A 72,089-nucleotide genomic window follows, 5' to 3' on the forward strand; every position below is an offset into this window, starting at 1 on the left:
AAAGTTCAAGGAGCTCCCCCACTTCAACAATGCTTGTCTCTCTCACTTTCACTTTCCTTTTTGAAAATTTTTGGGTTCCCCTCTTTATTTTTTGTTTTTAAACTTTATAAAAGCACACAACAGAAATAAATGACTCTCTAAAACTTCTGGGTTGTCTCCCTGGTAGCGCTTTCTTTAAAGCCATTAAGCTAGGCATAAAGTGCTCAAGTAATGGATCCACCCGGATCCCAAGGTATATGAAAGCCAATTTTAATTAGCAATGATTTTTGATTTAGTAGTGAGCAAAAAGTAACATATATATATATATATATATCTTGCAACAATGAAGTCTAACTCTCTTCCTATGCATCGACATGTCATACAAGAACAATTCATGCACATCAAGTAAATGACAATACGTAGCATAAGCAGTTTCTTGCAATTCTATCGTGTTAGAAACATAAAGAGGCGAAGATGTAGTTCCTCTCTCATAATAATTGCAATTAGGAGCAGAAAGAATATGCATATTATAGTCATCGAAATTATCATGTGCAACGGTAAAAGGCAACCCATCAATATAATCCTTAATAAGTGCAAACTTCTCCGATATAGTGTAGTCGAGAGAATTTAAAAAGATAATAGGACTATCATGCGTGGGTGCAGTAGCAACAATTTCATGTTTAACATAAGGAACTATAGCAAGTTCATCTTCATAAGCATAATTCATATTGACATCTTGGCCACAAGCATAACAAGCATCATCAAAAAAGGATATTTCAAAAGAATCAACGGGATCATACCAATCATCATAGCAATCATCCTTCGGTAAGCACGAAGGGAAATTAAACAATGTATGAGTTGAAGAGTTACTCTCATTAGAAGGTGGGCACGGGTAGCTAATCCTCTCTTCCTCCTTTTGTTCTTCGCTCTCCTCATCATATTTTTCATCCAGTGAGCTCGCAGTTTCATCAATTTCTTCTTCCATAGACTCCTGCAAAATATTAGTCTCTTCTTGGACGACGGAGACTTTCTCAATAAATTCATCAATATCAGAATTGAATTCGTAATTTTCATAGCAATATTTAAGTATAGCAAAAATTTCAGGCCTGTAAACAGCATTATCAAGATTTTCACACTCTTTAAACAAAGATTCAATTTCATAAGCACCCATAAAAGCAACGAATTCTTCTATTCGTTCCAAATCATAGTAATCATATATACCATTAGCATATGAAGCTAAGGTTTCATTATCATTAAATTCGCATGAAAAGGGAAGGTGTGAAGCCTTCATCCTAGAGCAACAAGTATAATCATATCTCAAGCATAGTTGCCGAGCATACCAATGCAACGTATAAATTTGATCCCATAAAAGTTTTCCTTTTTGAGTCAAGTGATAATCCCTAAAGTGTTCGCGTTGATCCAACGTGTCTCCCATAACATAATTGAATGGGGTTTTCTCAGGATTATCAAAGTAGTACATAATATCTTTCACATAATGAGCATCGAGGGTTTTAGGAGGTTCCCCATCTCCATGAGTAGCAAGTAAACCTATTTTTTTGGTATTTCGTGTTCCATATCCATAACTAAATATAGAGAACAACTTAGAACAGCAAATAAAAATTACTTAGTGATAAAGCAAACAAGCACACACGAGAATATTCACCCCACGCTATTACTCCCCGGCAACGGCGCCAGAAAAAGGTCTTGATAACCCACAAGTATGGGGGATCAATTGTAGCCTCTTTCGATAAGTAAGAGTGTCGACCCCACCGAGGAGCTAAAGGTAGAACAAATATTCCCTCAAGTTCTATCGACCACTGATACAACTCTACCCATGCTTAACGTTCGCTTTACCTAGAACAAGTATGAAACTAGAAGTACTTTGTAGGTGTTGTTAGATAGGTTTGCAAGATAATAAAGAGCGAGTAAATAAAAAGTAGGGGCTATTTAGATGAAGACATAGCTAAGTTAGTTTTAGTAGAGAGCTTGTTGTCACACAAGAAAGTTATTTGTCCCTAGGCAATCGATAACTAGACCGGTAATCATTATTGCAATTTTATTTGAGGGAGAGGCGTAAGCTAACATACTTTCTCTTCTTGGATTATATGCACTTATGATTGGAACTCTAGCAAGCATCCGCAACTACTAAAGATCATTAAGGTAAAACCCAACCATATCATTATAAGGCATCAAGTCCTCTTACTCCCATACACAAACAACCTACTTACTCGGGTCTGTGTTTCTATCACTCACGCCACCCACCATAAGCAAATCATGAACATATTGCAAACCCTACAGCCGGGATCCCTCACGCTTGCGCGACACGGAGAGCACCATAGGATAGTACCAATAATAAAACATGCAACTCAAACCAATCACGATCATCACTTAACCCATAGGGCAAAACGGATCTACTCAAACATCATAGGATAGCCATACATCATTGGGAAATAATATATAGCGTTAAGCACCATGTTTAAGTAGAGATTTGATAATCCCCAAGTGCAAGGAATCATCATAGAAATTTCCAAAGGTGGAAGTGATAAGTATGGAGTGTCGAACACACAAGGAACTAAAGGTAAGATTAATATTCTCTCAAGCCCTATCTGCCACTGATACGACTCTACGTACACCGAACGTTTGCTTCCAACTAGAAACGAGAAATAAAACTATGTTGTGGGTATGAAGAGGATAACTTTGTATGATATTGGAGAGATAAAATATAAAAGTAGGTGTTGTTATCATAAAGTTAGAATATATTACTAAATATTATAAATAGCGAGTGTGGAATAATGGTGGATCGGTGTGCGAAATTGTCCTAGGCAATCGTTAACAAGACCGATAATCACTATTGCAGTTTCATATGAGGGAGATGCATAAGCTAACATACTTTCTCTACTTGGATCATATGCACTTATGATTAGAACTCTAGCAAGCATCCGCAACTACTAAAGATTATTAAGGTAAAACCCAACCATAGCATTAAAGCATCAAGTCCTCTTTATCCCATACGCAACACCCCCCTTACTCGGGTTTGTGTTTCAGTCACTCACGCAACCCACTATAAGCGAATCATAAACGTATTGCAACACCCTACAGCGAGAATCCCTCATGCTTGCACGACACGGAGGGCACCATAGGACAACACCAAAGTAAAACATCTATTCCCTAATAATAAAGGGGCTATTGCTTCTTACCCCTAACTTTTCTTCCGTACCTGGATAATTTTCGTATGTCGTCGTTCGATCTAACCAGCCAAAAATCCGTCAGCTGTTATACCCGATATATGCCACAACCAGCTAGCATGGGCCTCGGCCCATCAAACAAATCTACCAAGCGAAGTCTAGATGGGCCTCCTAGAAGAGAATCAACCAGCCAGCAAAAAAGAGAGACTGCCAATAAAAGGTCTCGGGGACATGCACAGCTCTCTATGGGAGCTGGTGGCTGGGACGTGATTGTAGGCTTTGCATGGCTCTGACTGACTAATTAAATTGCTTCCAGGATATGCTGCTAAGTAAATAGCTCGTGGGATGTGCTGCCCTGGACCGGCTGCCTGTGAGGAGGAAAAAATCAATAAGCAAAGAGCCATATACATATAAGAGAAAAAAAATCCGCTGCACAGACACAAGAGCTCATATATACGCACATATACTCACCCTTATGAACGCATACATGCACACCCTATCCCTATGAGCACCTCCAAAAGACTGAGCTAACATATCATCTTAAGATTTATGAAGTCACTGTAGGCGCCTCATCGTCGATGGGAACGTCTCCTCCCACTGAATGCGCATCGCCGGAAATTTTGAAATAAATCCAGAAATAAATGCGAGCACCAGAATTTGAACCCTGGTGGGCTGGAGATACCATGGTCCCTATAGCCATCCAACCACAGGTTGGTTCGCTTCATTATGCTACTAAGTAAATACTCATCAGTTGATTATATTCCGTGTAATCCCTTCATTATGCAGTGTGCTTCCATAAGTGAATCATATTATGCATTTTTTAATTTCTTCATTAATTCTGTAATGTATCTCTCCATACAAAAACAAAAAAAATACCTTCTCAAAAGTTTAAATTAAGTACAAAAGTATTGAAAAATCTCACGCGCATCTTGCACAAGGAGAGTAAATGGTCGAGTATGCAATATCAAATGAAAGGTATAAAGGAACAAAATAATTTGGTTGAGTCACCAGCTTGAACAATGAGTACTTATTTCATAAAACAAAAAACAAGAGAACCACCTCACCCCCACCATCCCCTCAAAGAAAGAGACGTGGATCGATTGTGCCCTTTAATCATGGTTATTACTGTGTTGGGAACATGTGGTATTTTTTTTCTCCCATTGCAACGCACGGGCTCTTTTGCTAGTACAACTCATACCAATTTAGATCATCAATCAACCCAAAGACAGAGGATATCTACTCAAAACATCATAGGATGGCAACACATCATTGGATCATAATATGCTGCATAAAGCACCATGTTCAAGTAGGGATTATAGTGGGGTGCGGGAGAGTGGACCGCGTAAAAGAGATGAGGATGGTGATGATGATGGTGATGTTGATGAAGAGGATCACCGCGACGATGATTCCCCTCTCGGTGGCACTCCGGTGCCACCAAGAGAGAGGAGAGGTTCTCCCCCTTGTGCTTCCTCCTCCATGGCCTCCCCCCTCTGGTCCTTGGCCTTCATGGTGATGATGGCCCCTCCGGGATCCTCCTCCATGCCCTCCAGTGATGATGGCCCCCTCCGGCAGGGTGCCGGAGAGGGCCTAGATTGGTTTTCGGTGGCTACAGAGGCTTTTGGTGGCGGAACTCCCGATCTAGGTTAATTTTCCGAGGTTTCTGTATTTATAGGAATTTTTGGCGTCGGTCTCACGTCAAGGAGTGCCCGAGGCGTCCATGAGGCAGGCCCACGCGCCCGGGGCGTGGACGCGCCCCCACCCTCGTGGACGCCCCGGGACTCTCCTGGCCCAACTCTTTTACTCCGGGGTCTTCTTTTGGTCCACAAAAAATCGTCAAAAATTGGCACGTCAATTGGACTCCGTTTGATATTCCTTTTATGTAAAACTCAAAAACAAGGAAAAACAGAAACTGGCACTGGGCACTAGGTTAATAGGTTAGTCCCAAAAATCATATGAAATAGCATATAAATGTATATAAAACATCCAAGGTTGGTAATATAATAGCATGAATACTTCATAAATTATAGATACGTTGGAGACGTATCAGCATCCCCAAGCTTAATTTCTGCTCGTCCTCGAGTAGGTAAATGATAAAAGTAATAATTTATGAACTGTGAATGCTAGCAAGTGCATAAGTTTCATCAATGATAGTTTCAATCACTTTTTATAGCATCATTATATATCATAGCAGTAGATCATCTTCATAAAACTTTTCATGATCAAGTAACAAGCTATTCACATGCTAATGTATAGATCATAAACTTTCTTGAAACTAACAAACTATATTCTCAGTCATCAAACAATTGCAATTCATCTTATTTTCAGGAAGTATCTATGTCAGAGCTTTGATTTAGCAAACTCCACATACTCAACTATCATTTAGTCTTTCACAATTGCTAACACTCACGTGATATTTATGGGTTCAAAGTTTTAATCGAACACAGAGAAAGATAGGGGCTTATAGATTCGCCTCCCAACCTTTTACCTCAAGGGTAATGTCAACAATAATAGTTCATGAAACTTACATCCAATTGGATATATATATATCAGGATCTTTCCAACACAATGTGCTTGCCAAAGGATAAAATGTAAAAAGGAAAGGCATGACTCTTGCATAAGGGTAGAAGATAAAAGTAAAAGATAGGCCCTTCGCATAGGGAAGCAGAGGTTGTCATGCGCTTTTATGGTTGGATGAAAAAAAATCTTAATGTCACTTTATATTGCCACTTGTGATATGGACCCTTATTATGCAGTCTGTTGCTTTTATTTCTTCCACATCACAAGATCGTATAAAGCTTATTTTCTCCACATTAATATATCATACATATTTAGAGGGCAATTTTTTTATTGCATGCACCGATGACAACTTACTTGAAGGATCTTACTCAATCCATAGGTAGGTATGGTGGACTCTCATGGCAAAACTGGTTTAAGGAATGTTTGGAAGCACAAGTAGTATCTCTACTTGGTGCAAAGAATTTGGCTAGCATGAGGGGGAAAAGCAATCTCAACATGTTGGATGATCCAAGACAATATACTTTATTTCGGATATAAGAAAACATAACCCATTATGTTGTCTTCCTTGTCCGACATCAACCTTTTAGCATGTCATATTTTAATGAGTGCTCACAATTACAAAAGATATCCAAGATAGTATATTTATATGTGAAATCTCTCTTTCTTCAATATTCTTTCATGAATGGTTCAAGTGACCAATTCTACGTTTGCTAACTTTCAATAAGTTTACTACCTATACTTATTCTATGTGAAGTCATTACTCCCCATGGTATAAGCATATGAAACATATGTAAATTCAGATTTATGATATTCAATTATTCAACCATTTACTCATAGGATATACGTGAAGCACGTGAGTAAATGACAAACTACTCCAAAAGATAATAGTGAAGGACACTGAGTAGTCAAATAATTAACTAGCCATGGGAGGATTCCTTTTAATTTAATATTTCAGATCCAATGATTTTATTCAAACAGCAAGTAAAATTGAAAATACGCTCCAAGCAAAACACATATCATGTGACAAATAAAAATATAGCTTCGAGTAAGGTATACCGATAGTTTTGAAGACGAAAGAGAGGATGCCTTCCGGGGCATCCCCAAGCTTAGGCGCTTGAGTCTTCCTTGAATATTACCTTGGGGTGCCTTGGGTATCCCCAATCTTAGGGTCTTTCCACTCCTTATTCTCCTCATAACGATATCTCACCCAAAGCTTGAAAACTTCAATCACACAAAACTTAACGAAACTTCGTCAGATAGGTTAGTATGATAAAGAGTAAACCATTCACCTTGGTACTGTCAAAGACAAAGATCATAATTGTTCTCACACAATGCCTATTGTACCATATCATTTCTACAATTTATATTGACGAATATAAGTCATAGAAACTAGAAAACAAGCAAACTATGCAATGAAAACAGAATCTGTCACAAACAGAATAGTCTGTAATGATCTGAACACTAACCATACTTATGCTACTCAAAAAATTATGAAATAAATTGGTGGACGTGAGGAATTTGTCTATTAATCTTCTGCAAAAAGAATCAGAACCAAAGCACTCTTCTGTAAAAAAAATGGCAGCTAATCTCGTGAGCGCAAAGTTTCTGTTTTTTACAGCAAGATCACGTTAACTTTCACCCAAGTCTTCCCAAAGGTCTTACTTGGCACTTTATTGAAAAAAAAATCTATAAAACATGATTACTATAGTAGCTTAATCATGTAAACACACAAAAACAATAAGGGTAAATATTGGGTTGTCTCCCAACAAGCGCTTTTCTTTAATGCCTTTTAGCTAGGCATGATGATTTCAATGATGCTCATAAAAAAGATAAGAATTGAAACATAAAGAGAGCATCATGAAGAATATGACTAGCACATTTAAACCTATCCCACTTCCTATGACTAGGGATTTTGTGAGCACACAATTTATGGGAACAAGAATCAACTAGCATAGGAAGGCAAAACAACTATAACTTCAAAACTTTAAGCACATAGAGAGGAAAGCTTGATATTATTGCACTCCTACAAGCATGTATTCCTCCCTCATAATAATTTTCAGTAGCATCATGAATGATTTCAACAATATTACCATCACATAAAGCATTCTTTTCATGATCTACGAGCATAGAAATTTTACTACTCTCCACATAAGCAAAATTCTCCTCATTCGGAATGGCGGGATCACTAGTTCCTAAAGTTGACACTCTTCCAAACCCGCTTTAGATGATAGTATTATTCATACTCCAAAATATATAAGTGAAGTTCATGGAGCATTCTACAATTAATATAAACTAACCAATGTCCAAGCTCAAAATGTATGAGTGAAGCACACGAAGCATTCTATAAAACCATACTCAAAAGATTTAAGTGAAGCACAAAGAGCAATTCTATAAGATCATACTTAAAAGATATAAGTGAAGCACATTAAGAATTCTATAAATCATTGAAGGGATATATCATACTATCATGGTTCATAAAGGAAGAACAAAAAACACAAAGGACACAAATCATGTGAACGAAACAAAAACTGAGGTATACCGATAATTGTTGAAGAAGAAAGATGGGAAGCCAACCGGGGCATCCCCAAGCTTAAATGCTTGAGTATCCTTAGAATATTTACTTGGGGTGCCTTGGGCATCCCCAAGCTTGATCTCTTGCCTCTCTTTATTCTTCTCACATCGGTAACTCCTCGTTCTTCGAACACTTCATCCACAAAAAACTTTAACAAAAACTTTGTGAGATCCGTTAGTATAATAAAGCAAATCACTACCTTTATGTACTGTTGCAAACTCATTCCAATTTCATATTAGAACTATATCTACTGTATTCCAACTTCACCATGGTTTATACCCCCCGATACTACCCATAGATTCATCAAAATAAGCAAACAACACACGAAAAACAGAATCTGTCTAAAACAGGACAGTCTGTAGAAATCTGAAGGTTTAGTAAACTTATGTAACTCCAAAAATTATGAAATAAATTTGAAAATTTGAAAAAATTATACAGAAGTAATTTTCAAACAGTTTCAGACCCATTTGACTTTCCAGTAAAAAATGTAAAATCACACGCTACAGCCAAAGTTTCTGTTTTTGTTCTGCACATAGTAAACAAGCAATCTAATCATCCTAAAACCAAAGCTTGGCACATTATTTTTATAATACAATGGATATATATATAAGGGTATAATTATTTACAGAGAAACTTCCATGAAAAAATCTACATTGTTTCCGTGAGCATGAACACAAGTGCTCAAGGTCGACCCTCACTTCTTCAGTGCATAACTTTCCAATCACTTCTCTTTTTGAAAAACTTTTTAGGCATGAGAGGCAAGTAATTTTTTATGTATTTTAATTCTTTTGAATTTTTTGGTATGTTTCACCAAAACTAAACAGAAACAAAAAGGAAAAACAAAATCTACTTAGTGAAGAAAGCAAACAATCACACACGAGAATATCAACCCCACGCTATTGCTCCCCGGCAACGGCGCCAGAAAAGAGCTTGATAATCCCCAAGTGCAAGGAATCATCGTAGCAATTTCCAAAGGTGGAAGTGATAAGTATGGAGTGTCGAACCCACAAGGAGCTAAAGGTAAGATCAATATTATCTCAAGCCCTATCTGCCACTGATACGACTCTACGTACACCGAACGTTTGCTTCCAACTAGAAACGAGAAATAAAACTATGTTGTGGGTATGAAGAGAATAACTTTGTATGATATCGGAGAGATAAAATATAAAAGTAGGTGTTGTTATCATAAAGTTAGAATATATTACTAAATATTATAAATAGCGAGTGTGGAATAATGGTGGATCGGTGTGCGGAATTGTCCTAGGCAATCGTTAACAAGACCGGTAATCACTATTGCAGTTTCATATGAGGGAGAGGCATAAGCTAACATACTTTCTCTACTTGGATCATATGCACTTATGATTGGAACTCTAGCAAGCATCCGCAACTACTAAAGATCATTAAGGTAAAACCCAACCATAGCATTAAAGCATCAAGTCCTCTTTATCCCATACGCAACACCCCCCTTACTCGGGTTTGTGTTTCAGTCACTCACGCAACCCACTATAAGCGAATCATAAACGTATTGCAACACCTTACAGAGGGAATCCCTCACGCTTGCGCGACAAGGAGGGCACCATAGTACAGTACCAAAGTAAAACATACAACACATACCAATCTAGATCATCAATCAACCCAAAGACAAAGGATATCTACTCAAAACATCATAGGATGTTAACACATCATTGGATCATAATATGCGGCATAAAGCACCATGTTCAAGTAGGGATTACAGCGGAGTGCAAGAGAGTGGACCACGTAAAATAGATGATGATGGTGATGTTGATGAAGACGATCACCGCGGCAATGATTCCCCTCTCGATGGCACTCCGATACCACCAAGAGAGAGGAGCAGAGGTTCTCCCCCTTGTGCTTCCTCCTCCATGGCCTCCCCCCTCTAGTCCTTGGCCTTCATGGTGATGATGGCCCCTCCGGGATCCTCCTCCATGCCCTCTGGTGACGATGGCCCCCTCCGGCAGGGTGCCGGAGAGGGCCTAGATTGGTTTTTGGTGGCTACGGAGGCTTCTGGCGGCGGAACTCTCGATCTAGGTTAATTTTCCGAGGTTTCTGTATTTATAGGAATTTTTGGCGTCGGTCTCACGTCAAGGAGGTGCCCGAGGCGTTCACAAGGCAGGCCCACGTGCCTGGGGGCGGGGGTGGGCGCGCCCCCCACCCTCGTGGACGCCCCGGGACTCTCCTGGCCCAACTCTTTTACTCCGGGGTCTTCTTTTGGTCCACATAAAATCGTCAAAAATTGGCACGTCAATTGGACTCCGTTTTATATTCCTTTTCTGTAAAACTCAAAAATAAGGAAAAAACATAAAGTGGCACTGGGCACTAGGTTAATAGGTTAGTCCCAAAAATCATATGAAATAGCACATAAATGCATATAAAACATCCAAGGTTGATAATATAATAGCATGAATACTTCATAAATTATAGATACGTTGGAGACGTATCAAGATTACAGCGGGTAAAAGAGGGGTTACACCGCTACATAGAGGGGGGAAGATTTGGTGATGACGCTGGTGAAGTTGTTGGTGTAGATTGCGGTGATGATGATGGCCCTGGTGGCGTTCCGCCGCCACCGGGAGAGAGGGGGAGAGAGGCCCCCTTCTTCTTCTTCTTCCTTGACCTTCTCCCTAGATGGGAGAAGGGTGTCCCCTCTGGTCCATGGCCTCCATGGCATGGGAGGGACGAGAGCCCCTTCGAGATTGGATCTGTCTCTCTGTCTCCTTCTGTTCACGCGTTCCCTGATTCTGCCCTTTCACCGTTTCTTAAATTCCCGGAGATCCGTAACTCCGATTGGGCTGAATTTTGGACACGATCTCTATCCGGATATTAGCTTTCTTGCGGCGAAAGAAGGGCACCCACCGCCTTACGGGGTGGCCACGAGGGCCCAGGGCGCGACTGACCCCCTGGGGCGTGCCCCCTGCCTCGTGGCCCCCTTGGGCATCGTCTCGCGTAGATTCTTCTTCCCAAAAATCACATATATTCAAAAAAAATCTCTGTCAGTTTTTATCCTGTTTGGACTCCGTTTGATATGGATTTTCTGCGTAACAAAAAACATGCAACAAACAGGAACTGGCACTGGGCACTGGATCAATATGTTAGTCCCAAAAATAGTATAAAAAGTTGCCAAAAGTATATGAAAGTTGTATAATATTGGAATGGAACAATCAAAAATTATAGATACGACGGAGATGTATCAATACGTCATTTTGACCTAGAAAAAAATAAGGAGAGGACTTTCGGGAGGAGCGCCATCGCCTCGAGGCAGAACTTGGGCAGGAGCACTTTTGCCCTCCAGTGGAGCAATTCTGCCGGGGGAACTTCCCTCTCGGAAGGGGAAATCATCGTCATCATCATCATCACCAACAACTCTCCCATCTTGGGGAGGGCAATCTCCATCAACATCTTCAACAGCACCATCTCCTCTCAAACCCTAGTTCATCTCTTGTGTTCAATCTTGTTACCGGAACTATAGATTGGTGCTTGTGGGTGACTAGTATTGTTGATTACTATATGGTTTATTTGGTGGAAGATTATATGTTTAGATCCAATATGCTATTTAATACCCCTCTGATCATGAGCATGTTTATCATTTGTGAGTAGTTACTTTTGTTCTTGAGGTCACGGGAGAAATCATGTTGCAAGTAATCATGTGAACTTGATATGTGTTCCATATTTTGGTAGTGTGTATGGTGTGATTCCCTTAGTGGTGTCATGTGAACGTCAACTACATGACACTTCACCATATTTTGGCCTAAGGAAATGCATTGTGGAGTAGCAATTAGATGATGGGTTGTGAGGGTGACAGAAGCTTAAACCCCAGTTTATGCGCTATTCTGTAAAGGGCCAATTGGATCCAAAAGTTTAATGCTATGGTTAGAATTTATTCTTAATACCTTTTCTCGTAGTTGTAGATGCTTGCGGGAGGGTTAATCATAAGTAGGAGGTTTGTTCAAGTAAGAACAACACCTAAGCACCGGTCCACACACATATCAAATTATCAAAGTACCGAACATGAATTAAGCCAACATGATGAAAGTGACTAGATGAAATTCCCGTGTACCCTCAAGAACGCTTTGCTTACTATAAGAGACCGTTTTGGCATGTCCTTTGCCTCAAAAGGATTGGGCTACCTTGCTGCACTTTTGCTACTATTATCGTTACTTGCTCGTTATAAATTACCTTGCTATCAAACTACTCTGCTACTTACAATTTCAGCACTTGCAGACATTACCTTGCTAGAAACCACTTGTCATTTCCTTCTGCTCCTCGTTGGGTTCGACACTCTCACTTATCGAAAAGAGCTACAATTGATCCCCTATACTTGTGGGTCATCAATGAAACACAAGTCTGAAACATTTGAAAAGTTCAAAGAATTTCAGAGTGAAGTGGAAAATCATCGTAACAAGAAAATAAAGTTTCTACGATCTGATCGCGGAGGGGAATATTTGAGTTACAAGTTTGGCCTTCATTTAAAACAATGTGGGATAGTTTCAAAACTCACGCCACCTGGAACACTACAGCGTAATGGTGTCTCCGAATGTCGTAATTGTACTTTATTAGATATGGTGCGATCTATGATGTCTCTTACCGATTTACCACTATCGTTTTGGGGATATGCATTAGAGACAGCTGCATTCACGTTAAATAGGGCACCATCTAAATCTGTTGAGACGACATCGTATGAACTGTGGTTTGGCAAGAAACCTAAGCTGTCGTTTCTTAAAGTTTGGGGTTGCGATGCTTATGTGAAAAAGCTTCAGCCTGATAAGCTCAAACCCAAATCGGAGAAGTGTGTCTTCATAGGATACCCAAAAGAAACTATTGGGTGCACCTTCTATCACAGATCCGAAGGCAAGATCTTTGTTGCTAAGAATGGATCCTTCCTAGAGAAGGAGTTTCTCTCGAAAGAAGTGAGTGGGAGGAAAGTAGAACTTTATGAGGTAATTGTACCTTCTCCCGAATTGGAAAGTTGCTCATCACAGAAAACCATTCCCGTCATGCCTACACCAACTAGTGAGGAAGTTAATGATGATGATCATGAAACTTCAGATCAAGTTACTACCGAACCTCGTAGGTCAACAAGAGTACGTACTGCACCAGAGTGGTACGGTAATCCTGTTCTGAAAGTCATGTTACTAGACCATGACGAACCTACGAACTATGAGGAAGCGACGATGAGCCCAGATTCCGTGAAATGTCTTGAGGCCATGAAATCTAAGATGGGATCCATGTATGAGAACAAAGTGTGGACTTTGGTTGACTTGCCTGATGATCGGCAAGTCATAGAGAATAAATAGATCTTCAAGAAGAAGACTGATGTTGATGGTAATGTTACTGTCTACAAAGCTCGACTTGTTGCGAAAGGTTTTTGACAAGTTCAAGGAGTTGACTATGATGAGACCTTCTCACCCGTAGCGATGCTTAAGTCTGTCCGAATCATGTTAGCAATTGCCGCATTTTATGATTATGAAATCTAGCAAATGGACGTCAAAACTGCATTCCTTAATGGATTTCTCAAAGAAGAGTTGTATATGATGCAACCAGAAGGTTTTGTCGATCCTAAAGTTGCTAACAAAGTGTGCAAGCTCCAGCGATCCATTTATGGACTAGTGCACACACCTCAGAGTTGGAATATACGCTTTGACAGTGTGATCAAAGCATATGGTTTTATACAGACTTTTGGAGAAGCCTATTTTTACAAGAAAGTGAGTGGGAGCTCTGTAGCATTTCTAATATTATTTGTGGATGACATATTGTTGATTGGAAATGATATAGAATTTCTGGATAACATAAAAGGATACTTGAATAAGAGTTTTTCAATGAAAGACCTCGGTGAAGCTGCTTATATATTAGGCATCAAGATCTATAGAGATATATCAAGACGCTTAATTGGACTTTCACAAAGCACATACCTTGATAAAGTTTTGATGAAGTTCAAAATGGACCAGTCAAAGAAAGGGTTCTTGCCTGTGTTACAAGGTGTGAAGTTGAGTCAGACTCAATGCCCAACTACTACAGACGATAGAGAAAAATGAAAGTCATTCCCTATGCCTCAGCTATTGGTTCTATCATGTATGCAATGTTGTGTACCAGACCTGATGTGTGCCTTGCTATAAGTCTAGCAGGGAGGTACCAAAGTAATCTAGGAGTGGATCACTGGACAGCGGTCAAGAACATCCTGAAATACCTGAAAAGGACTAAGGATATGTTTCTCGTTTATGGAGGTGACAAAGAGCTCGTCGTAAATGGTTACGTCGATGCTAGCTTTGACACTGATCCGGATGACTCTAAGTCACAAACTGGATACATATTTATATTGAATGGTGGAGCTGTCAGTTGGTGCAGTTCCAAGCAAAGCGTCATGGCGGGATCTACGTGTGAAGCGGAGTACATAGCTACTTCGGAAGCAGCGAATGAATGAGTCTAGATGAAGGAGTTCGTATCCGATCTAGGTGTCATACCTAGTGCATCGGGTCCAATGAAAATCTTTTGTGACAATACTGGAGCAATTGCCTTAGCGAAGGAATCCAGATTTCACAAGAGAACCAAACACATCAAGAGACAATTCAACTACATCCATGATCAAGTCAAGGAGAGAGACATAGAGATTTGCAAAATACATATGGATTTAAATGTGGCGGACCCGTTGACTAAGCCTCTTCCACGAGCAAAACATGATCAACATCAAGACTCCATGGGTGTTAGAATCATTACAATGTAATCTAGATTATTGACTCTAGTTCAAGTGGGAGACTGAAGGAAATATGCCCTAGAGGCATTAATAAAGTTGTTATTTATATTTCCTAATATCATGATAAATGTTTATTGTTCATGATAGAATTGTATTAATCAGAAACTTGATACATGTGTGAATACATAGACAAAACACAGTGTCCCTAGTATGCCTCTACTAGACTAGCTCGTTAATCAAAGATGGTTAAGTTTCCTAACCATAGACATGTGTTGTCATTTGATGAACGGGATCACATCATTAGGAGAATGATGTGATGGACAAGACCCATCTGTTAGCTTAGCATAATGATTGTTAAGTTTTATTGCTATTGCTTTCTTCATGACTTATACATATTCCTTTGACTATGAGATTATGCAACTCCTGGATACCGGAGGAATACCTTGTGTGCTATCAAACGTCACAACGTAACTGGGTGATTATAAAGATGCTCTACAGGTATCTCGGAAGGTGTCTGTTGGGTTGGCATAGATCAAGATTAGGATTTGTCACTCCGAGTATCGGAGAGGTACCTCTGGGCCTCTCGGTAATGCACATCATGATAAGCCTTGCAAGCAATGTGAATAATGAGTTAGTTTCGGGATGATACATTACAGAACGAGTAAAGAGACTTGCCGGTAACGAGATTGAACTAGGTATGAAGATACCGACGATCGAATCTCGGGCAAGTAACATACCGATGACAAAGGGAATGATGTATGTTGTCATTACAGTTTGACCGATAAAGATCTTCGTAGAATATGTAGGAACCAATATGAGCATCCAGGTTCCGCTGTTGGTTATTGACCAGAGATGTGTCTCGGTCATGTCTACATAGTTCTCGAACCCATAGGGTCCGCACGCTTAATGTTTGATGACGATTTGTATTATGAGTTATGTGATTTGGTGACCGAATGTTGTTCGGAGTCCCGGATGAGATCACCGACATAACGAGGAGTCTCGAAATGGTCGAGAGATAAATATTGATATATTGGACGATACTATTCGGACACTAGAAGTGTTTCGGAATGTATCGGGTACGTATCGGAGTACCGGGAACCCCCCAGGGGAAGATATGGGCCATATGGGCCATAGGAGGGAGGCAGGCCAGCCCACAAGGGGTGCCCCCCCCCCAAGGGAGGAGTCTGAATTGGAGTAGGGGAGGGGCGGCGACCCCCTTTCCTTCTCCTTCTCCCTCTCCTTCCCCCTTTCCCCTTCCGGTAAAAGGAAAGGGGGGCGAATTGGACTAGGAGCCCAAGGGGGACTCCTCCCACTTGGGGCGCCCTAGGGCCGGCCTCCTCCCCTCTCCCTCCTTTATATATGGGGGCGGGGGGCGCCTCTAATACACATCAATTGTTCCAAGCCGTGTGCGGCACCCCCCTCCCCCGTAGTGCTTAGGCAAAGCCCTGCACGGATCACTTCACCATCACCGTCACCATGCCGTCGTGCCGACGAAACTCTCCCTTGACACTTTGTTGGATCAAGAGTTCAAGGGACGCCATCAAGATGAACATGCGCAAAACTCGGAGGTGTCTATGTTCAGTACTTGATCGGTTGAATCGAGAAGACGTTCGACTACATCAACCGCGTTAAGCTAACGCTTCTGCTTTCGGTCTACGAGGGTATGTGGACACACTCTCCCCCTCTCGTTGCTATGCATCTCGTAGATAGATCTTGCGTGATCGTAGGAATTTTTTTTGAAATTACATGCTACGTTCCCCAACAGAGGCTACTACTGCGAGTTGCTACCTCTTAAGCTTGTGTTGGTTTTCCCTTGAAGAGGAAAGGGTGATGCAGCAAAGTAGCGTAGGTATTTCCCTCAGTTTTGAGAACCAAGGTATCAATCCAGTAGGAGACAACGCGACAAGCCACTGAATACATGCACAAACAAACACCAACTTGCAATCAACGCGACAAAGGGGTTGTCAATCTCTTCACGGTTATTCGCAAAAGTGAGATCTGATAGAGATGGATAAACGGTAAAGTAATATTTTTGGTTTATGGAACGGAAAGTAAAAGATTGCAAAAGAAAGTAAATAGAAAACTAGAATTGTAGCGGAAACTTATATGATGGAAAATAGACCCGGGGGCCATAGGTTTCACTAGAGGCTTCTCTCAAGAAAGGAATTATTACGGTGGGTGAACAAATTACTGCCGAGCAATTGATAGAAAAGTGCAAAGTTATGATGATATCTAAGGCAATGATCATGAATATGGGCATCATGTCTGTGTCAAGTAGACCGAAACAATTCTGCATCTAATACTATTATTCCACACATCGACCGACTCCTGCCTGCATCTAGAGTATTAAGTTCATGAAGAACAGAGTAACGCATTAAGTAAGATGACATGATGTAGCGGAATTAACTCAAGCAATATGATGAAAACCCCATCTTGTTATCCTTGATGGCAACAATACAATATGTGTCGGTTCCCCTTCTGTCACTAGGATCGAGAACCGCAAGATTGAACCTAAAGCTAAGAAGTTCTCCCATTGCAAGAAAAACCAATCTAGTTGGCCAAACCAAATCGATAGTTCAAATATACTTGCAAAGATATCAAATCATGCATAAAATAATTCATAGGAGATTCAAATAATATTCATAGATAAGCTGGTCATAAATCCACAATTCATCGAATCTCGACAAACACACCGCAAAAGAGTATAACATTGAATAGATCTCCAAGAACATCGAGAAGAACATGGTATTGAGAATCAAAGAGAGAGAAGAAGTCATCTAGCTACTAGTTATGGACCCGTAGGTCTGTGTAAACTACGCATGCTTCATCGGAGAGGCAATGGTGTTGATGTAGAAGCCCTCCGTGATCGAACCCCCCTCCGGCAGGATGCCGGAAAAGGCCCCAAGATGAGATCTCACGGGTATAGAAGGTTGCGGCGGTGGAAAAGTGTTTTCGTGGCTCCCCTGGAAGTCTTTGGCAGTATAAGAGTATATATAGGAGGAAGATCTAGGTCAGGAGGCCACCGAGTGGCCCACAAGGTTGGAGGGCGCGCCCTCCACCCTTGTGGCCGCCTCATGGCTCTTCTGACTTGCACTCCAAGTCTCCTGGGTGTCTTCTGGTCCAAGAAAAATCATCGCAAAAGTTTTATTCCGTTTGGACTCCGTTTGGTATTCCTTTTCTGTGAAACTCTAAAACAAGGAAAAACAGAAACTAGCACTGGGCTCTAGGTTAACTAGACGATTCCCGTGCATTGTCGCGGGAATATATGGTTAAGAAGTTAACACCAACGGTTTCATGGATATATCAAAGTGAATTATTTGATTATTAGCATACTCTCAGTCACATGGAATTTAGTTATAAGTTGCCATTGCATACATTCGAAATGCACCCGACCCAGAATGGCAATTTCCATTGCAAATAGTTTATTGATCTATTATTTAACAATCTCCATCTCTACCATAATTTAGATGCCTCTTCTCCATGCAATCCAAGGGAAGTTCCCATCATTGAAAGGCAGACTTGAGAGATGCCCATCAATTGTTTGTAGTCTTTCAGTGGGGAAAAGAGCATGTGTTCCATACATAAGTCGGTTCATCTAGATATAAAGAAAATTGTTGATATCCCACCAGAACATGAATCTAAATAAATAACTGGCAATCCTACATCATGCAAATTTTGGAGCACTGAACTTCATCAAAGATGGCAATAAACGGGGCTCTACGAATTGGCTACTTGGTTATTATTCCGACCATGAGAGATTCTGAACTTTTAGTATGCCCACAAAAATAAGTAGGCACACCCTGGAACCAGGAGGACCATCAGGTTTGTAATAGTGGAAGTTAAAGAAAAAGGCTCATAATTGAGAATAAATAATCTTACATTTATATCATAAAGCAATAGATGGATTAATATTCCCTACAAAATGGATGAATCACGTGACAACATGACATGTGCAAAAAAGATAGATGTATCACCTGTTGGAAATATGCCCTAGAGGCAATAATAAAATGGTTATTATTATATTTCCTTGTTCATGATAATTGTCTATTGTTCATGCTATAATTGTGTTATCCGAAAATCGTAATACATGTGTGAATACATAAACCACAACATGTCCCTAGTGAGCCTCTAGTTGACTAGCTCGTTGATCAACAGATAGTCATGGTTTCCTGACTATGGACATTAGATGTCATTGATAACGGGATCACATCATTAGGAGAATGATGTGATGGACAAGACCCAATCTTAAGCATAGCACAAGATCGTGTAGTTCGTCTGCTAGAGCTTTTCTAATGTCAAGTATCCTTTCCTTAGACCACGAGATTGTGCAACTCCCGGATACTGTAGGAATACTTTGGGTGTGCCAAACGTCACAAAGTAACTGGGTGACTATAAAGGTGCACTACGGGTATCTCCGAAAGTATCTGTTGGGTTGGCACGAATCGAGACTGGGATTTATTACTCCGCATGACGGAGAGGTATCTCTGGGCCCACTCGGTAAGACATCATCATAATGAGCTCAATGTGACTAAGGGTTGGTCACGGGATGATGTGTTGCAGAACGAGTAAAGTGACTTGCCGGTAACGAGATTGAACGAGGTATTGGGATACCGACGATCGAATCTCGGGCAAGTAACGTACCGATTGACAAAGGGAATTGAATACGGGATTGATTGAATCCTCGACATCATGGTTCATCCGATGAGATCATCGTGGAATATGTGGGAGCCAACATGGGTATCCAGATCCCGCTATTGGTTATTGGCCGGAGAGTTGTCTCGGTCATGTCTGCATGGTTCCCGAACCCGTAAGGTCTACACACTTAAGGTTCGGTGACGCTAGGGTTGTAGAGATATTAGTATGCGGTAACCCGAAAGTTGTTCGGAGTCCCGGATGAGATCCCGGACGTCACGAGGAGTTCCGGAATGGTCTGAAGGTAAAGATTTGTATATAGGAAGTTCAGTTTCGGCCACCGAAAAAGTTTCGGGGGTCATCGGTATTGTACCGGGACCACCGGAAGGGTCCCGGGGGTGCACCGGGTGGGGCCACCTATCCCGGAGGGCCCCATGGGCTGAAGTGGGAAGGGAACCAGCCCCTGGTGGGCTGGTGCGCACCCCATGGGCCTCCTCCTGCGCCTAGGGTTGGAAACCCTGGAGGTGGGGGGCGCCCCACCAAACTTGGGGGGCAAGTCCCCCCCCCTTGAGGGCAGCCGCACCCAAGTCCCTGACGTCTCCTCCCCTCCCGTGACACCTCTTCCTCCCCGCTTGCGCTTGGCGAAGCCCTGCCGGGATCCCGCTACTTCCACCACCACGTCGTCGTGCTGTTGGATCTCCATCAACCTCTTCTTCCCTTGCTGGATCAAGAAGGAGGAGACGTCTCTCCCAACCGTACGTGTGTTGAACGCGGAGGTGCTGTCCGTTCGGCACTCGGTTATCGGTGATTTGGATCACGACGAGTACGACTCCATCAACCCCGTTCTTTTGAACGCTTCCATGTCTTCATAGATTGATCTTGATGATGCGTAGAAAATTTTAAAATTCTGCTACGTTCCCCAACATCACCTAGCACAGTGGGGCAAGAATTCAGTCTACTTGTGCCTTCTACATTTACGTTCATCGTATATGAATATAAAATTGGAAGATAAAATACTACCATGACAAACTACACAAACGATTCCTCCCGGGACTGCAGGAGTACAAAGTTATCAAGCATATGAGTAGAAATAGAAACAAAGATGGTTATAGAGTTGATGGCACCTGGATTGACTTTGGCCTCATGGCAAAGGAGAACACCTTCAGTGTCACGGTTGTCTACAGTATCTCATAAAGAAATGCCACACGTTGCCTTAGTAGAACAACAACATTACCTGGAGATGTTACATCATTTCAAAGAAAATACTAACAGAAAGGTTAGAGCACCATCTTCACTGCTCTTTGGGGAATTATTTGGCCTTTCCAGCAAACACATCCAGAAAAGCTTGAACAGTCCCTGCATTGATGGAATTTTTTTATTTAAAAAAATCATACATCAGATAGAAATTAGCAACAAAAGTCAGTGAATCGATATATTGAACCCTTTATAGCTAGTGATGCAAAAATAGAGAACCATACATAACCAATTAATCCGCTCCTTTCTTGCCAGTATTTCAAATGAAATTTTCGATCTGCCCAAAGTCCCTAGCCAACTACAGGACAAATAGAAAACTCTACAGGTTTAAAGGAAAGAGAAAGCTCTGCAACATCCAGGAAATAATCACATTGGTATGCATCTGTAGGTATAACTATGATACTGCACGTGTGCTTTTGGATCAACAATGCAAGAGAGAATGCCAGAGTAACTGTTTATGACCCGACCAACATGACCACTATTTAAAATGGGCAGTGTAGCCGGGACACCGGAGGTCGTCTGACAGCCGGCGACGTCGTCGCATCTGGGGCAGCAGGGGGATGCGGAGGTCGTCCTTGAGGAAGCGGAGTCATCGTACTTGGGGATGGCCGGGCCACCGCCCACCGCTGTTGGGTGCATGTAGGCTGCAAGGGCAACAACGCAGTCCCGATGCCTGTGCTGCTCATCTCTCGGCGGAGCTGACCTCGCACTGGGATACATGGGGACGGCAAGCTGCGCGCCTGTAGCAGCGGCGGTGCCCCTGCACCAGAGCTCGCTAGGGCAGCCTTTGCTCGCCGGTGGAAGTTGTGGCGTGTGTGGATTTGTGAAACGAAGAGCCCTGTTTATATTGACTCTTAGATTGACCATCAGTTACTGAAGCCTGAAGGTCAGGTGGAAGTGGAAACAATCGCTAGCTTCCCTGCTTTTGTTGACGGTCAGGTACTATGTATCGAGAAATGAATGGTTATATTTTTTTTCTTGATTCTTTTTTCTAAAGCTGAGGTGGAAAATCTTGTTGAGATGACATGGTTGATGATGCGGACAGGTTACATGTTTAGATAAATAGGTTAGTGGGGATGAATCTCTTAGGTATATAGGATAGGTTAGTCTCAATAATCATATAAAATAGCATATTAATGCATATAAACATCCTAAATAGATAATATAATAGCGTGGAACAATAAAAAATTATAGATACGTTGGAGACGTATCACAAGTCACGTACCACCAGGCTCATAGGAACTCGTGCCCAGTCTAGATAGGAATAATACCCCACAAGCTAAGTCTGAACAACTGCCTGTGAAGCAAAGTCTTCAGCGCATCCAAGACCCTGCCTTCGCTATTTGCATGGCCTCCAATCACACCATGGCATTCTCCGCATGTGTTGAACCCTTGGGAATCATGATGCAGACATGTCCCAAGGTGTCAACAAAAACATAGCTTCATGGCGCCCCGATGAAGCTGGTTATGCTAATGTTACAGGTGCACACGACCGGCCCCTATCCAATCAAGGTTTTTTCAAAGAGCGCCATGTATGATAGTCCTTGTTTTTCTTCGAAGAAGAAATCTGAAACCCGTCGATGTCTAGATCAAATAAGACTGCTTTCACGACCACCCATCCCCAAGCCATCGAGTAGCCGGCGTATCACACCGTGTCCTGGTGTCTTGTGCTTGGCATCAGCGAAGGCAACTATCGGGAGCGGCTGGAACTTATCCTCCCAAAGTATATCATAAGCGTGTGGTAGCATATGTAATGGTTCTTGAACCGTCCACATTCCTTATTTTCTTTGTGACTCGGCCAATCGCTAGTTCTTGACATGTTTCTTGGTCCGTGAAGATTATTGACTCATGTTACTTGGTACTAGTGGCGAATCTAGGGTGGGTTCATGGGGGCCATGGCCCCACAAACAATTTACAAGTTTTATTTTAACTAGTCCACTATTTGTCCATCATATTAATTTTGATGTAGTGTAGAATATTTTTTCCCTAGCCATTGGAGTGTTGTCCATGGTTACCTCCACATTATCAAATCCTAGATACGTCACTAGTTGGTACCAGGGTCTTCTATGCACGTTGCACTAGTTTTCTTCATTTTAATTCTTGGGTCGATGCATAGCTAATGGTTTTGTTGGTCGATTGTTTATGGATCTATAAGTGTTTTTGTATGAGTTGATTGATATTTCAAGAACAGAGTTATTTATCGGAATAATAACAGGAGATCGGTAGTCATTAGCTGCTCAATCCTGCTACACAGTCATATTTGCAACTGATCCATTTCTAAAATTGCTACTCCCTCCATCTCATAATATAAGAGCGTTTTTGATACCACACACTGGTGCTCACATTTATTTCCAGATTTATTTCAGGATTTCCGGTGATGCGCATTCAGTGGGAGGAGATGTTCCTGTCGACGACGAGGCGCCTACGGTGACTTTGTAAATTTCAAGATGATATGCCGGCTCAGTCTTTCGGAGGTGTTCATAAGGATAGAGTGTGCGTGTGTGCATTCATAGGGGTGAATGTATGCGCGTGTATATGAGCGCTTGCGTCTGTACTGATGTTAAAAAAATGCTCTTATATTATGGGACGAAGGGAGTAAGGTGTTAAAAACGCTCTTATATTAGAGGATGGAGGGAGTACTTGCTAGTGCTAGTAAGAGAAATTGAACTAGTATATATAGTAGGATAAATAAAGTAGTGGTAGAGTGGCATGCTAAAGATGGACACCATGATCTGAGCACAGATGAGATCAAGTCATCAGCCATGGCCAAAATATTCCTTTCGGGCACGACGATCCAAACATATTTGGCTGCCTGGTTCGGCCCGTTGGCCTCGTGCCTCGCCAGTCCCGACCCCCACCACACCACCCGCCTGCGCTATTCCTGCTTGCGCTCGCGTCTCCCCTCGTGTCCTCCTCCCACCCCCTCCCCTCCACCGCCCGCGACGGGAAGTCCTCGGCGAGCCGCGCCAGATCTGCCGGAGCAGCGGGCCCGCATCTGCCACCCGCATCGCCCCCCGTCTCGCCTCGGGCTCCCCGCCACCGGATGGAGGGAGGGAGACTGTGAGATCGACCGCGCGCGCCCCCGATCGGACCGGACCCCGCCGAGGAGCCGCGAGCGAGCGAGTTCGATCCGACCGCGGGAGCGCCGCGCCCACCAGATCGGGGTCAGCAGCCGAGGGATCCGAGCCGGGGAGGAGACCGGCGGTGATTGGTCGGTATCTGTTTCTTCTTCCCGCGCGCGTGCGGACCCTCCATGGAATCGGCGCGTGCCGGATCGGAGAGGGCCGGTGAGTGCTTTGCGTTTGCTGCGATTGTTATTGTATCGTGTGCTCGGCGGCCTGTGAGATTTGGTTGGATCCTGTAGTTTGTTTGAGGCTCGGCCTGCTGATCTAGGCTGATGCGGTGCTGTTGCAATTGCTAGTGGTCGCTGCTGCGTGGCTTATGATATTACAGCGATTACCTTCTTTAGGGGATGCCTGCTGATCTAGGATGCTGTGGTGTTGATGCAATTGCTAGAGATGCTTGGTTTAGGATGTCATAATGATCCGACAGATCTTCGCTGCTAAATGAGTTGATGCGCGAGATCTCGGCCTGAGTTGTCGCTTTGTTACATACTTACATACGAATTGGTTCTTGCGTAATCATGCCATAGCTCTTGTTAGCACTTGGACTCAAGGACATTAGTTGTCAGCAGTTGGACTCGATGAACAACCAAGGCGTCAAGGATTCACCCGAGCTCCAACCTTGCACATTTGTGTGCTGGCGTTGACTATTCTGGTTCGCGTGTATGCGTAGCAATAAGCACTTGATTGGTTGGGTACTATGCTGCTATCATATGTAAATCGTGTCACATGTTCATGGTTTGTGTTCTAGTCTGCACTTAATTAGGGTGGGCCAGGCATGATTTCATCCACTTGAATGAGATGCATAGTTATGATCATGTACATATCTTGTGAATAGTTGGTGCAGGCTGGACTAGAGCTGGGGTTAATGGTAGGATGTCTGTGTCATAGCAGAAACCTGGTGATCCAGTGTGAGGCCCAGTTGTCTGGGGAGGCCTCAATTACGATATAATGCTGTTTGACCAAACAAAATTAGAACGGCAGTGAATGATGAACTTGACAGCCTTTATTATGCATGATTGTTGCTATTAGCCTCATGATAAATCAGGCTACAATAAGTGTGTGAATTAGGAACTAAGTACACCAAGTTGGAGTGCTGTGTCCCCATAACCACTGTGTTTATATTCATCTGTGGTGCATGTGACTCGTTGATTGACAGGATTCTATGATAATTGGATGCAACTATGCTGTGAGGCAGCTATCTTTATTTGCAACCTTGGGCTATTTATGCAAGCTTAGCTTCACTTTAGCCTAGTTTTGTTGTGATTGAGCCTTTTGTTTAAAATGGCAGGGCCAGTAAAAGGCACGAACAAAACATTAGCCGTCAATTGATCTTCCATAATATTTTCGGCACTCTACAAAGTGCAACACTATTTTACAGTGTTATCTTTTATGCTACATAGGATATCACTAATTTACCATTCTTGAGACTTAAGCTAATTCATTGAATCTTCCTGCTTTAGGCACTATGGATTCGCCGGAGCCAAGAATCGAGGTCGAACAGAAACCTGTTCTTGCTAGTAACACTAAAGAGCAGGTCATTATTTGAGTTATTTTAAATATATTTTATACAAAATTTTCACCTTTTTTTCTGATTGTTGCAATACCTTCTTCTACCTCAGACCATTCCTGGGAAGGATGAGAAAACTGTTAAACCCACTATTTCACTTGATTCAAGTGTTATCAATCTACCAAGTGACGGACAAGCCCAGGCTGGCACATCCAACATAGGTGGGGCACATAATGTTGTGTATCCACAACACATGTATTCCTCTCAGGCACAGCCATTCTATTACCAAGGTGAGTTAAACTTTGTGCTGCACATACAAAGTTATATCTTCTGGATGCATGGTTATTCCCTTGTTTTTGAAGGAAGTATATTTTTACACTAACATGTATAGTTCATAATCTGAGGGCAAAACTAATAAGAGATAATAATCGAAGAAGCACCATCAAGATGCTATTTGGGAATATATGTACTGGAAGGATCTCTAAAGTTGTCATTTATTATGAAACTGCCTGTGACCTGTAAGGATTCATATGCATTCTGCAGTGAACAAATAATGAAATAATAAGAACTTAGGCTCAGTTTGATATTTTTATCATATATAGTGTTGGACTATATTACTATTTTTATTTTGGAGAGAGCATATTTGTTGTCATCATGATTTTAATGTCTTCTGAATTTTGGAACTTTTCTCTTGAGTTGGTGAATGATATTATTGGGTCTGTGGCATGGCATGAGCAGGTTCAGGATATGAGAATCCTCCAAATGAATGGGATGTATATCCTCCTTATGCGGAAGGATTGGAAGCGGGTCCAGCGGTAAGTTGATTTGCTTAGTTGTCAAGTATTTCTGTGATGTTTTCTTTTTCTGAGTTTGACTTTTTTTTGAAGGTTGTGTACAATGAGGACCCTTCAATGATGTACCATGGTGGCTATGGCTATGACCCTTATGCTCATTATTCTCCTATCTCGACGCCGGTACCGGCTGGTGTTAGTGGAGATGGTCAGCTCTACTCTCCTCAGCAGTTCTCCTTCTCGGCTCCTTACTACCAGCAACCAGTACAACCTGGCATGCCGTATTTAAGCTCTCCTACTCCAATATCACAGGGTGAGACAATGATGCCAATTGACCCAACACAAGGAGCTTTTATGGCTGACACTCTGAGCCCAAACAGCTTCCTTTTTGGACCAAGACCGGGTTATTATCTATCTCATGCTTTGTTTAAAATATGTTCATTTAAGCCCCATGCTTAGGTGCGATTATAACCGTGTTCCTTGAAATGCTATTTTGCAGAATGGTTTAGATCGTCAGAAGGAACTGGTTCATTTCCATCACCTGCAGCTTCACCTCAACCATTTGGTGGTGTTTCAGGGCCGTTTGGACAAAGCAACTTTCCTATGGCTTCTGGGATGGTATTCTCTCTTGTCATATAAGAATAATAACAATTTAGATACTTCAACAATAATTTTTTTATCTGCATTTATTTGTAAGAAACATAGTCCCAAGAAAACTACTACTCCATCTGATGTGTCTCTTACTCTTATAACGCGACTTTTAAACCCCTAGTTCGCTCATTCATGCTTCTCACATTTACCATAAAACTCAAAAGTTCAAACTCCTACCTAAACATTTTCATTGAAGAGTTCGGATGCAATGACTTCTGGTATGCCATATAATGATGACAAAACGGCAAAAACATGACCAAATCCTGTAATAGATTAGCCTGACACTGTCTAGTTGCAATTTGGGCTGAAGCTCTGCTTCCAGATGCAATCAGCGCTTGCTGGATGTGTACACATGAGCTTATATTAGAATGATGACCTGTTCTTTCTTTGCTGATGTATATGATAATTTGACAACAACACTATTAGTGATTATAACAAGACAGGATCTAAATCGTTAGTACTTGGATCTAAACTTGGCTTTCCCCAATTTCAGATGTCCCCTCAGCAGAAGTCTTTCTTTGGTTTTGGAACCCCCGGTGACTCGTATGGAAGAGGCTTCTCTCATAGTGGTGGTTTCCCACAGGCCACTAACTACGGGGGTCCTTTCCCTGGCTATGGCATGAATGGCAGAAGTTTTATTCCAATTGATAAAGGGCGCAGGAGAGGAAGGGGTAATTCTTTGTTATGCAGCTGTGACGGTCCACTTGACTTCCTCAATGAGCAAAGCCGGGGTCCACGTGCCACCAGGCCTAAGAAGCAAGCAGAGGATGATAGTAAAGATGAGAAGCCTTCTGTTGGACTTAACCAGGAGCCATACAATAGGGCTGACTTTGTTACCGAGTACAAAAATGCTAGATTTTTTATCATAAAATCATACAGCGAAGATAATGTGCACAAGAGCATCAAATATGGTGTTTGGGCTAGCACCACAAATGGAAACAAGAAACTAGACGCAGCCTATCGTGAAGTGAAGGACAAGGAAGAACATTGTCCCATTTTTCTGTTGTTTTCGGTAATAAAAAACTTTATCCTGTTTCCCTGTCAGTGTTTTCAGGGGCTCTCTGTTTGTTACCTTGCATATGTTATTCCTCACTGAGAATTGGAAACTGGACCAGGTGAATGCTAGTGCACAGTTCTGCGGTGTTGCGGAGATGACCGGCCCAGTGAATTTCGAGAAGAGTGTGGACTACTGGCAGCAAGATAAGTGGACTGGCCAGTTCCCTGTTAAGTGGCACATAGTGAAGGATGTTCCAAATAATCTCTTCCGCCATATAATTCTTGAGAACAATGAGAACAAGCCTGTAACCAACAGCCGGGACACACAGGAGGTACAATGCTTTTGAATAGCATTTTCCTTTGTTACTTGGTTTGCACATTTGTTGTCTTATAGTTGCTCCTATTTATTTCATAATGATATCACTTGTCAAATTGGTAGGATATGGCATATACATGGTTTATAGGAGCAACTGACAAGTGCTAACGTTGGTAATGCTCTGTTTCAACTAGTTGATGTTAAAAAATTGAGCTTATTGTAGGTGAAACTGGAACAAGGACTGGAGATGCTGAAAATCTTCAAGGACCATGAGGATAATGTGTCAATCCTTGATGACTTTGACTTTTACGAGGAACGTGAGAAGGCCCTGCTGGAGAATAAGGCGAGGCTGCATCAGCAACAACAGATTTCCAGCTCCAGTGTTTCTGAGCCCAAGAAGCCGTCGACAGTGCCCACTGACCTGGTGGGTCATATCACCAATAGTCCTAGCGTTGTTGAGCCGAAGAAGCCCTCGACCATACCCACTGACGTGGTGGGTCATATCACCAAGACCTTCGCACAGGCCGTGCGGCTTGGCGAGGCCAAGAGTGTGAGCCCTTCCGCCGATAAAGTCCCCGCTGGAGATTCATCTGCTGCTGCTAAGCCTGTTGAAGTGAAAGAGAGCAGTTGAAGTGCGATTTGGCCGTGGTTGAAATTCAAATCATGTGCTTCCTCACCAGAGAGCTGGGTGCATAAAGACATCTGGTGCCGCCAAAATATGAAGGCGCAGGTGAAGATGATGGATGATGGCGTCCTGCGCTTCTGGTGAAGCATGATGTACACTAGGAAGATACATAGGGCATGCCCTTTGCCAACCTTGGATGGAAGCTTAGTGGAGTAGTTTCTTACATAGTTCCTCTTGCTTTCATCTCTTCTGTACTTCTCTTTTTCTGTCCCAGTTTCCTTTTGCGTTTAATATATATGGGTATGTTTATTCCTCAGTGGGCAGTAGGTTACGGTGGAGAGCTGCAGTTTTTGTGCAGGCCCTCTGTAAGTTCAATGTTGGGTCGCAGATGAATAAAGCTATTCTGTTTAATTTTCCTCTTTTCTTTGAGGTGTAATTTTCCTTTCTTGTGGTACTTATTGATGGCGCAGTTCTGAACAAGATACATCTATATGTGCATCATTGCATGTACTAATAAGCAATACAAATGAAGTCCTACAGGGCAACTTTCTGTGTGTCCTATGGAATGGTTAATTCCAAAGTAGCAAAATAGTCCTCTTTTTGTACTGTACTTCCATAATCTTGCGAATTTCATATACGTAGTTTTTTTTTGAAATATTGCCAGGTTATTCACTCATTTCTTGAAATATTGCCAACTTAATTACTCATTTCTGCTCAGATGGATAAACAACATTATCTCACCCGTAGGCTACCGGCTCCAAATCTCACCGAATCTTCCACCCACCCACCCACCTGCGCCAGCTCTAAAGGAGGAGGCGGCGGCGGCGGCGGGTGAGCTCGCGCATAACGGATCGATCCCAGCTCTAGAGGGGAGCAGCCATGGCGGGGGACGGCGACGAGGAGCGGCCGGCGATGGGCGGCGACAAGCTGATCCTGCGGGGGCTGCAGTTCCACGGCTTCCACGGCGTGAAGCAGGAGGAGAAGAAGCTCGGGCAGAAGTTCGTGGTCGACGTGGACGCCTGGATGGACCTCGCCGCCGCCGGGGACTCGGACGACATCTCCCACACCGTCAGCTACACCGACATCTACAGGTCCACCCCGTCTCGGTCTCGTCAGCTTCAGTTTTTTCGCTGTCACAGTGCAGCTTCAGCTTCAGTTTCCTGACACCAGAGTATGTAAAATGTTACCCTGCAGGATAGCCAAGGGCGTGGTGGAGGGCCCGTCGCGCAACCTCTTGGAGTCGGTGGCGCAGTCGATCGCCGGCACCACGCTGCTCGAGTTCCCCCAGATCTCCGGCGTCCGGGTGAAGGTCGGGAAGCCCCACGTCGCGGTGCAGGGCGTCGTGGACTACCTCGGGGTGGAGATACTGAGGCGTAGACAAGCATGAGCACAAGAACCGAACAGAATTAATCTTAGTTGAGCCGATCGATCTCTGTGTCTTATATTATCTATCTATGTATGAACATATGTTAATCGCGCTCACGAAACAAGAATCATGAACGGAATAATTTCTGAAATGGGGATCATGTTCTTGCCTGCATATAATAGTTTCTGAACATCTTTGTGGAAGAAAAGGCCACAGGAGAGAGCATCATAAACCAACCAGATCTCAACCCACAGAGTCCTCCTGGTCATGATGCTGCATCACCTGCATGTGTTTATTGGATGGATCTATGTGGAGTACAAAACCAGTGTGGATCTCAGTTTCCACTGACTCATTACGGCGAAAGGAGGGTCAGGCCCTTTCTCGATTTCGAAAGCTCAAGGTTAGTAAAGTAATCAACCACACACGTCGTGCAGGAACCTCCTAAGAGAAGCGTGCCAAGACATTGAGTTGTCAGAATCCACGACTTTCACTCGAAGCAAACAATCAGATATTGGAGTCGACCATGTTCATCGCTTGTCTCATAACTGAATCGAAGAGGAACACTTAAAGTAGCAATTATGGGTATTCTCGTCCTTCTCTACAATTCTTCATGCCGGGTGCAGCGCAATGGCAGCCGCTTCATGAGTTATGAGACAAGCTTGTCTCATAACTGAACCGAAGAGGAACACTTAACTCTCACATATATACCACTATGAAAAGGAAAGTAACAACAATGGGCTGCAGCATGAGTCGTCTAGCGACAATCTCGCTAGTTTTTCTCGTCCCGCTCTTCATGCCAGGTGCAGTGCAATGGCAGCCGCAATTGCTAGCTTCAACGCCACCCCGAGCCAGCACCTGCAACTACCGAAAGGATTTGTTTGAGTGTCGGAGAGCATTGCCTTCAACGGCCAAGGCCACGGCATGTCTTCAGGTAGAACATCGACAAAATTACATGGACAACCTACGCATGGCTCTGGCTATGACAGTGAGACGTACATGTCGTCCAAACTCTGCCGGGAACTGATATGATGCCCATACCCTTGAAACTCTTGGCCCTTTCCACTGCCCATGTAGGATATTTGTTTCTCTCCAACATCCCATACTTGATTAAGAATAAAAGAGATGGTTTGGCGACATGTTATTGACCTATCGATCTTTAGCTAGCTAGCTTCACCATTTATACTGGGAATTTGCAGCTCGATCATACAATTATGGCCACATGGTCATGCATATATCATTTGGGCATCGTTTTGTGATATTTTTTCCTTTCACCTAACTGGCACGAAGGGCCTTCTGTCTGACTTGAAGTAATAAGCATGTAAGAATGATGTGGGTGGCGCTTTCTAGGTTCGGGCTCCGCACGGACTATGATCTGTCAGAGCTCTGTCAAAACAGATCCCTACTTGTGCCTGCTGCGGTTGCCTTGGCCTGTTGGCCCTGGTGGTACTCCAGGTTCCAGTTCAGAGCAGATTAAAATAGAATATCACACTATATCCCAGAAAAGAAACTTGTTATAGCGTAGGGCACAAAACTTGGAAATTCATTTTTCATGAAGAAAATGTATAAGAGACATTGATTGCGTTTATGAAATATGACTGAAACATAGGAATATAATTGAAAATAGTTGGAACTTTGAAATAATTTAATGTTTCTAAAACTATTTCTAAAACAATGTAAGATGTGCTAAAATTCAACCATTTGAAAATTACACACTAGTGCAGCCGTCCTATGCAAACAGTTAAAACGTCCTTCCGCCAACACAATTTTCAATTGTCGCCTTGCAAAGGTGTGCGATAGGGAGGGTCTATCGCGCACGATACAGATTAATCATGTGTGATAGCTCCGCCCACCGGTGGCCCAGTCGATCGCTGGCACCATGCTGCTCGAGTCCCCCAGATCTCCGCCGTCCGGGTGAAGGTCGGGAGCCCCACGTCACGGTGCAGGGCGTCGTCGACTACCTAGGGGTGGAGATACTGAGGTGAAGAGAAGCATGAGCATAAGAACTGAACAGAATTAATCTCAGTTGAGCCGATCGATCTCTGTGTCTTATATTATCTATGTATGAACATATGTTGATTGCGCTCATGAGATAAGAATCATGAACGGAATAATTTCTGAAATGGGGATCATGTCCTTGCCTGCATATGGTTTTTGAACATTTTTGTAGAAGAAAAGGCCACATGTCCCTGCTCAGTAGAGAGCAAAAGTACCAGTTTGTGAGGAGAGAGCATCATAAACCGACCAGATCTCATCCAGAGAGGTCCTGGTCATGATGTTGCATCACCTGCATGTGTTTGGATGGATCAGCCTGCGGAGTACCAAAACCGGTGTGGATCTTAGTTTCCACTGACCCATTACGGCGAAAGCAGGGTCGGGTCCCTTCTTGATTTGTTGTCAGAATCCACAGACAATCAAACATTTGACTCGAGCACGTTCACCGCTTGTCTCATAATTAAATTGAAGACGAACACTTAACGCTCACGTATATACCACTATGAAAAGGAAAGTAACAACAATGGGCTGCAGCATGAGTCGTCTAGGGACGATCTCGCTAGTTATCATCATCCTGCTCTTCATGCCAGGTGCAGTGCAATGGCACCCTGCTCAGTAGAGAGCAAAAGTACCAGTTTGTGAGGTGTATATAGCACATGAGAGAGCATCATAAACTGACCAGATCTCAACCCACAGAGTCCTCCTGGTCGTGATGTTGCATGACCTGCATGTGTTTGGATGGATCTACATGGAGTACCAAAACCGGTGTGGATCTCAGTTTCCATGGACCCATTACGACGGAAGGAGGGTCAGGCCCCTTCTCGATTTCGTAAGCTCGAGGCTACTAAAGTGATCTCAGTTTCTACACACGTCGTGCAGGAACCTAAGAGAGAAGCATGCCAATAACATTGAGTTGTCAGAATCTACGACTTCCACTCGAAGCAAACAATTCAGTTTTCACCACGCTCACTGCTTGTCTCGTAACTGAATCAAAGAGGAACACTTGGAGCTCATGTTGTATCATGTATATATACACTTGTCTCACCACTATGAAGCAAACAATCAGACAATGGGCTGCTGCATGAGTCGTCTCGCGATGATCTCACTAGTTGTCCTCATCCTGCTCTTCATGCCAGGTGCAGTGCAATGGCAGCTGCCGTTGCCAGCTTCCACACCACCCCAAGCCAGCAACTGCCACTGCCGAAAGGATTTGTTTGAGTGTGGGAGAGCAATGCCTTTGACGGCCAAGGCCACGGCCATGTCTTCAGGTGGAACATTGACAAAATCGGTTGGGCGACCTAGGTATGGCCCTGGCTACGACAGTAAGACGTGGAGATCGTCCAAACTCTGCCTGGGAACTGATGGGATGCACATACCCTTAAAACTCTTGGCCCTTCCCACTGCCCCTGTAGGATATTTGTTTCACTCCAACATCTCATACTTGATTAAGAATAAAAGAAATGGTTTGACGGCATGTTACTGAGCTATCGATCTTTAACTAGCTAGCTTCACCATTTATATTGGGAATTCGCAGCTAGATCATACAATTATGACCACGTGGTCATGCATTTATCATTTGGGCATTTACATCTCGTTTTGTGATATTTTTTCCTTTCACCTAACTGTCATGAAGGGCCTTCCGTCTTACGTGAAGTAAACATGTAAAAATGATGTGGGTGGCGCTTTCTAGGTTCGGGCTCCGCACGGACTATGATCTGTCAAAGCTCTATCAAAACAGATCCCTGCTTGTGCCTGCTGCCGTTGCCTTGTCCGGTTGGCCCTGGTGGGGCGTACTGTATGTTCCAGTTCATAGCAGATTAAAATAGAACATCACACTATATCCCACCAAAGAAACTTGTTATAACGTAGGGCACAAAACTTATTCATTTTTCACGACGAAACCATATAAGAGACATTGCCAGTGGAAGGGAGGAGGAAGATTGATAGTTTGCGGCGTGCCTACCTATGGGCGAGATGTGACAAGAGTTGAAACACAGGGTTTAGGGTTTTGCGTGGGTGGTTGACATCCAGCCTCACGTCTCAATATATAGATGATCACAATTACAATTACATACGTATACAAATACGTGTACAAGGACAATATACTAGACCCTATTTTACATGCCTCCTCAATCTGAACAACATACAAGATTCAGATTGGTTCTAAAACGGTCTAGCATCTGTCTAGTAGCGGGTTTAGTAAATACATCTGCTAACTGATCATCTGTAGAAATAAATCTGACTTCCAGTTCACAAGCAGCTACCCGTTCTCTCACAAAGTGAAAATCAATCTCAATGTGTTTAGTCCGAGCATGAAACACTAGATTCGCCGTCAGGTAAGTTGCCCCTAAGTTATCACACCACAATATAGGAGTGCGCTGCCGTGGGACTCCAAGTTCTGTGAGAACTGAGTCTATCCAAATGGCTTCAGCCGCGCCATTGGCCAATGCCTTATACTCTGCCTCGGTGCTTGATCTCGAGACTGTGGGTTGCTTCTTCGAGCTCCAAGATACAAGGTTAGGTCCAACAAATATAGCAAAACCACCAGTGGAGCGCCTATCATCAACACAGCCTGCCCAGTCTGCATCGGTGAATATACTCACTCCAGTAAATCTGGACTTACGAATCCGTAGTCCCATGTCTAGCGTACCTTTGACATATCTCAGAATACGCTTGACTGCTTCCCAATGATCCTCCGTTGGCTGAGACAGGAACTGACACACTTTGTTCACCGCGAAGGAGATATCAGGACGAGTGAGGGTCAAATACTAAAGTGCCCCAACCACACTGTGATATCGAAAGGAGTCATCTCTACCCAGTAGTGCACCACTATGACGTGAGAGACTCTCGGATGTAGCAAGCGGAGTGGAAGTGGCCTTGCAGTTCTCCATGTTGACGCGATGAAGAAGATCTAAAGCATACTTTTTCTGCGTCAAGGTCATGCCCCCTGAATGAAAGGACGCTTCCAAACCAAGAAAGTACTCGAGGCGACCCGAATCTTTGATGGGAAAGCTAGCAGACAACGACTGCACAAGACGATCCACCACGGCGGGGGTAGAGCCAGCAATCACAATATCATCAACGTACACCAGCATGTATATCTGTATAGTACCCTGGGAGAAGATGAACAGAGATGCATCTGATCTGGAAGCAACAAAACCGAGCTGCGAAAGGCCTGAATCAAACGAGCATACCAGGCACGGGGTGACTGCTTGAGACCATAAATAGACCATTGAAGTTTGCAGACATGAGAGGGATAAGTGGCATCCTCGAACCCAGGTGGCTGCTGCATGTACACATCTTCGGCCAAGAACCCATGTAAAAAGGCATTGCTCACATCAATCTGTCGGAGGCTCCAGCCACGAGACACAGCAAGAGACAAAACCAAGCGAACCGTGGAAGGCTTCACCACCGGGCTAAAAGTATCTCCGTAGTCAATCCCGTGCTGTTGAGTGAAACCACGAGCAACAAGACGAGCTTTGTGCTTATCAACAGACCCATCCGGACGGTGCTTAGTTTTGAAAATCCACTTGCAGCTCACAATATTAACACCTGGTGGCCGAGGCACCAACACCCAGGTGTTAGTGTGACGGAGAGCAGCAAACTCCTCGGACATGGCGGCACGCCAGGCAGGTTCACCCAGAGCATCACGATGGGAAACCGGCGCGGCGAAGAAATCACGACGGCAAGAGTCGTACCGAACCGTGCCATTAGTGTAAGACTTCTCCTTGCGCGTATGATCACGATGGCGTGTAACCATAGCATGCGCCAGAGCTACATCGCCAGTAAGAGAAGACGACGGCGACGAGGGCTCGGCCGAGGGTGTCGTGACTGAGGGGACCTCAGCAAGAGACGACACGGGCCGAGAGACGATGGTGTGCTGGACCGGCCCAGGCGACGGCGGCGGCCCGGGCGACGGACCGGGCGAGGGTGGCGACCCAGCCGCGCCGGACGAGGGTGGCGACCCAGCCGCATCCGCGGTCGCGCCATCAGGCGAGGCAGCCACGCCCGTCTCGGGCGGCGGGACATGCACGTCGGGCGCATCGGGAGGCGTCGGAGCAGCAACATGTACCTGGGGGAACTCAAAGCAATATCACCTGCAAAAGACAAGTTAGATGACAAATAGGACAGGTCATATTTATGCACATGGACATCCGGAACCGGTTCATCGGAGGGAAAAGTGAGTGCATGTTCAAGAGAAGCAGGATCAACCGAAACGCTGGGTTGAGAGTAAGGGAACACAGTCTCGTCGAAAATAACATCACGAGAGATGTATATCCGACCGGAGGTACGGTCAAGACACTTATAGCCCTTATGCAAAGGACTATAGCCAAGGAAAACACACATCTTGGACCGAAATTCAAGCTTGTGAGCATTGTACTTGCGGAGACTAGGCCAGCAAGCACACCCAAAAATCCGAAGGGAGGAGTAGTTGGGCTAAACATGAAACAGACGGAACAAATGTGTGTCCTTGTTGAGAACCAGAGTGGGCATACGGTTGATGAGGTAACATGCCGTAAGAAAAGCCTCATCCCAAAACCGAAGTGGAAGAGAGGAGTGCGCAAGCAAGGCAAGACCGGTCTCGACCAAATGTCGGTGTTTGCGCTCGGCAATACCGTTCTGCTGAGAGGTATGCAGACATGACACTCGGTGAGAGATGCCCGTGCGTTGAAAGTAGCGATGGAGTTTGTGGTATTCACCACCCCATTCGGACTGAACGACTTTGATTTTATAATCCAGAAGGCGTTCGACATGAGCCTGAAAGTTGTAGAAAACTTGCTCAACATCAGACTTGTGTTTAAGCAAATAAATCCATGTGAAGCGCGTGTAGTCATCAATAAAACTAACATAATATTTGTACCCTCCCGACGAAGCAAGAGCGGGACCCCAAACATCTGAATGTATTAATTCAAGAGGTACAGTAGTGATGTGAAACGAAGTAGAATAAGGTAGTTGACGACTCTTAGCACGCTGACAGGCATCACAAACTAACGATGAATTATTTGAACTAGAACACAGAAGTTCATGACTCCGAACAATGGAAGTGACCACATTATTTATAGGATGACCAAGACGTTGATGCCATTGCGACGACGAAACTCGAACACCGGAGGAGGCACGGTTAGACGATGAAGATGACGCACAAGCGAAGGGGACCGGATAGACCCCCCCCCCCCGTAAATTCTACCGTGAAGGATGACGCGCCTGGTTTCTTTGTCCTTAACAAGGAAAAACGACGGTGAAATTCAACAAACACCTGAACCTGCACGACGGTGAAAAAACGACGGTGAAATTCAACAAACGAATGACCAATGTGTGAAATAGACAAACCTGCACCATTGGCCACCTGAACCTGATCCTTGCCGTCATAGCGCTCATGAACCTGGAGGCGCTCAAGATCATTAGTCAAGTGATCCGTAGCCCCGGTATCCAACACCCAAGGAAAGTCGACGGTGTTGGTGGAGGCCGAGTTGGCGGAGCGGGAGTTGTGATCCTGATCATAGCGCTTGCGACAGTCGTCGGCTTCATGGCCCCAGTTCTTGCAAATTTGGCACCGGGGACGCCAGTGGTTGCGAAGCCCACCGCCTCCGCCGTTGTTGCCGGTGTTGCCCCCTCCACCCTGCCGGCCATTGCCGGCATAACCAGCGTTGCGGTCACGGCCGCCGGTGTTGCCGCCATTACCGCCCTGGCGGCTCTGCCCGGGCTGGCCATGTCCATCAGCCGGGCGTCCCCCCCCCCTCGTGGGAGGGATAGGGATCGGAGTAGGGCGCGCGTCCGCCCGCGCCGTACGAACCCGAACAGGTCACAACGTTCGCGGAGGGAGACCACCCCTCCACCGCACTCTGTTGTGCCTGCAGCGCCTCGAAGGACAGAACCAATGAGTAAAAACTGAAGTAGGGCATGGGTGCGTTACTCACGCCCAAGGAGGCGGAGATGGAGTTGTAGGCGGAGCCGAGGCCGGTAAGGATGTGATCGATAAGCTCATCATCACGGATCGGAGAGCCGGCGGCGGCCATAGTGTCGGCCAGGGCCTTCATCTTGTGCATGTATTCCGCGGCAGACAGATCGTCCTTCCTCAGCGACTGAAGTTGCCGCCGGATGTGGCGGACATTGGCGCGGCTCTGGGCGCCGAACATGGCGGCGACGGCTGTCCACACCGCATGCGCCGACTCGCAGCCAATAAGTTGGCATGCAATATCCTCATCCATGGAGGTGAGAAGAAGCCCCTTGACGCGCTGATCTTGAACCCACCATTGGTGGTACTCCGGGTTGGCGACGGTGGTAGCAGCGTCACCGGTGCTGACAACGAGTGTTTTAGCCGGTGCCGCCTTGGTGCCATCAAGGTGTTCGTGAAGGTTGGCATCGGCAAGAACGGTGCTAGTGATGCCCCCCAGAGCATGAAGTTGTGGCGACCGAGGTGAACGGAGATCATCGGGACGGCGAGCGTGGCGGGGATCGAGGCGACGGGAGAAGAGACGATGGCGCCACTAGTTTGGGAGACGGACATAGCGGCGGACGACATCGCAGCGGTGACGCGGAAGGGACAGCGCGTGGCGGCAGCGGAGCAAGTCGCGGAAGATGGCTCGCGCGGCAAGTGCGATCGGAAGCGGCGGCGCGGTTAGATGTCCGCGCGGCAACAGCAGCGGGCGGATGGATGCTGATGGATAGCTAGCTACGCGGCGCTGATGGATGGCTAGCTTGCATGGATGGATAGCTAGCTTGCAATCGGAAGCAACGGCTGCGCGGAGAGAGGTTCGGGCGGCGGCGCGAGGTACTGGCGGCGGCGGCGACCCGACCTGGCTGATACCAAATTGAAACACAGGGTTTAGGGTTTTGCGTGGGTGGTTGACATCCAGCCTCACGTCTCAATATATAGATGATCACAATTACAATTACATACGTATATGAATACGTGTACAAGGACAATATACACTAGTAGAAAACAGGGCTATGGTCCAGGCCGGCTCAGCCCATTAGTCCCGGTTCAGTGCAGAACCGGGACCAATGTGGGCATTGGTCCCGGTTCGTGAGCCCAGGGGCCGGCCGGGCCACGTGGGCCATTGGTCCCGGTTCGTCTGGACCTTTTGGTCCCGGTTGGTGGGACGAACCGGGACCAATGGGCCTCGCTCCTGGCCCACCACCATTGGTCCCGGTTGGTGGCTTGAACCGGGACCAAAGGCTCCCCTTTAGTCCCGGTTCATGCCACCAACCGGGACCAATGAGGGGACTATATATACCCCCTAGCGCAAGAGCAGAGCACAGTGCTCTGTTTTTTCTGGCCGAGGGGGAGAGGGCTTTGTGGTGCTCTAGCTCACCTCCTATGCACATGAGGTGTTCGATGGAATGCCCGAGCCACACTACTTAAGCTTTCTCCTCTCGAAGCTCGACCTTCAAGCTCCATTTTCCTCGAGATTTGTACACTTCTATTAATTTGGACACTTAATTATATATAATGCACGCACAGATGAACCGGCAATGGATGTACGGTGACAGACACACCCGCGAGTACATTAAGGGCGTGCATGAGTTTCTCGATGCGGCTGAGGCAAACAAGCAGAATGGTTTTATGTGTTGTCCATGCACTGAATGTGGGAATACGAGGTCTTACTCTAACCGGAAAATCCTTCACTCCCACCTGCTTTACAAGGGTTTCATGCCACACTATAATGTTTGGACGAGGCACGGAGAAATAGGGGTTATGATGGAAGACGGCGAAGAAGAAGAGTACGATGACAACTATGTGCCCCCTGAATACGGTGATGCTGCAACGGGGGGAGCTGGTGAAGATCAAGAGGAACCAGACGATGTGCCCAATGATGCTGCCAACGGGTGAAAGCTGCTGAAGATCAAGAGGAACCAGACGATGTGCCCGATGATGATGATCTCCGCCGGGTCATTGTCGATGCAAGGACGCAATGCGAAAGTCAAAAGGAGAAGCTGAAGTTCGATCGCATGTTAGAGGATCACAAAAAAGGGTTATACCCCAATTGCAAAGATGGCAACACAAAGCTCGGTACCGTACTGGAATTGCTGCAGTGGAAGGCAGAGAATGCTGTGGCTGACAAAGGATTTGAGAAGCTACTGAAAATATTGAAGAAGAAGCTTCCAAAGGATAACGAATTGCCCGACAGTACATACGCAGCAAAGAAGGTCGTATGCCCTCTAGGATTGGAGGTGGAGAAGATACATGCATGCCCTAATGACTGCATCCTCTACCGCGGTGCATACAAGGATCTGAACGCATGCCCGGTATGCGGTGCGTTGCGGTATAAGATCAGACGAGATGACCCTGGTGATGTTGACGGCGAGCCCCTCAGGAAGAGGGTTCCTGCGAAGGTGATGTGGTATGCTCCTATAATACCACGGTTGAAACGTCTGTTCAGAAACGAAGAGCATGCCAAGTTGATGCGATGGCACAGTGAGAACCGAAAGAAAGATGGGAAGTTGAGAGCACCCGCTGACGGGTCGCAGTGGAGAAAAATCGAGAGAAAGTACTGGGATGAGTTTGCAAAGGACCCAAGGAATGTATGGTTTGCTTTAAGCGCGGATGGCATTAATCCTTTCGGGGAGCAGAGCAGCAATCACAGCACCTGGCCCGTGACTCTATGTATGTATAACCTTCCTCCTTGGATGTGCATGAAGCGGAAGTTCATTATGATGCCAGTTCTCATCCAAGGCCCTAAGCAACCCGGCAACGAAATTGATGTGTACCTAAGGCCATTAGTTGAAGAACTTTTACAGCTGTGGAATGGAAACGGTGTACGTACGTGGGATGAGCACAGACAGAGGAATTTAACCTTAAGGCGTTGCTGTTCGTGACCATCAACGATTGGCCCGCTCTCAGTAACCTTTCAGGACAGACAAACAAAGGATACCACGCATGCACGCACTGTTTAGATGACACTGAAAGTATATACCTGGACAAATGCAGGAAGAATGTGTACCTGGGCCATCGTCGATTTCTTCCGACCAACCATCAATGTCGAAAGAAAGGCAAGCATTTCAAAGGCGAGGCAGATCACCGGAAGAAGCCCGCCATGCGCACCGGTGTTCACGTGCTTGCTATGGTCAATGATTTACACTACGTAATCTTTGGAAAGGGTCCCGGTGGACTAGCTGTTCCGAATGACGCTGAGGGACACGCACCCATGTGGAAGAAGAAATCTATATTTTGGGACCTACCCTACTGGAAAGACCTAGAGGTCCGCTCCTCAATCGACGTGATGCACGTGACGAAGAACCTTTGCGTGAACCTGCTAGGCTTCTTGGGCGTGTATGGGAAGACAAAAGATACACCTGAGGCACGGGAGGACCTGCAACATTTGCACGAAAAAGACGGCATGCCTCCGAAGCAGTATAAAGGTCCTGCCAGCTACGCTCTTACGAAAGAAGAGAAAGAAATCTTCTTTGAATGCCTGCTCAGTATGAAGGTCACGACTGGCTTCTCGTCGAATATCAAATTGTAAATATTTAAAATTTAAAACTAATGGCACTAACAGAAAGTTTATAATTTTTGTGACCTAAAAGCAAAAAGAAATCACTAAAAAACTGTAAGTATTTAGTTTTAAGTAGAAATAAAAAATAAATAGAAAAAAAATTCTAATTTATAGTAAAGTTATTCATAAACTAGTGATTCACACAAATTTTTAAAAATTCAAATTTAAACTATTTAAAATTTAAAACTAATGGCACTAACAGAAAGTTTATAATTTTTGTGACCTAAAAGCAAAAAGAAATCACTAAAAAACTGTAAGTATTTAGTTTTAAGTAGAAATAAAAAAAATAAAAAACCAAAAAAATGTAGAAATAAAAAAGAAAAAACCAAAAAAAAATGCCACCTACTGGGCCTCCACGGCCTGAATACGACTAGAAACCCTACATGGGCCAGGATTCAGGCCCGCAGAAGGCCCAATAGGCCCACAGGCAAAGCAGTGTCAAATTAGGCCCATAGGCCTGCAGTTCAGAGGAGTTCGAGAGGGAGGAGGCAGCAGAGCTTATAAACTGGTGTTGGGCGCTGTCAACTAGCGATGTGGGACTAAACTTTTGGGCGCGGGGCGCACAAGGGCATTGGTCCCGGTTGGTGGCACCAACCGGGACTAAAGGGTGCATTGGTCACGGTTCGTGCCACCAACCGTGACCATTGCACCCCTTTAGTCCCGGTTGGTGCCACCAACCGGGACCAAAGGCCGCCGCTTCCCGCCCTTTGGGCTGCCGAAAATTGGCCTTTGGTCCCGGTTGGTGGCACCAACCGGGACTAAAGGGTGCATTAGTCCCGGGTCGTAGCACCAACCGGGACCAATGCTTTTGGTATATAAGCTGGACTTGTGAAATTCTCGATTCAGTTCGATCGATCTCCTCGTCCTCTCCTCCAACGACGCCGCCAGGCTGCTCCTCGTCCTCGTCGCCGCCGAGCCCTCCGTGAGCCCGCGCCGTCCTCGTCGCCGGCATCCCTGAGCCCGCCGCCCTCGTCCCCGTCGCCGCGTGCCTCCCCGAGCCCGCCTCCTTGTCCCCGGCCGTCACCGCGTGCCGCCCGGCCCGAGGCTGCCGTCCCCGTCACCGCGTGCCGCCCCGAGCCCGCCGTCCTCGTCGCCGGACTCCAGCCGTCGCCGCCCCCCTCAAAGTGAGCCCCCCTCTCGAGTGCCACTCTTGCGCCCGAGCGCCCTTGCTCCGCCCCTGCTCCATGGTCGCCGCCGGCCCCGATGCATTCAAGAGTAGAAGGAGAGGAGAAGTAGAGGAGAGGAGAAGTGGAGCAGCAGCAACGCGCTGTCCACTTTTCTGAATTTTTTGGAATTTCTGAATTTTTTTGTCCATATAGAAGGTGTTTGATGAAATGCTAGATGGCTTTGGGCATTTTTGGAATTTAAAAAAAATTGTGGTGAGGTACTGATGCAAGACAAAGGCGATGGCAAAATTTCAGAATTTTTGGAGAGGTTTAGAATAGGTTTTCAACAAGTTATTTGAATCCGATTCAAATTTCATTTGAATGAAATTTGAAAATTTTGAACTATGGATCAGAATATGCTAAATATGTCAAAAATGTTTTTATATGATGTTTTTTTTTCATATATGTATTCATTTTTTTATTTAGGTTGTTAATTAGTAGATATCGATTTTAGGTTAGTGTAGAGGAAAAAGTAAAATAAGGAAAAGGAAGAAAAGAGGAAGAAGGAAGAAGAAGAAGAAGAAAAGGAAGGAGTGGAAAAAGGAAAATAAGAAGAGGCTTCTTTTTTTTTCTTCGATCTTCTCCTCTATTTTGTTCATGGATATATGCTAAAGAAAACGAGGGGGGTGATAGATGATGATGAGGGGTCGAGAGTGGGACGAGAGGTCGAGAGGTGTCGAGGGGAGAAAAAATATGTTATCAGGGACGAGGGTCATCAAGATAAGAAGAAGAAGAGAGAGAAAGAAGAAAAAGAAGAGGAGAGAAGAAAAGGAATAGTGGAGAAGAAGAAATAGAATATATTCTATTTTCTCTTCTTCTCCACTATTCCTTTCTTCTTCTCCTCTTTTTTCTTTTTTTTCTTCGACACGTGGGGGGGTGCGAGAACGTCGGACATTCATGAGAGAGGCGAGGAAGAAGGGGAAGAAGAGGGAGAAGAAGAGGAGAGGAAGAAGAGGAAGTCTTCTCCTCTATTCTTTCTTTCTTCTTTTTTTCTTCTTCTTCTTCCTCTTTATTTTATCGGGAACGAGGGTCGTCGAGAGGTCGAGGAGCGGTAGAGGAGAAACCCTAAATAGAAAGTATCGTCGGTGTGAGATACATGTACCGTCGGTGTCGGACACTACACCCACATCCCACAAGTGGCGCGGGCTTCGACGCCCACGTCACTTGTGGGACGTGGATGTAGTGTCCGACACCGAAGGCCACATGTATCTCACACCCACGATACTTGCTAGCTATTTAGGGTTTCCTCTACCGAAAAGAAGAGGAGAAATAAATAAGAAGAAGAAGAAAGAAGAAAAAGAAGAGGAGAAGAAGAAAGGAATGGTGGAGAAGAAGAGAAAATACAATATATTCTATTTTCTCTTTTCTCCACCATTCCTTTCTTCTTCTCCTCTTTTTTTTCTTCTTTTCTTCTTCTTCTTCTTCTTCTTCTTCTTTTTTCTTCTTCTTCTTATTCTTATTAGCCGGAAGTAGAGAGAGGTTTCCTAGTGTCAAAGTATTGAAGAAATCCATGCCTTCATCATTAGCCGGAAGTAACCAGGGCATGTTGGTACGAAGTTCTGCAAAGTTGTTTTGGAATGGAGTCCCGGATAGAATAATCCGCTTTTTGGTACGAATTCAGCAAAGGCCTTCCAAATAGCGATATTCGGAAGGCTCTTGCTGAACTTTGTACCAAAAAGCGAATTATCCTATCTGGGACTCCGTTCCAGAACAAATTTGAAGAGCTTCGTACCATCATGCACATGTTACTTTCGCCTAATGATGAAGACATGGTTTTGTTGAATCCTTTGACACTAGGCAACCTCCCGACCCCTCGGCGATCCTCTCGAACATGAGAGGAAGAAGAGGGTCGTCCAGGGGTCGAGGGTCGTCTAGGGGAAAGAGCTGAATAAGTTTGTCAAAAATAATGAGACACCAGAATTCAAGGGCAGATATGACAAGATCAGAGATCACTGGCCTGCATTTGTGGCCCACAAGACATCAGAAAAGAGTAAGAAGATGTCGGCGACAAACAAGCAAAATGCTGCGAAGAAGAAGCTTCACCATCGCACGGGGTCAGGTGGCTACCTCGTAGCCCGGCCTAAGTGGTCCAAGACTGAGAATGATCTGGTTCATAAAGGGATCGAACCAGAGACAATTAACTGGCCAGACCGTTGCCGGACTTGGTTCTTCGGGGCTGGCGGAACACTGGACCCTGTAACAGGGAAGTGCATTTGGACGAACGATCAAATGGACATACCAGTCAGTAAGCTTAAGTAGTATATCGAAGCAGCGCAGGAAGGGACGTTCTTTCCAGACAGAGAGAACGACGAGCTCACAATGGCCCTCGGGAATCCTGAGCACCCTGGACGGACACGAGGCACGCCAGGCTCCATTCCGTGGAAGGTTGGGTTTCCGGACGCAAGCGGTTACAAATCCCATGAGAGGAGGAAAAAAGTGCAGCAGACCCAAATACAGGTGCTGCAAGCAAGGGTAGACGCGATAGAGGAACGAGAAGAAAATCGCAGCAAACGTACTGCCGAAGCCTCCCCCGAAGCTACCCCGCCATCTCAGCGCAGAAGCAGCGTGGCTTCCACCGAGCTGCTTCAGCTGGAGCATGCCTTGACGGCTCCTGCCAGCTATCCCGTGGATGCTATAACGGAGTCTCAAAACTGCCACCTTATGACGCAATGGATGAATTTGAAGGTCAAGGAGGCTGTTGGCTCTGTTTATCCTACTGAACCCAGCGCAACTTTTCACTGCCGGCCGATTCCAGAAGGATATGCTAGGGTGATGGTGGATGAGATAACAGAGGGATTTGAGGACCTCCAGCTTGACCACCCTACCGGTGAAGGGGAGACTCGGCTGGGGTCTGCTCTGAAGACTCCATGCCTATGGCGGAAGGAGCTCATCAACCTTCCGAACTGGACGCCACCGCCTCCTCCTCCTCCTCCGACGAGTCAGGGCACTCCACCTCCACCGCCTCCTCCTCCGGCGAGTGACGATCAGGGCCCTCGGCCGGCTCCTTCTCCGGCGCGTGGCGGCACTCCGCCTCCTTCTCCGCCTGCGCCGACGCGCCCGAGCAGCCAGCCTCCTCCTTCTCCGCCTCGTCAGCAAGGGCGGAAGAGACCTGCCGCCGCTCCAGCTGCTCCGGCGCGTCGTAGTCCTTCTCCTCCGCCGCTTAAGCAAGTAAAGAAGATAACCGCTCCATCTGCTCGGTCGGCGTCTAGCAGTACAATCAGAGGCGGGAGGACATACAGATTCGGTCCTTCTCTGAAGACTCCAGAGAAGTTACCATATGAGAGGACCCTGGAGGAGAACGCCGAGATCGCGCGAGAAGAAGTGAGGAACTTCTTTGAAGGGGTGAAAGCAAAGAAACATCCACCTCCAGAGGAGAAGGTAGATCGGGTGAAAGTGAAGCGCACTCTGGCTGCCCTGACAAAACCACCGAAGTCTGATCCGCCGAAAGGAAACTATTACCGCATTATTGGAAAGGAATTTGTCGAAGCGGAGCGGTCGGGAAGTACTGTCAGTGATCAAAGGCTGAAAGAACGACGAGCTGGGAAACAAATTGCCCAGCTCGGCGAACAAGCGAAGCAATCGTGCCCCCCGCTCAAGGTGCCTAGCCACAACGTCGATAATGATCTGAGGATGGTGCCCGGTTATAGCAATCTTGCAGATTACCTGCCCGACGAAGTACATTATGAACCCATGGAGGTGCAGATACAAAGATACGAGTACGGGAAGCCTCTCGTCAAAGATGAAAGATCTCTATCAACGATGATGCGAAGATTGCATGATTGGTACTTGAAAATCTGCAGAGACTCTGGGGGGAGGAGTACTTTGTATGCGAGAGTTAAACCGGAGCATGACCTCGTTGGAATTGATCTGTTGCCTGTTCCATTTGAGGAGTTCTATCAGTTTTTCAATCAATTGGCCCTCGATAAAACAACGGTCACCTGCTACTGTCTGTAAGTAGTACTACTTCTGTCATTAAGTTTCTCTATATAGCTTAGCTCTTTCATTGCATGTATTTATAATCATCCTCACTATATTATGCAGATTGAAGATCGCCGAATTGAAGAAAAGACAAGTCGGTGATATTGGGTTCATTAACACATATCTCATAGATGCAACTCAGGTTAAGCTTCATGCCGCAGCTACCGAGGCCAGCTTGCTACGATCGTTCGTAATAAATCAAAAAAAAGATAAAATACTCTTTCCTTACAACTTCAGGTGAGTGTTACTGTCTTGTGCGTATTCGGTTTCCCTTATATATTAGTCAAGGTTATAGTAATGTAATTGATGAGTTATGTATGTGTGTGCAGTTACCACTATATTATCCTAGAGATTAAGCTTGAGCAGGGAGTAGTAACCGTCTTGGACTCTAAACGAAAAGATCCCAAGGAGTATGCGGACATGACTGAAATCCTCAAGAAGTAAGTTAAATCGATCATTATCCACCATATCAGCAACTTTGTTCATTTCCTGATATCAAGTAATTGTTTTCTTTGTCCGGCAGGGTTTGGAGAAAATTCACCAAAACAGTTCCGAGACTGCCGAAGGAGCTGGAATTTAGACACCCGAAAGTAAGTACTATAGTAGCATGTTCCGCGCATCTCCTAGTGATTCAAGCGCTAGTTTCATCAATACCATTTAGCATTCTTGCTTATCAGTTTGATTGACCTTTATTTCTTGTAAAGTGGTTGTGGCAGGAACAAGGGAATGATTTCTGTGGATACTACATCTGCGAGTCCATCCGCCACACGACCTGTGAGCGGGGCGGGTACTCTAACGAACAATATGAAGTACGTAAATAACAACATTCACAATTTTATTTTATTACCATCATTTGTGTTGAGTTTCATTCATTTATATATATATATATATATATATATATGTATTGACCCCCTTCTTCAAATTAGATGTTTCGGAAGCGGGATGAACTCCTAGCACCAGCTCGCATGCGAGCAATTCAAGAGGAATTGGCGGCATTCTTTCTTGACCACGTGATCCCTGAAGACGGAGAATTCTATTTGGACCCTGAGTCCGTATGATTATATTTGTAAGAGATAATTATTGTATATATGTAGCCGGTAGTGTCAGATAGATATACGAGAACTTGTTGTTCGACCAATCTCTCGGAGAAGGAGAGGTGGTCGATATCACTTCTCTTTGTATATATGCATATATGTTCATGACGATCTTCTGTTTCCTTCGTTTGCTTACTAGCTAGCTAGCGTGTCTAGTCCTCTCTATATACGTATGTATAGTACGTAGCGTCGACCAAGCACGGACATAACAGAGGACACTTCTCTCTATTAATTATAACTAGCTAACACAATATATGAAACACCTAAATTAACCCCCCAAAACCCCCAACCCCCCCCCCTTTCAAAAAAAAACAAAAACCCCAGCCACAGAAGTGCTGACGCGTGGATGCCTATTGGTCCCGGTTGGTGCCACCAACCGGGACCAAAGGGTCTCCACGTGGGCAGTGCGCAGAGCCCAGTCAGGAGACCCTTTGGTCCCGGTTGGTGGCACCAACCGGGACCAAAGGGTCTCCTGACTGGGCTCTGCGCACTGCCCACGTGGAGGGCCTTTAGTCCCGGCTCTGGATTGAACCGGGACTAAAGGAGGGAGGTATTAGCACCGACACTTTAGTCCCGGTTCCGGAACCGGGACTAAAGGCCCTTACGAACCGGGACTATAGGCCCTTTTTCTACCAGTGATACTAGACCCTATTTTACAACAAGGTGACTGATGGAAATGCAAGGTCAACTAGGAACTTGTCTGTAAGCCCAAGATCTTTGGTGGTTTGGGCATCCTCAACCTGGAGAAGTTTACTACTGACTTCGATTGCGATGGCTTTGGTATGAATGGGCTGACCCATCCAAGACTTGGGTTGGGATGGGAACACCATGCAATGACAATGATAGGGACATTTTTGCGGCGGCCACCACGATTCACATTGGAGATGGAGGTAAGGCGAAGTTCTGAGAATCACCCTGGCTCCAAGGCATGAGACCCAAAGATATTGCTCCTAGGATCTTTGATCTCTCAAAAAAGAAATCTTGCTCAGTCCAAACTGCTATCCTCAACAATTTTTGGGTTAATCAAATTGATACCGATCATGGGATCACCCTTGAGCACCTACAGGAGTTCACCACACTTTGGGAGAAACTATCCTCTGTTACTCTCAACAATAGTGTGCAAGATACTATCCACTGGAAGTTCACCTCTCAAGGAGAATACTCGACGTTAACTGCCTATATGACGCAGTTTGCGGGACACACGACTAGCATCATGCCTGCTGCTGTTTGGAAGGTTTGGGCCCCTCCGAAATGCAAGTTTTTTGCTTGGTTGATAATTCAAAACAGAGTATGGACGGCCGATCGATTGCTCCGCCGTGGCTGGCCGAACTGCAACCTTTGCCTGCTTTGCAAACAATTCCAGGAAATGGCGGCGCATCTTCTCTTCCAGTGTAGGTTCTCCGAGCGTGTTTGGATTGAGGTTGCTGCGTGGATTGGCCTACATGGTGATGTGGTGAGGAGCTGGAGAGTTGAGGCTTCAGTTCGAGATTGGTGGATTAAAAATGTGATTGAGCGCACGGAAACCAGAGAAAGGCGATCGCCTCCTTGTTCATGCTTATGTCTTGGGAGATTTGGAAAGAGCGTAACGCAAGGGTCTTTCACAGCACTGCCGCTACAACGATGATGGTCGTTGCGAAGATCAAAGAGGCGGCCCATCTTTGGGCTATGGCAGGTGCCACCCACTTGAGTATTGTAATGCCGCGAGAATAGTTCTTTGTTCCCCGCTTTGCGGCTATTTGTCTAAAACCTTCTTCCTTAATCAATGAAAATGCCAAATCTTTTGCCTTGTTTCAAAAAAAAAATATGTCTAAAACATAGGAATATTATTGAAAATAATTGAAACTTTGAAATAATTTACATGTTTCTGAAACTATTTCCAAAACAGTGTAAAATCTCTACTTTGTGAGGTCTACAGTACAGGAGAGAGCATCATAAACCGACCAGATCTGAACTCAGAGGGTCCTGGTCATGCTGTTGCGTCACCTGCATGTGTTTGGATGGATCTATGTGGAGTATCAAAACCAGTGATTCAGGGAAGGAGTTTGCATGACAACTTCCTCTTGGTCAGGCAGGTCGCTAGGAAAATTCACGCAAGAAAGGCACCTGGAGTTTTCCTCAAACTGGACATCTCGCGCGCGTTCGACACCATTTTGTGGCCATTCCTCTTCGAAGTGCTCAGAGCCAAGGGTTTTGGCACTAACTTCCTGCGTTGGGTTGCGATACTGCTCCAAACTGCTTCCACCAAAGTCATTGTGAACGGTAACCAAGGGAAGAGATTTGATCATGCCCGGGGGCTGAGGCAAGGAGATCCCAGCTCGCCTATCCTCTTTGTGATTGCCATGGAGGTCCTATCGGTCCTGATATGTAGAGCCACTAGCGAGGGCGCCCTTTCGTCTTTCAATGACATAATGGCAAATCAAAGATTGTCCCTGTAGGCTGATGACGTTGCGCTTTTCGTGCGACCTACGGAGCAAGACCTGCCGTGTGTCAGAGAGATTCTCCAGGACTTCAGGCATGGCTCCAGGTTGAGAGTCAACTACCACAAAACCTCGGCCATACTCATCCAAGAACTACCAGGTGACACCGAAAGAGAGCAACAATTCTTCAACTGTCAAGTGGGCGCGTTCCCTTGTAAATATTTGGGGCTACAGCTCGGAATTCACAAGTTGTCAAAAGCTCAATGGCAACCAATGCTCAACCAAGTCAGGAACTTCCTACCGGCTTGGCAGCGAGGGATGATACAGAGACCGGGCAGGCTCGTGCCCGCTAAAAGCGTGATCTCGGCACGGCCGGTCCATCATTTGCTAGTCATGGATGCGCCTTTGTGGGTGTTCGAAGAGGTCGACAAATGGATGAGAGCATTCTTCTGGGCTGGGAAAACTACTGTTAATGGTGGGCAGTGTCTCGTGGCGTGGAAAACCATATGTCGGCCTACTTGCTATGGCGGCTTGGGCATCAAAAACCTCGAACTGCAAGGGTTGGCCCTACGGGTTCGATGGGAGTGGCTCAGGAGAACGGACCCTAGCCGGCTGTGGCAAGGCTTGCATCTCATGGTCGATAAGGAAGCGAAAGCAGTGTTTGACAGCATGGTGCTCATCAGAGTTGGTGATGGTTCAAAGATTCTTTTCTGGACCGATAGGTGGATACACGGTTTCTCTATCAGGGACATCGCCCCCCTGCTCGCGGAAATGGTCGAGAAGCGGACTAAGAGTACAAGAACAGTCCAGCAAGCTCTCCACCAAGGCGCATGGATGCTAGACATCGAAGGTCAACTCTCATTCACTGCCCATATGCAACTCATTCATCTCCAGCAAGCGATCGCCTCAGTGGTCAGGAATGAGGCTGAACCTGACGCTTTCATCTGGCCGTGTGATGAATCTAGAACTTATTCGGCAAAGTCTACCTACAAAAGGCTCTGTTTTGGCCTAACACGCTCTGCCACCGCCAAACAAATATGGAGAAGCTAGGTGCCACTCAAATGCAATTTTTTGCCTGGCTGGCCTCACAATATCGGCTCTGGACCTCGGATCGTAGAGCGAGACACGGACTACAAGAGACCACTTCGCCTTGCTTCACATGCGAACAGGAAGAGGACAATGTGGATCACATCCTGGCTCAATGCGTCTACGCGAGACAAGTTTGGCACGGATGCTTCGAGGCCCTTCAAGTCAACATTCAGATCCCACGCCAAGATGACTCTTTCATGGCATGGTGGGAGAGGACGCGTGCCTCCTTTCATGGGAAGATCAAGAGAGGTTTCGAATCATTTGTCATTGCTACCGCATGGCACCTTTGGAAGCAAAGGAACGCTAGGGTGTTCAATAGAGACGACCAAGTTAGATCGGACACTAGTCTAGTGCTTATTATCCTTGAAGAGATAAAGCAATGGAAATCGGCGGGAGTAGAAGTTGAGGGGTTAGCTAGGTTTGTGAGAGAGTAGGCTTTGGTTGTCCTCGTGTGGAGTTGGAGTCCACCGCCATGACGACTCGTCGTCTCGCGCGGCCTCTTGTAAACATCTTTTCTTACTTCTATAAAAATATGGTACGCTTTTGGTGTACTCTCGAAAAAAACCCGGTGTGGATCTCGGCTTCTACTGACCCATTACGACGAGGGGGGGGGGGGGGGGGGGGGGGGGGTTGTTAGGCTCCTTCTCGATTTCGTAAGTTCAAGGTTAGCAAAGTAATCAACCACACATGTGCCACGTGCCACATGGTGCAGGAACCTAAGAGAGAAGCGTGCCAATGAACACTGAGTTGCCAGGGTCCAGATTACGACTGAATTCTTAGCATGCTCCTCTGATTTTAGGTGCTTGGATCAATTTGACAACCAAATCTAGAACGAACTTATAATGGGAGGAATGTTGCATCTATGGAAAATTTCTCACGAAGTGTATTCACGAAATGAGGCAGAGGCTCACCGTGAAAATCAGTGGGAGTACAAGATTGTAACACCCTCGATGCGATTATAGCTCCCACGTGTCGAGGCACGACTTAGAGACATAATCGCATTGAAGGCATATGTCGCAAGTTAGGCAATCTTCACAACATCCCGTGTAACATAAGTAATAAAGGGGAAGATAACATAGTTGGCTTACACTCGCCACGTCAATCAAGTACATAAATAACATTACATCAACCAAACACTCATGGCCCGACTACGGCGCCAAAATAAAAGAGAACCCAACATGCGACAACGGTCCCGTTCACCCCCAACTGGGCACCACTACTGATCATCGGGAAAGGAAACATAGTATCGTTGAGAGTCTTCGTCGAACTCGCACTTGAGCTCATACGCGTCTCCTGGAGCGGAATTATCAGGCCCTGCATATGGTGTAATAGTAATCTGTGAGCCACAGGGACTCAGCAATCTCGCACCCTCGCGATCAAGACTATTTAAGCTTATAGGAATGTCAAGGTAAAATATGAGTGGAGCTGCAGCAAGCGACTAGCAAGTATGGTGGCTAACTTATTCGCAAAAGAGAGCGAGAAGAGGAGGCAAAGCACGAGCGAGATACTAGAGAGTAACCTGCGCAAACATTACTCCAACACCGTGTCCACTTCTCGGACTCCGCCGAGAAGAGGCCATCACGGTAACACACTCAGTTGATTCATTTGAATTAAGTTAAGGTTCAAGTTATCTACAACCGGACATTAACAAATTCCCATCTGCCCATAACCGCGGGCACGGCTTTCAGAAGTTCAATCCCTGCAGGGGAGTCCCAACTTAGCCATGACAAGCTCTCATGGTCAACGAAGGAATAGACCTCCTCCCAAGACGTTCCGATCAGACTCGGTATCTCGGTAACTCTAGACACTTCGACAGGTTAAAACAAGACCAGCAACACCGCCCGAATGTGCCGACAAATCCCGATAGGAGCTGCACATATCTCTTTCTCAGGGCACACTCAGATTGTCTTAGGTACGGGTAGGCCAGCCCAGAGTTGCCCCTGGTGGCCACCGGCAGCTGACAGGTGGACCAACACTCAGAGGAGCACTCGCCCGGGGGGGGGGGGTAAAAAAAGATGACCCTTGAGTCTGTAGAACCCAAGGGAAAGAAAAGGCTAGGGGGAAAATGGTAAAACCAAGGTTGGGCATTGCTGGACAAGCTTTAATCAAGGCGAAATATCAAGGGGTTCCCATTATAACCCAACCGCGTAAGGAACGCAAAAATCCGGAAACATAACACCGATATGACGGAAACTAGGGCGGCAAGAGTGGAACAAAACACTAGGCGAGAGGCCGAGCCTTCCACCCTTTACCAAGTATATAGATGCAGTTAAGATAACATAGCAATATAATGATGTCCCAACAAGTAAATAAAAGATGTTCCAACAAGGAACGGCCTCCAATCTTCACCTGCAACTAGCAACGCTATAAGAGGGGCTGAGCAAAGCGGTAACATAGCCAATCAACGGTTTGCTAGGACAAGGTGGGTTAGAGGTTTAACATGGCAATTAGGAGTCTTTCAAGCAAGTGGTAGGCATCGTAGCAATGGCATAGCAAAAGAGCGAGCAAACTAGCATAGCAAAGATAGTAGTGATTTCGAGGGTATGATCATCTTGCCTGCACAGTTGTCAGAGTTGACTGGATCCTCAAAAGCAAACTCAACGGGCTCCTCGTTAGCGAACTCGTCTCCAGGCTCTATCCAAACAAGACAAACAAGCAACAAGGATACAATCAACCACGTGCAAACTCAATCAACACGATGCAAAGATGATATGCTATGCGAGATGCGATGCGGGATGCAAAATGCAAGATATGACAGGAAATGCATGAACCTGGCCTCAACTTGGAATTCTAAGGGTGCCACTGGAAAGATGAGATGAAATCTCTTGAAAACGATATAAAGAACGCCGGAATCGGAGTTACGGTTTGGAAATGGCAAGCGATTCAAAAATGACACCGGTCTGCGATTTACAGCAAGTAGGCATCTAAATGCAATGAGATGAACATGCTACGGCACCCAAACATGGCAACAAAATACATGGCAGGGATGCACACAAGATGCTTAACAAAAGTCTAGCACTGAGCTACGGCAAAATCATCCATTAACAGGTTCAAACAAGCATGGCAAAAACGCAAATGGTAAAACAGATCTCAGACTTAGTGAAATTAACACTTGTCTGGAATTTCAGATCATATAGCCCTCTTCGGAGCAACAAAACAACATGCTACAGGACCTGAACATGACAAAGAAAGACATGGCATGGAGCTACTCAACAAGCTTAACAAAAGTCCCTTAGTGACCTTGAGCCAAAAGGGATCACAAAATATACTAACAAGCACACGAACATAGCAAAAACATAATCAGTTTTCAGACTTAGTGAAAACTGGGACATGCTGAAACCTAACTCACGAAGGCATGTTTACGAGCTTGATGCACTCACCACGGTGCAAGTCATGGCAAGACAAGCATACATCCCTTAATAAGGCACAAAATACAAGCTATATATGGCAAGAACAATGGCATAGCATGCACGGATCAACTACAATAACATCGGCAAAATCGCAAACAAGTTGACAATCTGCCCAGATTCACAACGAAGCAAAAGTAGAGCTCGATTGACTCAAGCTAGGTTGCTCCAAAATTGCAAACAGATATATGGATGGATAGAGCACTACAAGATTAACAAAACTCCCTTACTGATCATCCTCAAAAGAGGCAGGGATCGCTAGGAAACAACATGAACATATGGCATCATGAACTAAACAATCCCAGGACTTTGTGAAATCACTAAGTCCCTGAAAACAGAATTAGCAAGTGCACCACTTTGCAAGCTTGCACAAGTCACCACACACATTCTAAAAATACATGGGTTGCACCTCTGGATAGACGACAAAACCCTTAACAAAACATATGAATAACTCACGGGCATAGCATGCACACATTAATCATGGCAAAAATGACAAAAGTGCTAAACGGAGTAACAGATCTGACAATTAACTCAAGTAGCCCTCTTCTAACAGCATTTCGGGCATCAAGATGAGCTCAAATGAAAATGATGCAATGGAATGAAATGATGTACCCCCTGAGATGAACATTTTGATATACTATATGCATGAATCGAAGCTACGGATGCAAAGTTACGGAGCCGCGAACATATGCATATGGATCAAGAATTTCGGGACTTAGAGAAAAAAACAACCCTCAGATCAGATCTAGGGTTTCGCATGGAAACCGAGGCGCGGCCGGACACTGTAGTGGTTCGTCGGGGAAGAAGAAACGCAGCGGCCGGCGGGAGGAGATGGTGGCCGGCGGCCGGATCTGGCTGGGCCGGGGTCGCCGGACGGCGAGGCGGCCGCGGGCGGCTGGCGGCTCGGGCGTGCAGCGGCGGGGGCGCGCCGGCGGGGCGGAGCAGGTGGCGGCGCGGGGCGGAGCAGGCGGCGAGGCGGCTCCGGGCCGGGGAGGGCCGGCGGCGGGCTTGCGGGCCGGCGGCAGGGAGATGCGGCCGGGCCAGTGGGAGGCGGACACGTGGCGGCGGCGGGGACGGCCGGACAATGTCCGTCGGTGCAAATTTTGTTCGGCGGGCGCGGTGAGAGTGGATCTAGGGTTAGGAAGAGAGGGGATCCGAAAATTTCGGGAGGGGTCTATAAATAGGCATAGAGGGAGCTAGGAGAGTCCAAATGAGGTGCGGTTTTCGGCCACACGATCGTGATCGAACGCTCTAGGACATGGAGCAGAGTTTGGTGGATTTTGGGCCAAATTGGAGGGGTGTTGGGCTGCAACACACACGAGGCCTTTTCGGTCCCTCGGTTAACCGTTGGAGTACCAAACGAAGTCCAAATGGTACGAAACTTGACAGGCGGTCTACCGGTAGTAAACCAAGGCCGCTTGGCAAGTCTCGGTCCAATCCGGAAATGTTTAATCCCCACAGACGAAAGAAAGCTAGAAATGACCACCGGAGGAGAACGAGGCGCCGGAATGCAAAACGGACAAGGGAAAATGCTCGAATGCATGAGACGAACACGTATGCAAATGCAATGCACATGATGACATGATATGAGATGCATGACAACGACAACAACACACGGAGGCAAAAACCCGAACCCGAGGAAATAAAATAACTTAACGCCGGAAACGGCAAGAGTTGGAGTACAAATTAGGAAAGTTACATCCGGGGTGTTACAAAGATCCTTCGGCGTGAAAGAACCGTTTTACGTTGACGACTCATTCTTTTTAGTTTTCGAAAAGGAGGAGGACCCCTGGTCTCTGCATCTGGACGATGCATGCAGCCACTTTATTAATTATTCACAAGATGGTGCTTGATTAAGAGGTATATATGCTTAGCGAAGGGGAAAATTGGAAGAATATAGTAGATACTAAACATAGGCCCCAATATCTTCTAAATTAAAAATTATGGCTTCTACCTTTTGGGGAGGTGTTTTCTTAAGGAAGGTGTGGTCTGGTCTTCCAAAGCTGTAAAATTTGGATACATATTGTCTTTAGCGAATGACACAAAAATTAGGCTCTGGGAAAATTGTGGTTTGGCTTCTCCCCTCTGGCTATTCAATTTTGGGATTTGTATTGTATTTGTAGAGAGAATATTTGGTGCAACTCATTGTATTCCATGGAGTAGGTTACATTATATACACAGGATGTCTTGCGTGACAAGGTAACTAATCCTACCATATCTCTAGGAGTTAGCTATACAAGGCTAGAGAAGATAAGATTAGAAATACAAGATATGTCACGTTCAACACCCCCCGCAGTCGAAGCGCCGGCGTCAGCGATGCAAAGACTGGAACGAAACTCCTAGAATGCAGCGGTTGGAAGCCCCTTGGTCATAATGTCGGCAAACTGCTGGGTGGTCGGTACATGAAGAACATGAAGCTGACCCAACTGTACCTTCTCGCGGACGAAGTGAACATCAAGTTCAATATGCTTGGTGCGCTTGTGCTACACTGGGTTTGCCGCGAGACAGGTGGCCGAAACATTATCACAGTAAACCACCGTGGCTTTCGGGATGGAAACCCGAAGTTCACCAAGTAACTGAAGGAGCCAACATGTCTCGGCAACAACATTGGCGACGGCACGGTACTCAGCCTCGGCACTTGAGCGGGAGATGGTGGGCTGCCGCTTGTAGGACCAAGATATGAGAGAGTCACCGAAGAAGACACAATATCCCGATGTGGACCGTCGAGTGTCGGGACAGCCAGCCCAATCCGCATCAGTGTAAGCAAGCAGCTCGGTGGAGGTAGAAGCATGAAGACGAAGACCGAAGGTCGGTGTGCCATGAATATACCGAAGAATGCGCTTGACCAAGGACCAGTGAACATCACGGGGCGAGTGCATATGCAAGCAAACTTGCTGGACTGCAAACTGAATGTCTGGTCTGGTGAGCGTGAGGTACTGAAGAGCACCAACAATACTGCGGTATAGAGCGGCATCGGTAGCAGGTTGCCCAGCAGTGGCAGAAAGCTTTGGCTTAGCCTCGGCAAGAGTGGCAGCAGGCTTGCAGTCGGTCATGCCAGCACGATCCAAGAGATCAAGAACATACTGTCCTTGATGGAGAAAGAATCTGGAGGCATCATGTCGCACATTAATGCCGAGGAAGAAGTGCAAAGCGCCCAAGTCCTTCAGCCGAAACTCAGAACCAAGGCGACCGATGATGTCGCGAAGTATGTCCGCGCGAGAGGCGGTGATGACAATGTCGTCAACATACAAGAGAAGCACGGCGACATGATCAGCTCGATGAAGCACAAAGAGCGACGTGTCCGAGGTGGTGCTGCGAAACCCAAGAGCAGTGAGAAATGTTGCAATGCGGTGATACCAAGCCCGAGGCGCCTGCTTCAGACCATAGAGAGACCGTGAGAGCAAGCAGACATCATCAGGACGAGTGGGATCAACAAAACCAGTGGGCTGCTGACATAGAACACGCTCCTGGAGATGACCATAAAGAAATGCGTTGTTGATGTCGAGCTCATGAACAGGCCAATGACGAGATGCAGCGAGCTGAAGAACGACGCGTATCGTGGCGGGTTTGACAACCGGAGAAAAGGTCTCCGAGAAATCAACGCCGGCACGTTGCGCAAAGCCACAAACAACCTAGCGGGCCTTGTACCTGTCCAAAGAGCCATCCGGAAGGAACTTGTGCCGAAATACCCACTTGCCAGTAATAATGTTAGCACCAGGGGGACGGGGAACCAGCGTCCAGGTCCGGTTGGCGATGAGGGCATCATACTCAGAGCGCATGGCGGCAAGCCAATGCGGGTCGCTCAACGCAGAGCGCACCGAGCGCGGCACGGGGGAGACGACCGTGACACTGAGGTTGTGATAGCGAGGGTTCGGTTGCCGGATCCCGTCCTTGGCGCGTGTCACCATGGAATGATGAGGCGGCGGGGGTGGTGGCCGAGGCCGCCGTCGAGGCGGAGCCACAGCCTCAGGAGAAGGTGAGGCGACGGTAACATCCGGTGACGAGGCGGCAGGCAAAGCCGGAGATGGGACCGCCGAGGATGACAGCGTGACCGCGGCCAAGACGGCGGGTGATGAAGGCGACGAGGCCGCAGGTGGCGATGACGAAACTGCTGGCAAGGCTGCAGTTGGCAGCGTAAGTGACGGCGATGGGGCCATTGGCGAAGCCGCAGGTGGCTGTACCAACAGCGGCGATGGAGCCGCGGACGAGGCCGCGGGTGACCGCGAAGACGACGGCGATGAGGCCGCGGAAGGAGTCGCGGGTGGCGGAGTGACCGCAGGTGGCGGGGAGGCCGCGACACGCATGGGTGACGCCGACCGAGGCAAAGCCGGCTCCTCCTGAGCCGGTGAAGGAGACCCCGCCGAGAGGCCAGAGGGGCCCGCCAAAGAGGAGGGCGGGCGCGGCGATGGGAGCGCAAGGGCTCCCCGAGACCGCCGAGTGGGAGCGTCCAAGGTCGGAGCTGCTGTCGATGAAACCTGCTCAAAGGGAAAAATAGCTTCATCAAAGTAAACATGCTGTGAGACAAACACTCGATGAGAGACCGGGTCGAAGCAGCGAAAGCCTTTGGTGTTGGGTTGATAGCCAAGAAAGACACAAGCGAGAGAGCGTGGTGCGAGCTTGTGTGGCGTCGTAGCGGTGATGTTGGGATAACACAAACAACCAAAGATGTGAAGATCATCATATGATGGAGGAGACCCGAACAGAAGATGGTGAGGGGTATAGTTCCAGCGTGGTTTACACGGCCGGAGGTTGAGAAGGAGAGTGGCGGTGGCGAGTGCATCGGGCCAAAAGCGAGGTGGCATGTGTGCATGAAAGAGCAAGGCGTGGACACTCTCATTGAGGGTGCGGAGAACACGTTCGGCACGGCCGTTTTGTTGGGATGTGTATGGACAAGTTAAGCGAAAAATAGTGCCATGCGTGGATAGAAGATGGCGAATGGCGAGATTATCAAATTCTTTTCCGTTATCGGTTTGAAGATGAGCAATGGTGCGATGAAAGTGGGTGTTGACATAGGCATAAAATGAGTGAAGGGTGGAGGCGACGTCGGATTTGCGGCGTAACGGAAAAGTCCAAGTGAAGTGTGAAAAATCATCTAAAATCACAAGGTAATATGATAAACCCGAATTGCTAGGCACGGGGATGTCCAAACATCACAATGAATAACATCAAAGGGAAAAGTTGCAATCGATGAAGATGAAGAAAACAGTAGACGAACGTGTTTTCCTATGCGGCAAGCATGACAAGTGTGAGCCGCTGATTTATTACATGAAAAGGAAAAAGTGCTCAAAATTTTATGAAGAGTGTCGGCGCCGGGATGACCGAGACGAGCGTGCCAAAGCAAGACGTCGGCATGAAGAGCAACCGGGCCACTACGAGTAGAAGCGCCGCATGGGTAGAGATCATCGGGAGAGTCACATCGGTGCAGAACCCTCCGGGAGCGAGCATCCTTAACAGAAAAACCGAGAGCGTCAAACTCAACGGTGACAGGATTTTCACGAGTAAGAGTGCGAACAGAACAAAGATTTTTAATTAAGGATGGTGAAACAAGCACATTATTGAGAGTTAAAGAAGAAGAGAGTAACGGAAGAGAGGATGAACCATGATGGGTGATGGGAAGAGAGCTGCCATCACCAACCATGATGCGGGAGGAGAAATGATAGGGAGCGAAACGGGATAAGATACCGGGGTTGGAGGCCATGTGGGCGGCGGCACCGGTGTCCATGTACCAATCGCCGCCTCCGTTGTAGGCGCTCGGCGAGGGGGCATCATGAAGGGAGGAGAGAAGCGCCGGGTCGTAGACCGGAGGGGCGCCACCGTATGCACCATAGCCCGGCGCACCGCCGTATGCAGAGGGACCACCATAGGCCGACGAGCCACCGTAGGCCGCAGCAGTGCCATACGCGGCAGGGACCGGTGCGGTCAGCAGTGCCTGAGGGGTGCTCGGCCGTGGCCTGAGGATGCTCGGAGCTGGTGGGCGGGGGACGGGCATGGAGTAGGCATGCACTACTCCCGTCCATGGATTATACCCCGAGAGCCAAGGCGGAGGAGGTGTAGCCGCCGCAGGCGCAGGAGGGCGCGACGTCGTGTTGGAGTTGCGGCCCCGGCCCCCGCGACACTTCTGCTTGTGGCCGCTGGAGGGCGCAGGCGCGGGTGGCGGGGCAGGAGCGGGAGCGCGCGGCCCCGGCTGGGTTGGAGTAGAGCCGTGGCCGGCGGCGAGGCCGACGTGAAGAGCGGCGTGGGTCGCCTGCCGAGCGGTGTGACGAAGATGCTTTTCCTCCATGCGAAGGTAGGTGAGCGCCTTCGCGTACGTCGGTGTGATGAGGGAGAGGTTGGCGGCGGACTGGCCAAGGTCGGGGTGGAGGCCGTGGAGGAGGTTGGTGAGGAGGACCGAGTCATCGATGGTCATGCCGACGTCGCGTAGCTCATCGGCGAGAACCTTCAGCCGCGTGCAGTACTCGTCGATTGAAAGATTGTTTTGCTGCATAGTGAAGAACTCCCCTTGAAGAAAGACGCGGCGCTGCAGTTGATTGTCGAGGAAAAGATCACACAGGCGCGTCCACATAGCATACGCGGACAGATCGCGGGCATTCACCATGTTGAAGAGGCTGCCGGAGATGGTGAGGAAGAGCCACTTGACGATGCAGGCGTCCACAGCGAGCCACTCGTCGTCGTCCTTCATGTCGCGGAAGTCAACGCTCCCGTCAACATGCTCGATGAGACGGTAAGAGCGGAACAACAGCGTGAAGTACGTGCGCCATGCGTTGTAGGACGGCGAGTCGAGGTTGAGGATGATAGGTACGTGGTCCTTGATGTGGATCTCGTTGAGGCGATCGGAGGTGAACATGGCACCGGAGAAAGAACCGGCGTCGGATGCATCAGCCTTGGCCATGGAGACGGCGGGTGGTTAGGGTTTTGGGTGAGGGGGAGAGGGAGCGGTGGCTGCGATGGGTGTGGAGAAGAGGGCGGCAGCAGCGACAGAAGGAAGAGAGGAGCGGCGGCGGCCCTTAGGGTTTCGGGAGGGAGGTGGTGGGGGCAGGGGAAGAAGAGAAGCGGCGGCAGTGGCTACGGGGAAGGGTAGCGACGGCGGCGGCAGGAGGGTGGAGGAGTTGGCGTGGCGGCGACTAGGGCTAGGCGCGGCGGCGTAGAGGTGCGGAAGCGACAGAGGATCGCGGTAAAACTGATACCATGTAGAGAGAATATTTGGTGCAACTCATTGTATTCCATGGAGTAGGTTACATTATATACACAGGATGTCTTGTGTGACAAGGTAACTATCCTACCATATCTCTAGGAGTTAGCTATACAAGGCTAGAGAAGATAAGATTAGAAATACAAAATATGTCACGTTCAACAATATTTGTAGAGAACATGGTATAACTATCAGTCAAGTCTAGGATGGAGAGACCTTGAAACTTACTTTCAGGAGATCTTTCTCTTCATCTTTGATAAGCATTTGGTTTCAGCTTGAAGCCATTGCCAAAAAGCATCACCTATAATGGAGATACTAACTCTTTGGTTTGGCAATAAAATGTATGATGAACCTACTCCACTAGTTTATTATATGCAATCATCAATTATAGAGGTGCGTTCCCTGTTTTCATCCCTCTGTTTGGAAGCTTGTGGTCGCCTGTCGCCCTGCCATCTGGCTTAACACTCTACCAAATGTTCTTCTTTCAGTAGTTTTGTATTTGTACTGTAAAAGCTTGCTGTCTTGTTCCTGCGGTAAGATTACTTAGAGGTCGTTCTTGTTTCTCTTTCATTTTGTACGAGTACTATAGGTGCTTTTGAGCTCTCTTGGAGTCTACTTTTAAATTCGAACACTTGTACTAGTCTCGGTGTATCAGGCTTCTTTCGCAGTAATGGTGTCGGGGAAGTCCCTCCCTGTTGATATAAAAAATGGGGAACATGTGTGGGCCCTGCAGGCCACATGGCATGGTGAGGAGGCGGCTGATCGGCTTCCTGATTGCAAACACTTCCCTTTTCTATTTGGGCACAAGTGCAACAAACACTGCTAGTTGATCCATGACTTTTACTCGAAGCAAACAATCAGACTTGACTTGGACTCGGAGCACATTCACGGTTTGTCTCATAACCGAATCGAAGAGGAGTACTTAACCCTCACGTATACCACTATAAAAAGGGAAATAACAATTATGTGATGCGGCATGAGCCATCTGACGGCGATCTCGCTAGTTATCCTCGTCCTGCTCTTCATGCCGTGTGTAATGGCAGTTCGCCGTTGCCAACTTCGATGCCACCTAGAGCCATTGTTGGAAGGATTTGTTTGAGTGTCAGAGAGCACCGCCTTCAACGGCCAAGCCCACGACCCTTACAGCAACATCTCCGGTGTCTGTGTCCTCAAGTGGAACGTTGACAAAATCGGTTGGACGAACCTACGTCTACGACCCTGGCTACAACAATGAGATGTAGATGTGCAGGGCGTCCAAACTCTGCCCAAAAACTGACAGGATGCACATATACTTGAAACACTTGGCCCTTCCCACTGCCCATGTAGGGTATTTGTTTCACTCCAACATCCTATACTTGATTAAGAATAAAAGAATGACGGCATGTTACTGAGCTATCGATCTTTAGCTAGCTAGCTTCACCATTTATAGTCGGAGTTTGCAGCTAGATCATACCATTTTGGCCATGTGGTCATGCATATATCATCTGGACATGTAAATCTTGTATTGTGATATTTTTTCCTTTCACCTAACAGGCATGAATGGCCTTCCGCCTTAGGTGAAGTAAGCATGTAGAAAAGGTGTGGGTGGCACTTTCTACGTTTGGGCTCCGAACGAAATATGATCTGTCGAAACAGATCCCTGCTTGTGCCCGCTGTGGTTGCCTTGGCCGGCTAGCTCTGGTGGCACGTAGTCCCGTTTCAGTTCAGAACTGAGTAAAATAGAGCATCACACTATCACCCAACAAAAAATAACTTGTTATACGTAGGGCAGAAAACTTAATCATTTTTTTTGAAGAAAGCATATAAGTGACATTGGTTGCGTTTATGAATAATGACTGAAACATTGGAATATTAGTGAAAAATAGTTGAATGTTTCTGAAACTATTTCCAAAACAGTGTAAAAATTTGGTAAAATTTCAACCGATTTCAAAATCACAGTTTTCAATCATCCCTGTCATATTATCACTCTGGTCGTTGGACCTGAATTGGATTGCTTAGCGAGCCACCGGCAGGTACCGACACCGCTAGAAAAAGAAAATTCCGCCACGACACCAGTTTCAGCTGCATCGGATTAGTGCAGTTCGAGGGTTGCTTCCCTTTACAGTGCATGTTGTCCGCGCTCGTACACCTGACAAGTCTATCCAGGAGCTCTGAAGAGAGGTGGCTGAAGCGGTGATGGACGCATTGCCAGAACTGTGTACGGCGTCATTTAGCAGGCACCAAGGACACCACGGGATCACATGTTTTCTTGCATGACCATACTCAATGCAGCCAGCCAGTCCTACTGCCCAGTGGGATTTGCAGCCAGTCAGAGTTACCCTATTTGTTTCATCTTTGTTTCGATTCGAATCACATGTGTATTCACTTCAGCGGCAAAGCTGATTCGCAGTGATATAAAGCCTTTTTTGTTCCAGCTTTGATTGGATTTGAATCACATATGGATTTGCTTCAGTGGCAAAGCTAATTTTGCAAATCAGCTTCATCACCGAAGTACACTTTGAGGTGCTTCAGCAAATTACACCCAAAATGACTCAAATCCAGATTCAGCTTCACCAACAAAGCTGATTCGAAATAGCTATTTATTTTAGATTCTAGATTCAACTTCACTGGCAAAACTGATTCAAAATAGTTGTTTGTTTTAGATTTCAAATTCAGCTTCACTGGCAGAGCTAAATCTGGCCCTTGAAGCTCAAACAAATAGGTTAGTACGTCTGAACATAGATTTCGTTGGGATTCCCGAGAGTGCAAGCATGACTTTTGGTAGGACAGAGGCCTTTGTGCAAGTGATTATTGCATGGAATGCGTCCCTTTCCGCACAACAAAATATGTTGCATGTACCATCAATCTCAAGAGTTTGCCTCTTCTTGTTCACCTAGTTGGCCAAAGTTTCAGTGACCACCGTCTAGTGAAAAAAACCCCAAGTCTCCTCAATGATAATACTTGGACGTTAGGATCCAGGCGCACAAACTATGTAGTCGCTTGATTGGTCCCCAATCTCGTAGAGAGTAACATCTAGTTGAACAAATGCATGTCATGAAAACCTATGCCGCCGGTCCCTTGGAAAAAAGGTTATAGCCTTCAAATTGTTTCCTCTTCTACTTCTTTCGTATCTGTTTATGCTTGCCTTCCTTATCCATTTCCAGCTTTTTCATGTTATCCTAGGCCATCTAGTGGACTATGGTGTCCATCTTCATCACCCCACCAAAAATTACGGATTCTCCTTTCATTTTTTTGTCACAAGACCCAATGAATTTTCTATAAATAAATAGAAGCCCCCCACTATGAAAATACAAAGATGAACATGGTTCCACGCGCAACCATGTGAATAGTAAATTTGAAAAAATACTGAAAAAAATAAACAATTCTGAAATTTCGGAGTATGAAACTTAGTCGACCATTTTACTCATGTGTGAAGTTTCGTGATGTATTGACACTCATGGTAATCTTAGTGAAGAAAATACAATTAGAACCATACTATTCATCAAATAGTGTTTTTTAATATAGCTTCTATTTTGTCATTTTTGCCCAGATTACCACGGAGGTGATTTCTTTGTGAAACTTCATACCCTCATATACCAGTTGACTGTGTATATTACAAAAAGATATTCAGATGTTTTGATTTTTTTTTCAAATTTACTATTCAATAAGTGGTGCGCATGAAACCATGTTCACCAATCCCCCCTGCACCAGGAGAAACGATGACGTGGGTGTGTGTTGGGGGGGGGGGGGGATTTGGTGAACATGGTCCGCCGGGCACTTCTTCAACGTTCGAAGGCCCATGGGTCTGTTAGCATGACGGTTGAATCGTAAGAAAAAGGAAACCTTAAAAAAAGAGCCCAAACTATTGCTACTCTAGCTCGCTCACAGTTTTACGCTAAAAATAAAGCTCGCTCACGGTTCATCTTCCCCACTGCAATTCTTATCTCCCCGCTCTCTCTTCTGCCGCCGGGACCGATGCTCTCCCGGGCCCCGGCAACAAATGCAACCACGAAGGTACAGCAAACGGCAACCTTCATTGCCCATCATTAAATCGTCCTCCATTACCTGCAACGCCCCCTCATTTCCTGCAATCTCTTTGTGTTTAAAAGGATCTCTGGCGGTGTCTCCAATCGTCGATCGCCGCTCCTATGGCAGTGCGCCACCACGGCAGCAAATCATGTGTGCAGGTCACCTCAACTCGGCAGCAAATCATGTGTGTGAAGGTCACCCCAACAGCAAGCGCAGTCGTGCTTCAATCTCTCGCACAATCGAAGATCGACAGGTACTACTACTAAAGTACTAATACACCACACCCTCAACACCACCGCTAGCTAGCTTGCTGGATTTCTCTAATAGATTTCTCATCTATTCTGCTAGGTCGCTGGACTTGATGGATTTATGCAGTCACTGCCTTCTTCTTTTTTGTCCCAAACCGTACGTGCTGTGATTAATTAGGATCAATCAATCTACATGGTAATCGACATAAGTGAAGCTATGATCGATGTGGATGTCTAATATGCTGATGAAATTTATCCAATTGCAGGTAAGTTCATGGATTTCTTTGTGCCTACAATTGTTTGTCAAGTCCAGGATCCTCATGTTTCATTGTCTTGTTTCTTCAGAGGACGTTCTTCTTCAGATAAGTCAGTGTGTGTGACAATTATTGACTACTTCCTGCTATGCAACCTGATCCTACTTCTCGAATTGCTATACAACCATCCTGCAGGTTTGTACATACTATCTTTTACCAAATTTTTGATTTTTATTTCCACATGTACCTTTGCATAGCATTTCATCTCCTACTGTGTTACATAGCCTATCTGAAAATCTTTGCTGCAGCCATATGAATCTCCTTAACTATTAGTTTTTTTTCAAGGAAAAAAACACATAGGTTATTTGACGTCACATAGCAATACACTTTTGGTCCACTGTTTTAATAGTCCCACTATTTCCATTGTAAGGGACATGCATGGGTCCATTAAAATACAATTTATTTCTTTTATTGAGATAACATAGCAAACATGTCCGTGCATTGCAACGGGAGAAAAAAAATATTACATGCCCCTACCAAAAAAACCATGGCTCAAGACTCCCCCATAACACCACCTCCACACAAACAGGTCCACATACTCAACATGGCATCCCAACCGTGTCACCACTTATACTCCTTCTCACCCACATCGCCGGGGTCGCGGGGTCCATCTGATCATGATGTGTCCAACCTCGGCCAATACGAAAGCTATGTGCTTGGCACGAGGCAACCAATGACCATTGATGCCCTCCTGTGTGCGGCTTGAAAGGAACGAACACCTAATATACATTCACGACACGCGTAGAATGTGGTTCTTTGGCCGACTATTATACGAAAACCATAAACTCTAGGTCTCATCTCACCTTAACTCTCTGCTATCTTGCTCTTTGTCCTACATGCGCTATACCATGTCTTGATCTTATTTGCCAATAATCTATTTTGCACTATTTTTTATCCGTGATACAAATATTTCTTGTTCCATCATTCAATCATTGGCAGATAGATAGACAATAAGTGGCGGAGTTTTTGAAGTTTTTTCTTATATGCCAAAAAAACATGAATTACATGGCAGATTGCAGAGCCAATTACATTGATTATTCTAAACTTATTAATACATCAGTTTCTAAGATAAGATAGTGTTCTCCCTATAGTTGGTCAAAAGTTATTGTTAGCCTCTGAATCAAACAATACACAGATGAGTAAATAAAAATCATTGGTTGATAACCTAAACTTCCAAGCATTTTATTTTTAGAACATAGGAAGACTGAAGCATTACAATTTAGTGATTTATACCATACTATGCATCTGGTTGTAATTGTTCTGTCAAAGTCAACCAAAGAAATATCGGTTCAATATAACAAAAACCTTTTTTTTCTCGAATACGCACGAGTGTGCGTACTTTATATTAAAGGAGAAGATGGGTGAAGAGCCCATCCACGGTTGTGTTACAAGAGTGTTTACATATAAACAGATCCACGTCCACACGACTCTAGCTAGTGCTAACTCCTCACGTCATCACCCGCCGTGAGCGCCCGTATGGAACTGGTTATGTCCATCCTGAGGATACCCGCCGTCTTCCAAGACCTACATTCCACTTCTATTTTCCTAACAATGTGTTGCAAGGAGGGAGTAGCACCATCGAGGACAATCACATTTCGGTGCTTCCATAGCTCTCACATGACGAGAAGTATCATGGTCCTGATGTCTTTGCCGTTGGCTTCGCTTCCATTCATGTTTCCACACCAGTCCAGAAGTTTCGTGTCTCTTGTGGGCATCCCGTCCAGTCTATTCATCGCGCTGCAGACCCTAGTCCACACGTGGTTGATATGGTCTATGCTCTCTTCCTCCTGGTCGCGGAATGGACAGGCTCCCTGGTGATCTAGTCCATGGCGAGCAAGTCTATCCGATGTCCAGCATCTGTTCCGGAGTGCCAACCACGCAAAGAACCTACATCTCATGGGTGCTTTTGATTTCCATGTGAACTGGGCTGTCGGTACTATCTCTCGTCCCCAGAACCTTGCGTCACCATTCGTCTCCCAAGCCCAAGCTACTGAGTCTCGGCCTTTATTGAGTTGTATCCCAGCCAGTCTCTCCAAAAAACCTTAATTGATGCGCTGAAGTGAGATATGGCAAAAAATTCATACATGTACAAGGTGGGTGCGAACCATAATTTTGATGAGTGCTTAGCAAACTGCAAAAACACACAAGAAGCAGTCTGGCGTGTCGAGTAGTTTAGTTCCTGTAGCATCTGTCTCTGTTTAATACAGACTTTGCCCTCTTATTTTAAGGGGTCATGCAATTAATTACCCTCTATTTTCTTTTTTCCGAGACAGCTTCGTAACTCCTGAGAAAATCAAAGAAGTATATAAATTGGATGGGTTAGATGCAAGGGGGCGATATGGGACTATTTAAGAGGGGAACTGACCTGCAATTTAACAATCAACATGGCCTAGCTTGTTGCCAACATGACCTGCAATTTAACAATCAACATGGCCTAGCTGGTCGCCGGTTTGCTCCTTCATACTACCAGCGTGCTTATTTTTGCCCCTTGGCCTGGCTCGTTACGATAGGTGGGCCTGGTTATGTGGGTGACGTCAGCGTCAGACACACGAAAAGATAATTTATTTTTGCCACTTGACCTGGCTCATTACGATAGGTGGGCCTGGTTATTTCGGCACACACACAAAGGGTTTGTCGGATGCATGAAAATATAATAAGGAAAGCTGATGAACAGACAAAAGATATAAAGGAACGGATGAAATTACGATGGTAAAAAGCAATAACCCCATCTAGCAAATGTGCCCGTACGTTGCAACGGAAGAAAACAATATAGGGATCGTTGAGGATCAGATTATTGATGTATTGCTTCCTATTGGACGTCGTGGGCCGTTGGATGAGATGCATGATGGTTGACCTTGCCGCGGTCCACCCGGTGAACTGCTTGCCGTCGTCCAGTCGATCTACCCCCACACTTCCTGGTCGGTCATGTCATAATATCTTGAGCCTTGCATCTATATCGAATAGATTGGCAACGCATCCCTTCAGTAGGACAGTTTTGCCACGGAAAGCTGCAACATGTCCATGGTGTCCGGGTGTATAGTGATGATGGAGTTATCATTATTGGTGGCCTTGTCAACCATCAATCGGTTTAGCGCCAAGAAAGAGTTGTATCTTGTCCATGGTGTATGGGTAGTCAGGTGCAGAGTGGCAATAAAGTTGTTGTCTTTTGTATGTCTTTGGTGTCGACTTGTTCCCCTTGAAAATCGTTGTGGAGCAGTCCTCCTCCTCTCTTGGATTCTTACCTCTCGGATGCCTTACATGATTCAAAATAAATATGGAGTCAGACGATTCAAAATTAATAATAGATCACACACTAATAAAAGATTAAGGTTGTGTTCGCCGGCAAGTATTATAGAAAACAAACCGTGGTTTTAATAATACCGTGATTTTATATATCAAAGTATTTGGAAGTATCAATAACACAGAGGGAATAATGTTTGGCTAGTGCTATGCCCATCGAGGTAAAAATTGCTAGCTAGCCATTAGCTGCCGCAAACACGTGAGCAAGTCGTTGCATGCAAACTTGTAGTAGCCAGCCAGCTAGCTGTGCTCCCATTTTTATCTTCTACTTTTGATAACATAATTTGGTAAACAAATTCACCGATTTCAGGGTCCAAAGTACATACCCTTCGTTCATATGGACAGCATGGCTGGCCGGCGCACTTGCTTATCTAACGTAGTCTCTTTGTTTATCTAACCTTCCTAGGAGTTCATGCACAGCACGACTGCTGTCGAACGTAGCCGGGATGTCGTTCCCCGGCGAGACAATCCATGCTTATTTTACTTGTAAAGCCTCTCTGTTTATTGACTCTGAAAGGCCACGCTTTTTTAAGCATCCTTTTATTCTAGATCTCTCCAGAGTTCGTCCGTTCCAACTGAGAAAGACTCCCTCTTTACCCAATCTCTTTTTACTGATTCCCAAGACAGCTCACTGATGCCCAGAAATCTCAAGACCCTACATAAATTGATGAAACTATGAGTAGGGGAGCAAGTTGATACATTAAAGATACTAGCACAAATGCCCGTGCGTTGCAATGGGAGAAAAATAATAATATCACAGACATCTAGCCTAATACTCATGACTCAAAGACTCCACCTCACTTGTCGTGCAAGTCCATGTCCTCTATTTTAACACGGCATTCATCTATCATGGCTTTTCCTAGTTTCCGCCCTCACTGACGGGTATCCCGGTGTCCATTTGATCGTAATGCATCTAGACGTGGCCAATCCCAAGGCGATGAGCTTAGCCATCACATGACACACCTGTCATTGAATCGCACCGGCCCAATGGATTAAACTGCCCCAATGCAAGGGAATGTTTAAACTAATCTGTTGAGGTGGGGTTGAGCGGTGCCCTCTGTGTCCCTCGGGTACATGCTACATACAATTTCTCCTGCACAACCCTCGTGCTTCGTTATGGAGCAAACATCTGTGGCCCTGTACGAAGGTTGTCCAGATCAAGAAACTGGGTTACAGTCTAGGTCGCTAATGTAAAAAATGATCGGTCACTCTGTGGTAGGGTTCTTTAGGAGGCCAGTTCAGAACATTGGACATGATAATGTGTGGCTAACGACAATGTTGGACACTTATCCTCTACCACATTGAGCACTAACTCGGTAGCATGCCAGCCGGTCGCCGCCAAGGCAACTCGCCTACAACTCCAAGCAACTAATATCAATTGATGATTCTAAGGGATGCGCCCACTCCCATGACATGTTTGCTTCGCTGCATGCGCCCACTGCCATAGCAAGATCTACGGTTTTCTAGTTGTGTGGAAACCGCGCTTGCTTGCCCTGATTGGCTCTACCAACTCAGCCAAATCAGTACTTGTCTAATTCTCTCTTCTGGTTGCCTCGCTGAAATATATATGAACTTAGACTGCACAAGGTTCAGTAAAGGAATATGCATACTATCAACTTGTGTGTGCTCTTGTCTTAATTTGGATATGTAGTGCCAACATGTTGTTTGAATCCATTAGTAATGGTTGATTGGTGAAGCTATGGTTAGATCTCAGGTTGCAATTTGAATTGAGCCGATGATTACTTGAAGAAAAAAACAAAAAGATGCAGTATTGCAAGTGCAAGTGCGAGTGCGAATTGTTTGAGATTGGGACGAAAAAAATGTTATCTGTTGTAGTGTATAAATACGATATAGCTCATTTTATTCCATGAGAGTTGCTGGCTTAGTTGGTTAATGTGATGGGATTTGCACCTCATGTAGCCAGTTTGAATCCCACTAATGCACGTATTTTTTGCTGATTTTCCAAAAAAATGGAACTCCAGTAGGCCCGGGTCCATGAGAGAAGAGTGTTCACCAAGACTTGTTCGCAGAAGGAATAACGTACACAAATTGTGACTCGATGTACGAAACGCCGTCGATTCTATTTGACCCTTGTGAGCATCAAAACGTTGTCGCTTCGCTGAAGGTAGCGTTTAGACGGCTGACTTTTTTGGACCTTTCATTCAGAA

General features: G+C 45.9%; 2 protein-coding genes across 2 annotated transcripts; both read left to right on the forward strand.

Moving 5' to 3' along the window:
- Positions 1–23,670: 23,670 nt before the first annotated feature.
- On the forward strand, positions 23,671–29,271 carry LOC125544479 (YTH domain-containing protein ECT4-like). The gene is made up of 9 exons (XM_048708194.1): positions 23,671–24,132; positions 25,431–25,504; positions 25,590–25,767; positions 26,216–26,292; positions 26,365–26,671; positions 26,768–26,886; positions 27,413–27,931; positions 28,035–28,247; positions 28,455–29,271. Exons 1-9 carry the CDS (start codon positions 24,099–24,101, stop codon positions 28,860–28,862), a joined length of 1,929 nt encoding a protein of 642 aa, XP_048564151.1. The 5' UTR covers positions 23,671–24,098; the 3' UTR covers positions 28,863–29,271.
- A 337-nt stretch (positions 29,272–29,608) lies between these two features.
- On the forward strand, positions 29,609–30,373 carry LOC125544487 (dihydroneopterin aldolase 2-like). The gene is made up of 2 exons (XM_048708202.1): positions 29,609–29,947; positions 30,051–30,373. The coding sequence occupies exons 1-2, from the start codon at positions 29,736–29,738 to the stop codon at positions 30,241–30,243; spliced, it is 405 nt and encodes a 134-aa protein (XP_048564159.1). The 5' UTR covers positions 29,609–29,735; the 3' UTR covers positions 30,244–30,373.
- Positions 30,374–72,089: the final 41,716 nt, after the last annotated feature.

Source organism: Triticum urartu, chromosome 1 (genome assembly GCF_003073215.2).
Source record: "Triticum urartu cultivar G1812 chromosome 1, Tu2.1, whole genome shotgun sequence".
Taxonomy (NCBI): Eukaryota; Viridiplantae; Streptophyta; class Magnoliopsida; order Poales; family Poaceae; genus Triticum; species Triticum urartu.

What these genes read in the sequence shown, in the direction of transcription:
- LOC125544479 (XM_048708194.1), top strand. Translation starts at nt 24,099, where the DNA reads ATGGAATCGGCGCGTGCCGGATCGGAGAGGGCCG. An exon ending in TTCCTATGGCTTCTGGGATG is followed by an intron (nt 26,887 to 27,412) that starts GTATTCTCTCTT and finishes CCCCAATTTCAG; the next exon opens with ATGTCCCCTCAGCAGAAGTC. An exon ending in ACAGCCGGGACACACAGGAG is followed by an intron (nt 28,248 to 28,454) that starts GTACAATGCTTT and finishes AGCTTATTGTAG; the next exon opens with GTGAAACTGGAACAAGGACT.
- LOC125544487 (XM_048708202.1), top strand. Translation starts at nt 29,736, where the DNA reads ATGGCGGGGGACGGCGACGAGGAGCGGCCGGCGATGGGCGGCGACAAG. An exon ending in AGCTACACCGACATCTACAG is followed by an intron (nt 29,948 to 30,050) that starts GTCCACCCCGTC and finishes GTTACCCTGCAG; the next exon opens with GATAGCCAAGGGCGTGGTGG.